The sequence below is a fragment of the Poecile atricapillus genome, chromosome 1 (assembly GCF_030490865.1).
Source record: "Poecile atricapillus isolate bPoeAtr1 chromosome 1, bPoeAtr1.hap1, whole genome shotgun sequence".
NCBI lineage: Eukaryota > Metazoa > Chordata > Aves > Passeriformes > Paridae > Poecile > Poecile atricapillus.
The window spans coordinates 63,455,410-63,527,498 of NC_081249.1; the positions used below are offsets into that span (position 1 = coordinate 63,455,410).

General features: G+C 40.0%; 1 protein-coding gene across 6 annotated transcripts; it reads left to right on the top strand.

The window, feature by feature from the left end:
- The first annotated feature begins 11,640 nt into the window (after window positions 1-11,640).
- On the top strand, window positions 11,641-53,914 carry RNASEH2B (ribonuclease H2 subunit B). Of its 6 annotated transcripts, none has more exons than XM_058855215.1 (11): window positions 11,641-11,757; window positions 22,673-22,744; window positions 25,649-25,756; window positions 28,017-28,093; window positions 30,673-30,793; window positions 37,147-37,211; window positions 38,434-38,539; window positions 41,671-41,749; window positions 42,540-42,582; window positions 47,638-47,718; window positions 49,691-50,439. In XM_058855215.1, the coding sequence occupies exons 1-11, from the start codon at window positions 11,706-11,708 to the stop codon at window positions 49,796-49,798; spliced, it is 912 nt and encodes a 303-aa protein (XP_058711198.1). In that variant the 5' UTR covers window positions 11,641-11,705; the 3' UTR covers window positions 49,799-50,439. The 6 variants fall into 6 exon arrangements, with proteins under 6 accessions (XP_058711198.1, XP_058711208.1, XP_058711244.1 ...); XM_058855225.1 differs by having other exon boundaries at window positions 30,676-30,793; XM_058855261.1 differs by lacking the exons at window positions 47,638-47,718; window positions 49,691-50,439 and adding an exon at window positions 51,921-53,914.
- The last annotated feature ends 18,175 nt before the right edge of the window (window positions 53,915-72,089 follow it).

Genomic DNA, 72,089 nt, shown 5'->3' on the forward strand with positions numbered 1-72,089 from the left:
GTCTGGGTACTTTCAGAAGACACAGGTATATTAGAAAAGCTGAATTCTACTGGTGATACATGGCTTTTCTACAGAAGTTTGTGTTCAAGAAGTTTTTGTCTTCTGTTCAATTCACTAACAATGTTGGTAACAGAATCAGTTCCTTTACCTGATATGAAACTTTGGACTGAACTCATCTACATTTTCAAATTAAATTGTTCCAGATAGACACAAGATTTGAACTTGTATTCAACTATTCAAAAGAAGCTTTAATGAAACGAAATGAAAATTTATTCTATTCTTGCAGTATTTTTCTACATTATCTGTGCAATATTAAAGCACATAAACCACTATATTAAATACATGTCTCCTAATTGCTATTACTTTTAGCATAGCTTCCCATCATTTCCACAATGGGGAAATCTGTCCTCCTCTTCTGACCTCCATGGCCAGTTTCAATCAAATTAGAAAGAACAAGGCTCAAATTGGAGTCTTACCTTAGGTTTTTAACTTGACCAAACATTTAAGAAAACTGAAGAATAAACTGTCCTAGAGCAAAGTTTCCCTCTACAGTCAGTGGAGACAGACCTTTGGATCTCTCTGAAGGCAGACCTTATCTGCAAAAATTAGATGCCTAGTCTCAGAAAGGCAGTGATGATCTATTCTTGCTTTGGTAGGGCAGAAACACTGAAATAAGGCTGGCTCTCTGGCTTTCTTGAATTTAAGCTCAAGTTAGGTCCCTCAGTTAGGCAAGCTTGAACCCCTCTCAGGCATCTATAAAACAGTGAAGTTTTTCTGGAGGACAGAGGTCCTCAGACAACTTGCCCTCACTGAGGCAGAGACACAGTGAGCTCAGCTATGGCAGGGCCTGGGTGCCAAGAGCACACCCCAGCTCTGAGTAAGATGCAGCATGTGATGAGTCTCAGCTGGCTCAAAAAATGCAGAGGACCTGAGCAGGGGAGCTGGGGTTATGATGAGGGAGGCTGAAGAACAAAGACAGAATTCCATAAGGAACAATTTGTTCCTTTTAGAATTGGTTTGCATTCATTAGTTCTGCTGCTACACAAAACAACTTATTCAAGTGTGTCAGTTGCTTTTGTTTACTCTTGTAAATGCTAAGTGCATTCCAAATTCAACTGTTGGAGTAATGGGTAAGCCTGTCCTTACTGTACCAATTTTTTTCCAGGACATCAAATGAAAGTCCTCTGTTGTACAAATCTATCTTTCAGGGGCATATTTGCTGATATTGCAGTCCAAAAGCATAACTCTTACAGGAACAACCACTGCACTGACTCTTGCTTACATTTTTAATCTTTCTTTGGCCCCTGGCCATATTCTAAATAAATGAAACATGCCTGTATTGTTCCATCCAGCAGACAGATGATAAAAGGTCTGTTTCAGACTATGGGCAAGTCGGTCTTCAGCCAGTCACTTCTAAAGATATGGAACAAGTACAGCAGACTTTAAGTTTAATACAACCCTTTCACATTTTAAATCAATTTACAATCTTTCTTTGTAATCAGTTTGGTTACTTCCCAAATCCAGTACAGGGGATGTTTTATTGCCAATTCTTCATTTCTGGTATGATGTTCTTGATAAGGGTTATGTCAAAGACAACAATTCTTGATCTGTACAGAATCTTTGAAACAGCATCTCACACAGGTCCCTTGTTTCAATAAACCTATGGATGGTACATAAACCTTAACAAGTTATTCTTCTAATTATCTGCCTTGAAGGTCACAAAATACTGTTAATGATGTTCCAAGTAACAAGGACCCTTTGCCTCCTAGAATTTCCCTTGAGAACACACTTGGCTGAAATAAAATTTTATGTATATTAACAATATAATCTTTTTGCAGTGCTCACAAAATAAGACTTGCATTAGTGAAGACACAACACTTCATAAGCCAATACATAATTCAACTGAGAATACTGATTTTCAGTCTGAATTGAAAGTAACCTGAGAGTATAGCTAGTTTCAATATGATTAACATATGCAGCAAGCTAAGAATTCACCGAATACCTAATTACAAGTAAGATTTATTTTGCACATGAATTCAGGAGACTTTCAAAAGATAAATAAAAACTGTTGTGGAGTGAAAAATTTTATAAGGTACAGGAGCTGAAACCATTACCTCAGAAACAACTGGAAATCCTAAATTCTTAGGTATATCTTCACATCTCCAAAGAAAAGACCCCTTTTTCTCCCTGAAAATTTATACTGTCAGAAAAAATATGTAGTCAAGGATTCCTGCATGCCTGGCTATCTATTTGGAGCCATGGCAATCACTTTGCCTGGGCTGGTAGTTCTGGGTAAATGGACACCATGCATGCACCAGTACCTGCACTCATCTCTGGTTGTTACACAGTCTGTTTCACACAGATGCAGATCTACAGTAAGTTTTCTACATGTGCAGTAAGTCTTACACTTCTAGAAATGTCAAGCTCACAGTGCATGAACTGGCCATGCCCATGAAATCTTCACCTGCAAGTCCTTGAAACAGGTGAGCCTTGCAAGATTTATTTGACTACCGATCTGTTGTGCCTGCCTGCAGTGATCCTATCTGGCAAAAATTCTCACTGGGCATGTTATGAGCCATAGTAAAGCATGCCTGTGTCTAAACTAGTAACAAATCAACCCAGAGTGACTTCCATGGACCCAAGGGAAGAAGCATGATGCTGACACTGTACTCTTCTCCCAAAACAGAGTGGCCCTGTGTGGTAGGTTGACCCTGGATGAATGCTAGATGTCCACTAAAGCAAATTTGTCATTCCCCTCATCAGCTCAGCAGAGGAAAGAAAATACAAGGAAAGGCTTTGGATAGAGATATGGGCAGGGAAAAATCACTCAACAATTACCAGCATGGGCAAAACAGATTCAACTTCTGTCAATTAATTTATTGCAAATCAAAACAGAGCAGGGTAACGAGAAATAAACCCAAATCTTAAAACACACTCCCCTCGCTCTCCCTTCTTCTGGGCAGGGCTCAACTTCACTCACAATTTCTCTACCTCTGCCCTGCCAGTGGCACAGGGGGATGGTGAATGGGGGCTGCGGTCTGTTCATCACACATTGTCACCACACATCCTCAGCAGGATGACTCACTCTCTCTGCTCCAGCATAGTGTCCCTCCCACAGGAAAGAGTCCTTCACCAACTTCTCCAACATGAATCATTCCTACAGGCTACAGTTCTATACAGGTTGTTCCTGTGTGAGTCCTTTTCATGGGGTGCAGTCCTTCAGGAATAGGCTGCTCCAGTGTGAGTCCCCAAGGAGGCCCAGGTCCTGCCAGGAGCCTGCTCCAGCACAAGCTTTCCATGGAGAAGCCTCCTTTAGGGCATCCACATGCTCTGGGTGGGGTCCTTCACAGGCTGCAGGTGGATCTCTGCTCCATTGTGAACATCCATGGGCTGAACAGCTGCCTCACCATGGGCTGCACCAGGGGCTGCAGAGGAATTCCAGCTCTGGTGCCAGGAGTACCCCCTGCCCTCCTCCCCACTGACCTTGGAGCCTGCAGAGCTGTTGCTCTCATGTAGTCTCACCCCTCCTTCTGTCTGCAATGTTTCCCCCTTCTTAAGTGTGCTGTCCCAGAGGTGCTACCACCGTCACTGCTAGGCTTAGCCTTGGTCAGCAGAGGGTCTGTGCTGGAGCCAGCTGGCACTGGATCTCTTGGACATAGGACACATTCTTACAAAAGTGACCCCTGTAGCCCCTCCTGCTACCAAAACCTTACCATGCAAACCCAAATCACACTGCTCGCTACTTATTGGGCGAAGTCTTGTTGTCACTGTCATTGTGCTGGTGCAGCGTCTGGGAAGTTTGCTACTTGGCACAGGACTAAGCCTGGAGTTGCTACCAATTAGACAATACAGATGGTTCCTGGTCAGTGTTTGAGGCCATGCTCTAACCCTGTTTATTTTACTTCTCCTGATATCACTCACAGTTACAGTAAAGAAGCCACAACCAGCAGTTATGTAACAAGCAGGAGATTCTGTGGGAACTGGTTACTCCAACAGTGGAAGAACTAATAACTTCTCTTAAATACGTTTCTTCATCTGTGAGGGCAGTGTTTGTATTCTGTGTTAAATGAGGCTTCTTTCACTTAAAACTCAGGTGTTTCAAACTGCTCTAGACCTGCCTGTTCTTTCTAAACCTGCATATCTGTGCCTTCTGCTTAGAGATCACCCTGCTTTCACTTGTAGGCAGAGTTCAGTTCTCACACAACCACTACGCAGCCCACACTTCTGGCCCCGTGGAGGGATTTCTGTGACTGACCATAGATGGGCATAGGCAGATAACCCCTTCTAATATATTTAGGTTTTAGAATAACAACAAAACAATGTTCCAAATTCACCAGTGAAGCTCATCTTCTAATGAATTTGTAGGTGATTGCATTTTCCTTTGAACTGTGGCATAAGCTCAAGTTCATGTTAGACATCACATAATCCATGCACATGTTAGCCATTTTACAAATGCTATTATTGAAAGCTGGGAAGCTTTCAGGAATATCTATACCTACATGTGTTGTGGTTTAACTCCAGTTGACAGCTGAGCACCCTTGCAGCTGCTCACTCACTCCCACCCTCCTTGGTCATGAGGAGAATCAGAAAATCTTCAGCCTTATGGGCTGAGGTAGGAACAGTTTAACAATTCAATCAAAACTAAATATATTAATAATACTAATAATATCAATTATAATAATAACAACATTCATCATGAAAAAGGAGAGGGAGAGAAATAAACCCCCAAAAAACAAGCAATGCTCCATACATTTTTGCTCACCACACACTGACTGATGCCCAGCTGGTGCCCAAGCAGTGATCTGCCGCCTCTGGCCAACTTCCCACAGTTTAAATACTGGCCACGATGTTCTGCAGTATGGAATACCCCTTTGGCCAGTTTGGGTCAGTTGTCCTGACCACATTTCCTCCCAGGTTCTTGTGCACCTGCTGGCTGGTGGAGCATGGGAAACTGAAAAGGTCTTAAGCTCAGAGTAAGCACTACTTAGCAACAACTAAAATGTCAGTGTGTTGTCAACATCGAGATATATTCTCATACCAACTTCAAAACATATCACTGTACCAGCTACTCAGAAGAAAATTAACTCTATTCCAGCTGAAAGCATGACAACAAGAAGGAATAATTAAGAGAGAGAAATCTTGGCTATGATGTTGATACTCCACTGCCTTACAGCATTTGAACATCAAAATATGACTAAGGCATTTAGAATTTGTGTTTCTTTATCCCATAATCCTCTTCTTCTCTAAAAGGTCACTAATGTCATCTGAGATACCTTAAGGTATCTGACACATGTACATGCAACTAGAGTTTATGACAAAAGACCTAAGGGAGACAGTGCCCTACTGGACCAGAAGTGGGTGGCCAGGTGCTCCCACTCTGCAACCAAATTGAACCTACAGTCAGCAAATGCCATGAATTTTAGAGAGCTCATGGGCTGTCCAGAGATGGGCATCTGTTTTAGGGGGAGCTGAATGTCACCTGAAATATGTTCCTTTCCTCAGCCTGGGTGTGCACTCTCATAAAATATCAACCTGCATCAAATGTGTCTGAAGTCAGTGACCACTCACTGAGTGAGGAGTCTGACATGAATACAAATAATATGCTCCCCTAAGCCTCACTTCCTTAGGAGACTGCCTATAAACACCATTCAGAGTTTCCACAGTTATTTTATCATTGCTGTTGGTTCCCTGTCCCACTCTATAGATGGCAGAGAATAGAGACCTTTTATGGCAGCCCCAATGACAGAAATTCAGTGAGTCTGCTGCAAGACTAAGTCTGGGTTTGAAGTGCACAAATGACTGTCTTTGGTGCACAAACCAACCATCATTTGTGCTTCTCAAATTGGCACACAGTATTTGCTAGGAAAGAAATTAAGTCTGCATGGAATTCTCTCTGTAGACAGCATTATAAACAGTTCTGTTCTTTGAGATTCCACCTGGTGGGTTTTCTACAAGAGCATAAGCATGTTGGTTTAGACTTGTATGTCTGAAATCAGAAGTTAACCATTTTAGTTTTCTTAATTAACCATAAGGGACTGCTTTAATGCTGTCTTAGTTGTTGCTGGATAAAAGAATTATGAATATGTTGCTTTAATAATAGAATTGCTGTTAGTATACAGCAGGAAGGGAAAAATAGCACAAATAAAACTATTAATCACACAGTGGTTGTTCAGAGAGAATTCCTCAAAGTAAAGAAATAAGAACATCACAGATCAACAGAAATTATGTATGTTTAAAGATGTTTGAGGAGAAGAATAAGTGGCATTTTCTGAACTATATGGATAGTATCCTAGGATTAATAGTACTTTAGGATACACTAGGATACTCTAGGATAAACAGTATTCTCACAAATGTCTGAAAAATTTAGACTTCTGTTCCTCAGTATCAAAGGAATAAAGCCTCAATAGAACAATGCACAAACATATGCATATACATATTTCATATGGAAGATATATATACATATTTAAATGGTTGTGTCAGTATACACATAGACATGTACAGTGTATCTATCCATGTGTATAAACTGTGGTAGAAAGGTATTGTTAACATTTTTTTACCTTGAAGATATGCCATTTCTAATCATTGATACTCTGGAAGGAAAATTGCAGCATCAAGACTGTCAAAGTACTTTTGGCTAATAATAATAGCAACAACAACGATAACAGAGCAAAAATAAAAGTAATAATGCCATCACACAGCACTTATGAGGTTCACTGTAACATTCAATCTTAAGTGTTACCTTCTTTCTTATTAACCTGAACAGTTTGTTTCATAGCTTTTACTCATGCTCTGCTTTTCAAGTGAACATTTGCTTTCTGAGAATGTCCTAATGGGGCTGAGAAATTTGTTGAAATAAACAGTAAAGGAAGGCATCATTATAATGTCTGCTATAATGCTTTTGATGCAACAACTTTTAATCTGAAAATATTAGAAAAGTCTCATATGTTTGGCATTTAGAAAAAAAAAATATTTCATGGGCTTTGGTTTTTGGGGTTTTTTTAGGTGGTTTTTTTTTGTTGTTGTTTTGTTGTTGATTGGTTGGTTTTTGGGGAGGGGTATTGTTTATGGTTTGGATTTTGTGTGTGTGTGTGTATGTGTGTGTGTTTTGGGTTTTTTTACCAGTCATATGGTATTATGGCATTATGCCTGAGTCATAATGAGGATATTTTGAAGTAACTTACTGCTGTGGATAAATGTATCAAGCATATTAAAGAAGTGTTGCTACTGTTCATTTCAAGCCAGCTCACAATCTGTATACGAATTCTACTTTTTTCTCTAAACAGTATACATCATTCTGAGCAGCTTCTATAAACAGACCAAGGTCTGCTTGCTATAGCAACACACCTCCAATAAGTGAATTTTCTGGCTGATTAAAGAGAGGAACAATAAGATTTCTTAGATCCAGCATACTTGTGTCAATAAATATCTGCTTGTGCTAACTCCACAATAAGGTCCTCATCCATCCTTAGGGTGTGATGGATGCACCAAAAACAGGAGGAAAGGGAGAATTATAACAATGATCACAACTGTATGTAAACTGGAGCCTGTCCCAGTACAGACCAAAAAAAAAAAACCAAAAAAGTAGTGGGGAAAAGTTCTTACCTTTCTTCTGAGGTATCTTCAATTTGGATATCTTCTTCTAGATAGGTGGGCTAACTCTGACATAAACTTATGAAGTAGGCCAGATGGATGCTATTCTGTTTCTCTCCATTTAGCATAAAAAGACACTATATAATCAGTATAAAATTAGGCAATCTGAATCCCATGGTTTCTGTGGGTGTGCCTACATTTCCCTATCTAATTCTGCTTTGTTCCTTTCCTCTCTCTTAATGCCATTTGACCTGACATACTGGCAAACTTTGGAACTCAACAGGTTATTTCTATTGAGGCCAAAAATTATAATTGTTACCTGTAGGTGCACAAGGTGATGCAGCCTTGTTTAGTGCAAAGGACAAAGTGATTTCTCCTCAGAGCAGGTTAGAATATTTTTTGCCATTGCTTGAGTGCCTTTAAATGAACACTGTTATTTTCCTTAAAATGGACTATTTTCAATAAGATAAATACTTGCTTAGACAAATGCTGTCATGAAGAGCTATTTAAAATAATTATTTTTCAGCTTGATGGATTGACTTGAAATTTCAGTTAGAAATTCAAATTATGTTTTATAGGCTTGCAATGCCGGTGTGTGTTCTTTCAGGTCAATGCCATCTCTGTGTCTGGCCTCCACATTTTCAATTTTTTTCAATGCCACGCATGCTTTGTTTTGAATAAAACCAAACAAATCAATAATTTGGCCTGTGATTAACTCAGAACAGTATTTTAAACCAGATAACTTAAAATGAATCATAATTAACATGGTACACCAGCTAAAGTTACATTTATCACTAAGCCATTTAGTGGGATTAAATATAACCTTTGCATCCCTAAATACAGGTGGCCCTTAAATGTGCAGAGCAATGGATTTAAAGCCATGCATGTAAATGCTTGAACCACTGAAGCATAAAGTAGATAAACTTGGCCCACATTTGTTGAAACACTGTAAAATGAAACAAAATTATGTGGAAATATTTTTTGTCTTTTAAACAACAGCCTTTACTCAAAAATGAATCACACATCTTTCTATACAGTCTTTTGTTTCTTGCTCTAAGCAAAGTTTAAAACTGCCTTCACTTAAAGCTCGTGTACGGGAGGAGGAAGGAGTAAATTCCACAGCTGAAGGTGGACAAGAGGTAGCGTTTCTTTGGCACCAAAAGTAAGTAATTTTTGTTTGGCAAAAAGGGATGCTTGCATTTGCAGAAATATTTGCATTATAAGAAGCAGGCCTAGCAGAAATGAATGAACAGACAACATACAGGTGAAGTCTGAATGCAAGTGAAATGGCTCTGAAATGTGGAAAACAATTGTCCTCAGATTGGGCTAGGGCTAGTCCCATATTGGATGCATTTAACTTTCTGGACTTAATGAGTCATATGGACCCAAATGAGAATACCCATATGCATGAAATTAAGATTGGAGTATTTAAAATGATATCACTGCAGCAGTTGAGATCAGCCTAGTGTTTTAAAAGTCAGCATTTTCTTTCAGGGAGACACTACTACAATTTAAAAGTGTTGGCAAGACTGAAGGTAAAGTATTTAATTCTTAAGCAAGTAAGATTTTAGTATCATCAGCTTTTGACTGAAATCCCTAATTAGTTTATCTTTTGCTTATAATGATATAGTATATCGTCTGTTTATAAAGGGGAACAGCATGTATCAAGTGTGCATGAGTAACAACAGAAAGTTTTAAATATTTAATATGTATAAATTACTGCATAATTTTTATTCCAAAACTGATGTCATTCTAGAGCCTTGTCCAGGCTTATTTGAGAATTTCCGTTTGAGACATTTCAAAGTATCTGAGAAAAACATTTCTATCTGAAAGTTCCTGGAAAAGGACATTATAGATCCCAGGGCAAATATACATCTAGAGATTGTGGGATTTGCTCGTAAATAAAAAGAAATGAACAGCTGAAATGTCCATTCAGCTCAGTTGATGGTAGGAGTACTCAGCACCTCTGAAAATTAGTTTGCTTACCAGGTGCCTAAGTAAGGATCGATTGGTGCTTTGAAATATGTGAGCTTAATAAGTCAGTTTTGTAAATATACGTTTGCTACATTTCCATCACACGCTACAGTCAGGGAGGAAATAGGAGCTCTGGAACAACTGCAGCTTGTGCTTCTAGACTTGATCCTGACACACGCTGCATCTGGAGGCTTGCAGACTTGGGTTCCTGGCTTTTCCAGAGCTTTGTTAAACTCAGTGGTGTACAACATGCTAAGTAAGACTTGTCATTTTCAGGACTAGAAGGCAAATCTTATGGAGAACCCTTTTTCCCACATGGAAGGCTTTCCTTCTAGGAAGGTTTCAAACAGCAATCAGCTCTATTCTGCTCTTCCAGAAGTATTGTGCAGATGACAGCACAACTGATGAGCTTCTTTCTCTCTTTGCTAACACAAGTAGTGAGCACAGTTTTACAAGATGCATCAGTGAATGGTGCAATCCAAGCATATACCACGGCAAATTGCAATCACTCTGAGAGCAAGTGATTTCTCTGGGGACTTCAAAACACATGGTCTTTGGCATTTAAATCTTGCCTTACTTCAATCAGTGGAAAAAAAAGTCAGAAAAATTAAAATAAAACAAATTTAGATTAATGTAATCTCAGTGATGAAGGTATATGCTCAAACTTCAGGAAATTATTTTTTCAGCCTTACATCAGCTCAGCTGTTTTGCATATGCTAGCCTGGGTTGGTTCTGCTCTGTTTTGGGGAATAGATGTTAGTATGTTTTTAATATTGATTTCATATCTCTGAGATTTACAATTGATACGTATACTTTAGTACTTTTGATAACATAATATTTATTCCTAAATCTCTGGGAAGGTGGCCATCAATCCAGTCTTGTGTGGGTAAAGCTAAGTTTAGGTACACATTGTGCATACATGTGCGTGAAAATATGCATTTTGTGTTATGGCTATGGCTCCTCAGTGCGATCTGGAGGTGAAGATCCTATTTACCACGATCATGTTGTACACTGAGTAGGATGACAGCTATGAGAGAACTGTGGCTCTGCCCTCGACCAGCCTCGTAGGACTGAGGTTCCATTGAGTGGCCAGGGCTGGCAGGCATCTCTGAATTTAATCTGGTTTATTCCTCAGGGCTCAGTCAGCTACAGTGGCTGCTCAGAGCAATACCCAGCCTGATTTTTAATACCTCCACTGAGAGAGATGCCACGGTCATTCAGGACAACCTGTTCCTCTAAAGACACGTTTTCTTATGTTTAAATGGAGTTTCCTTCAGTTTGCACCGTTTGTGTCAAGGCCTGTTGCACTGTTAGAAAGAACAAACTGCTACAGTACTGACATGCCATGAGATAGAACAAGATGTGGCTGGGGAAGGGGACCATGCAGAGGTAGGGCAGCACTTTTCCTGGACAAACACACTTGTTCTCGTTCCTGGAGACAAGCATAACCCAGTACAGTTTAGGCACGGGAATGATGAAGCCAGGAAGCAGGCATGGATTGTAAAGAAGTATCAAGCCCCACGACCCATTTCCAGAAAGATCTGAAAGGTCGGACTGCACTTGGTAACTAACTTACATGGAAAGTGAGAAACCTGTTTTCAGGGTGGAGAAAACCTACCCATAAAAATGTAGCCCACCCAAGCCTGGGCAGCGGCCCCTAGGACCATGAGCTGGATCAATGTTGCAATCAGGAGTGGTCATCTCTTTTCCCCTCTCCTTTCCTCTTTCTTCCTCTCTCTCTTTCTCTTTGACCCCCTTTAACTCACCTCTTACTTTCTCTCTTCCCATTCTCCCTACCCCTATATCCAAAACCCACCGCCGTGTGCTTACACAGTAGGTAAAGGACTAAACAAAACTACTTCCACGTTAAGTGTGCAATTCAGTAATACAACTTTCTGATTGCTTGCGGACCCTGTGACTTCTGTCGCTCCTTCGGAGCCCGGGCGCTCCCTTCCCCCGTCGGGGCGGCGGAGAGGAGACGCTCAGCCGCCGCTCGCTCGGTGCTTTCCGGGCAGGGGAAGAGGCGGAGCGCTGCGAGCCATGGCCGCGCCCCGCTGCCGCCCGGCCCCTTCCCGGCCCGCCCCGCCCGCCATGTTGCCGCGGCGGGAGCGGGAGCGGCGGGATCGCGGGGCGCTGGGAGCATGCGGGGCGCACGGAGCGGGCAGCCCGCGCAGTGGGTGCTCATTGCCCCAGGTAACCCGGCGGGGTCGCTCCGCGGACGGGCGGCTCTGCCGCCCCGCAGGCCGGTGGGGCAGGAGGCGGGCGCTCGTCCCCGGGGACTGGGGCAGGTGGCGGGGCTGCTGCGTGCCCCGGCCCCGGCCCGGTGTGCTGGGGCCGCTTTGGGACACGGCCTCGAACGAGGCCCCGCACGGCACCCGCCCTCCCCTCTCCGGGGATCCCGTTTCCCGCGCTGGATCAGTGCGTTTAATTTATGCGTGTCATTAGGGCTTTGCCAAGGGCTCTTGCCACCCATGTCCCTGGTGGGGTTTCGCTGTCCCCTCCCCGGAGCTGGCGGCCCTCCTGGCCTCCATCACCTCAGTCCCTTCCTGCATTTTTTGAAGGAAACTAAGCCACAGCTGTCAAACAGACTTCAGACCTAGGCCAGAGGGAGATCTCAGCTCTTTATTCTGAAGCAGCAGAGCTCCACATGGCAGCTCTGCAGTTGCGATATCCACTGTGCTGTGGAGGCTTTCTCTCTCCAATGCTGCTCTGAATCAGTGGGAGGATGCTTTTTCTCCTTTACATGTATTTCTGCCTAGTACCAGGTGTAAACAAACATCACAAAATGTTTTGCTGTTGGTGAGTGAAACAGGACGTGTTCAAATGCCAGAACATAAGAGGAAGACGTTACTGTCTTTTTCTAGTTTGGTTTTTAAGGAAATGCAACTTCCATGATTATCTGTGGGCCAACTTTGTACTGTATTTCTTAGCTCGCCCATAACTGAGAAGTGTTAATAACCAAACCTGATAAAAAGGAGGAGTTCTTTGGAGTAATTTTCTGAGCTTTGCCTGTGATGATGTGAGAAACGCTGTAAATAGTACCAGTGAAAGAAAGGTATAGCAAGAGCTTTGTTCAGCAAAAGTTGAAAATAAGGCAGGAGCTCAATCAATGAGTTATGCCCGTAAGAAAACAGGCTTCTCTAGTTACATAAGAAACAGAACCAGTTGTTATGATTTCACTGATTCCTCTCTTCCTCTAGTTTTAACTTTTTGATTCCACCCTTTGGTATATGACATGCTTGATGCCTAAGAAAGGAATTTATAAAGTGAGGAATTCCTTTTTTTAATATTGACTCTACGCAGACTAGGATTTAAAGCTGAATCTTGTATCAGATGACTGGCTATGCCAACAGATGTCCATACTGTGCAAATATTTACAAATATGCTTAGCTTATGCATGAGTAGTCAGTTCTGTGCAGTAAGTTAAATTCTTCAGTAAGTGTTTGCAGGATTGGAGCCAGAGCTTGTAACTTTCATGAAGCCAGACAGTTTGTATTACCAGCTATGCCAGCACAGCTCTGACAAAATTTATATAGTACTCCAGACCTGTAAGAAAGTTTATTAAGCCTTAGTTGAACTTCAAAGCACATAGTGATTTTTTTAAAAAGTCTGTGGCTGATAAATTCAGAACTCCACAGCTGATGAGACTTGCAAACCAAACAAAACATTTAATGATTTTAGTTTTGTTTTAGCATTATTTTCAGAAAAGCTTTATTCACGTGTTACCACTTTTCAGAATTTTGCATTTCATAACTGCTCTGTTGAATGAATCTCAGAAATTTTTCATTGGCTGCTCAGCAGAATGTCTAGTAGGAAAACCTGATTATTTTCTGGAATTAAGATGGTTGCAGTTGGATTTAGAACAAAAATGTCCTTTGACAGTAAAATTCTATTCATATGACAATCTCTATCTTCATAATACCTGTATGGCATAATGATACACACATACATAAAACCAACTGGTGCAAATAAGTACAGGATCTGTTTCTGGATGTGAGTTCAATGCCATTTGTTCCTGAGTCTACCAAAAAAAGCTTGTCTGCTTTGGTATTGAAGGTTATGCAATTACTACTAATTTCCTTCTTTAAGTACACATTTATATGCTGTTATATTGCACAGACAATAATTTGCTGCTCTGCCATTCAGAACATGTGTGATGACTGAGGAGACAAATTTTAGTTTTATTTCTGATTTCATAGTTTTTATATTGGTTTCAGTGTTCTGGAAACAGTTCAGAAACAAGGAATCTCTTCTGTCAGGTAGAACTGCGCATGTTCTTTGTTGAAGTCATGATTCTGGCTAGAGGAATGCAGTCAGAGTGGGTTTTTTACCAGTGGTGTGAACTGTTTTTAGAGGGACAGCCTGTCACTTTCTGTAGCAAGTGATTAATTCTGTCATGTTTCCAGTACTGTAGAAGTTTGGTAGTTAGTGGTCCTCTCATGCCTGCACATCACAGGACAGAGCTACAAACCATATGCTCAGCAGTTACTTTGCATGGTTTGTAGAGAAGGGTGAAGGTGGGGAGGGGAAGCAGGGCTGACTGAGGCAATCTTTGCCTTCACCAGCCCTTCTGCCACACCAAGGCACTCGGGCTGTTTGGCATGGGAGAATCGCACAAAGGGAAGTCCAAGCAGGAAAGGGAGAGCCTCAGTCATAACTGTAATATCTGAGCTGACTGCTAAGCAACTTCAGGGTGAGATATCAAATTTTATCTTTAGATAAAAAGGTATTTCTTATGTACAAATTTACCAAGCTTGCCCTTGGCCTTGTGAGAGGTCTTGTGTTTCTGTTGATGCTTTTTTTTTTTTTTTTTTTTCTTTTTTCTTTTTTGCCATAAAGACAGGACAGTTTGACGTGGAAATGCATTCATATTTTTGTTTTCCTTTTATAAGCTTATTGGTTCCTTGGTTAGGGATTGAACCACCAAGGACAGGACAAAGAGGGAAGAGGAATTAGGAAGTGCTGCTCAGGCAGGATGAGAAGCGGGTGGTAAGCATGTCAGTCACTCCAGAAAGGCTGGAAGCTGCTGATACACATTCTGCAGCCTTATTGGGGATATATAGTGAAAAGCTGAGGAATGGATGTGAGTGGCCAGGAGAAAACAGTGAACAAACAGTAGGTGGTGGGGTTGGTTGTGGAGGAAGGTGAAAGGACAGAAAACTTGGTCATGCTGGTAGCAGTAGAGCTGTGCATGCTGGGTTTGAAACAGTAACTGCACAGTGGATATACAAGCACCAGATTTAGCCTGGGGCAGGCTCAGCTCAGAGCTAGCAGTTTATTAGTTCAAGTGCTGTGCCATGTTAACACATCTCTGCTGTTTCCAGAACCAGCTTTGCAGTGCAGCTGCTTTCAGACAGTGTCTGAACTAATAAGTCCTGGTGGACCAAGCTGGCTCTGTGTAGACCCACTTGGGTGTTTCTGTGCTGTGCTCCATGTTCCAGGGGATTTTATTAGCTTGGCTGGGAATCTGGATCTGAGCTTGCTTTGTGCAGAGTAGTTGACGTCGATGGTTAAGAAGACCTCCCGAATCTGGAGTTCTGGAGGAATCATGGTACAGAGACACCAAAGTGCTAACGAGTCCTGACGGACCACACGGGCTTCGTTGGCAGATGGCTAAGTTTCCAGATAGTGCTTTCCTGCGTTTCTAGTGATCATTGGATAATCAAGGCTGTTACATTACCCATGTATCCAAAGTCTTTATCCCTGAGAATGTAGAAATTCTTGTACTGGCTTTCTCTTGTTGGTCTAGCTACTGAACAGGTACAAGAGAAAAGTAGTAGCTCCTGGGGATTAAACATTGGCTCTCTCACGGCTACAAAGTTACTAATGATGTACTGTAATGGAGCAGATTCTGCTGTATTTACAGAGTATCCATGTACTTAAAAAAAAAAAAAAATATCCTGCTACTTTTTAATGTGTGTGTAGGAAATTTCTACCTGCCTTTTGAGCCAGGCCCATGGAAATACCATTTTTTATGTGTTCTCTGAAAATCATAAGAGCTAGAAGTTATTTTCTAGACTGAGAAGTACTACTGAGACCCAGCAGTATTTTAGGGCTATCTAAGTCAAAAGATTTTTAATTTTAGGGCTATCTAAATCTGAAGGCAGCACATTGGAAATCTCTCAAATACTGTGGTAAAGTCACTGTGTCTGACATAGATGTGATCTGGGCTCTGTGTAACAAACAAACATTCTTATGTAATGGCTTCAAACAGGTCTTAACAAAAATCACGCTAGCTGCTTAACAGGATTGGTGTGAAGGACAGTCTCTTTTTCAGTATTCCTCAAGGATAGGTGTTATGTCAGAACTGGAACTATTTATATCCTTCACTGGTTTTAGCAAAGAGGTCAGGAATTGAAGGCAGTTTTCTAAGTCTGGTGTTCCATTCTACACCTAAAGTTAAGACTGATGTATTTAATATGTTCTGCCTTTCTGTATTAGGAAAATAAGTAGGGGTTAGCTGCGTGCTGAAAATTATTCTCAACCTTTATTTTTCTGTGCTAGACAAGTTTAGCTGAGCACGTTTTTTCAGTGCACTGTTTTCTTAAACAGTAAATTGATTAGCTCTTTTATTGTTTTATGGGAACTGCCATATGAATAGAACTGGAACGGTTGCAATGGGGGAGGGAAGTTTAACAATCCTATTATTTTTAGGAATTACTTATTCAAAAATAAAAGGAGCAGTTTCACATTAGACTTGGCAAATTGTTTGAACAAATCTCATATATGCCAAAAGTCAAATGGAGGCAGAAATAAATGGGCTGTGATGCCAAACCATGGGGCATCAGCACGCATTAAATTAATCCTCCATCCTTTCAATTGAGACTAAGGAACTTTTGTCTCCATGCAGTAACCGAGGAAGTATTTGAGTTGAAAATTTTGAGTCATAGTGAGAGAAGGTATCATAGCCAAAGAAGCTGTGGAATACTTAATTTGTGAAAGTAGTTTGCTTTAAAAACAGAAGTGGACAGGTTTTGCATAATTTTTTTTTCCATCCTTGCACTTCGATACATGCTTTCATTTAGTGTTTAAAAAAAATTAAATTTATCTGCTACAAAATAGATCACACTGCTGGGGTGTTAGGTGCTTGAATAAGAAATTGTAGTGAGCGTCAAAATTGAGCAGAATAATTGAACATTAATACTTTCCAGAATAATCTAGGTAAAGAACTTGGAAATAATGTTTGCAATAAACAAATGTGTATTTTTTTTTTAACAGCTGAGTCAAAACATCAGAAAGCCTGTATGAAATATGTGCACATATTTATCTACCTTTTTAATAAGGGGGATGTGAACATGCTTATTTTAGAAGTTAGCACTCTGTGGGCATATTTTACTAAACCTCCCCCTAAACTGGCATTTGCATCTCCTGAACAAAGCCTTTTGGCTGCAGGTAATTTGCACTTTTTTTTACATGTCATCTCCTAAAAGGCATACTGAGCTCTGCTGTGAATAAAGCAGATATAACTGGCAAGCTAAGGAGCCAGAAGGAAGCATAGCAAATAAAATAACTGAAAAGAGATGTTTTAATGTGTAACACCATCTCCCACTTCTGCTTTCTGCCATCTGGCTTGGAAGAGACCAACTTATGCCAACTTAGGCCTCTCTGCATATGGGAATAGGGCTGATTCAGCCAGTAATACAGCTGCACCAGTGCTGACCCTATAAATATTGAGAAGGGAAGTCTGTAGTTTTTATCCTTTCAAGTGATAACCAGTTCTTGAACTTCTCAAGAGTGACCTCCCCTTTATTCAGCTGAAACTCTGCACGTTCTGCCAAGCATCTAGACTTAAGTAATGGATGAATTAGTACTGTCCATTGCTGCTAGTGAGTCCATGAACATGTTTTTTTTTTTGGCTAAGGAGTGAATTGTGCCAGCATAAGGGGAAGCCAGAAGATGCTCTCAGGCTTACGTCTTAAAATTTAGCTGTACTGCCCAGCTGTGTCCTGGAGCAAAAGACCATTCAAACTGTCAAGTAGCATTTCTTCTTGAAATTGTGGTCAAGATAGAAAACGATGCCATTTTAGATACTGTGTTTTATTGCAGAATGTTCTAAATTACGTCACATTGAACAGTGTTTCCTTGGGGCACCAAATAATAAATGTCATGATTACCAAACTGATAATCATTCTCTTTCACAATAGTTATGGCAAAACTCCCCGTACTGAAGCGAGTACTATGTACAGTCAAAGAAGGAGTAAGGTGGTGAGGTAACATCAAGTTTATATAACTGAATAACAGCTAAGATTATTTCCAAAAATAAAGTGTGAGCAAGTACAAACCCATACCCTCTCTGTAAGCACCTGCAAAATATTGGCTATTTGCAGAGGTGAATCGAGCTGTGTTCTATTCAGTGCTCCCCTGAGTACTGTGAGCCAAGGAAGCAACAGTGTAGATCTGTGGCTCATCTCCTGATTTCCCAACTCTGTAAACTCATATATGATCTGGTTTTGTAATTCATGTGCACTGGTCAGACACCTGTGTCACATGTGGAGTAGGATATATTCTACACCATCTTGCTCCTGCCGTGGGTTCTGCCTCTTGTTCCAGTGAGCTTACTGATAGGATTGAAAGTTATTTACTTCTTCATTGTGGCCAGTTACTTCTCAGCTGGATGAGTGAACTGATCTGACTTCCTGTCATGAGATTGCCAGTTTTGGTGGAAAAAAGCAGCAGAGATGCAAAATAAGAAGGGAACCAAGTTGGGCACCCCAGAACTTTTCTGTGCGCTTTTCTATGGCCTGTGATCTTTGGTCATTTGAAGCCATTTATGAAACTGTATCCTCAGTCTGTGCATACCTGAATTCATTTATTAAGCTTGCAGTTAATTACCTTGTAACTTAGAAAAAATACCAAAAATTTGGGTGATACAAAGTACTGGATTTATCAATTATTTTTCACTGGGCTTTTTTTACGGCATGCTGCACAACAAAGGACATGGACACTGAATTAAAGCCATTTTCTTGAGGGTTGAGATTCTTAAAAGAACACAAATAAAATGTTTATTAGATCTAACCTATCTGTACCCTTAGGCTACATAGTTTAAAGTCTTCCATAAAATGTCTCTATTTAATGGGCTCCATCATAATGTCTCCATCTGACACACCTTTCATGCACACTTGGAAGTTAAGAAGGGAATGGAAAAGACTTGTGTAGGTGACGTATGGTTTAATATCTGTTTTTAAATGAAATCTTAACTTTATATTTCCAGACTTAAATAGTCCTTTTTCTTTGCAGGGTGGTAGTGGTTGGGAAATTCGTGCTCTCAGAGGGTTTTTTCCTCTTACACATTTGACAGATATTTACAGCTTTTTTGCTTGCTCGGCTGGCAGCTTTTTGCATGGGAATTCCATATAACTTGATATTAGTCTGTTATATATAGTATTCTATAAGCATTTTTTAAAAAAAGAAGGTGAATAGACTTTGCATCATCCATAACAGTTTCATAGCTCTTAGTGGGAGTTTTACGTTGTTTTTCAATTTATTTATATTGCTGTACCAGGTAAGGCTCTTTTGTTTTAATGACCAGATTCATTAGTGCCTCATATCTATCCATTGTGGAAGAAATTATTGCCAGAAATCCTTTGAAAGCTGGTTCATTTTCACTTCATCGTGTGTATGTATTTTATAGAATTTGCCTGGTTGTATGTCTGACCTCCATGAAATACAATAATCTTTTCTTCAGCTGCCTCCTGGAAGTGTCTGCCTTCTGTCTTCCCAGGCAGTTTAAAGAGTGACATGCTGGCTGAGATGCCTCCTTGAGACAGGATTAATTGGGCCCCTCTGTACCCTTCTATCAGTTTTTTATATCACTGTAGTGTGTGTTGTCCTGGAAGAAAATCACTGTAATGACACGTGTTGGTAAGCTGACCTGACTGTGAGTCACTGTTGGTAGAGAGTGTACTGGGCAGAAAGGTCTTGCCTCTGTCCCCAAGGTATTCTTGTAGAAGAACAAGTTTCTCAGGGCTGAGTTACGGGAACTGTTATAATAAGCGTGGTGGCGATCATCTGATGTTTTCCTTTAGAATTTAACAAAACAGCTCTTCCTGTAATGTTATTTTTTTTCTGTTTCTTTCCCGGGAGGTGATTTCTTATCTGGAGGTGAACCTTAAAATTGAAAAAAAAAAAATGAAAATCCCGACCTACCTTAGCTCTCAGTTTTGCTAGAAAATGGCTATAGTACTGCTTTCTAAGAAGTCTGTGTTTACTTAGCTGTAAGAGATCCTTGCTGAAATACAAGGACTGATAAATGTAATGGCATTAAAGAAATCCAATTACCTTTCCTGGCTAAGTCCAGAACACAAATAAGTTAGGTTTGGACACCTAACATCAAAAATACCTTGCTCAGCATTTTCCTAGTCATGAAGTATTTAAATTCAGATAAATAGGGCCTTCTTTGCCCTTAAGGCCATATTAATACTGCATCCAGTTTTCCAAGCAGGCATTCTCCCAATTGCCTCTTTTTTTTGTCTGCCAACTTGACATATAGTAAAGCCAATCTATAACAAAAATATACTTCAGATGCCCTTGGAAATGGAGTGGAATATTGCCTACATTTTAAGGAAATTGAACGTTAAAGAAGCTCAAAGAAACCGCTTTTGCCTTTTCCCAGTCCTTCCCTTCTCCCTTTGTGTCTGCATGTCCCTTCAGGCAAACTATTTTGCGTGGCAGCTGTGTGGAGAGTGTGACATACTGAGTCTGATCCCATCACCATGAGATACTGGGACAGCAGCCTGCAACTCAGACAGTGTGTTAGTGTTGGTCCCTGCTGCCCTCTGTGCAGTGGCGAACCCCTTGGAGCCTGAGCAGCACCAAAGAACTCCTTGGGCAGAGCTGTGCTGCTCTTTGCATGGGGAGAAGCTCCTGGCAGGGGCAGAAGGGCAGAGTAGAGGGTGCTGAGCCTGAGATAGCATGGGGCAGGCCCGGATGAAGGAGGGTGGTTATCTGGGTTGGGAAGGTAGAGGATTGATGAGGAAGAGATGGGACACTGTGTCCCTTGGGTTTGTTATGCTCCATCTCCCAGGCTTAGTGGAGACGGATAAATTCAGTGTGTTACTAGCAGGTTAGGAAGAGAACATCTCAACCCAGTAAAGATGCAAATGTCATTAAAAACAGCAAAAAATTAGGAAGGATTGTCGACTTAATCGCTGACAAGATGCAACTTCAGGCTCAGCTGGACTCATTCCCAGTGTTCATCAATCTATGCATGAAGAAAGCAGAGCAAGTGAGCGCTGAAAGTTCCTTTGGGGGTTTTTTTGTTTTGCTTTTTGTTTTAAATTTTGAAACTCACATTTACTGTGTATATTTTAACATGTTCATGTGAAACACATCAAAGTAAACACATGCAGTGTGTTTCTTTCACTATCATTAATCACTTCAGTGTTTTAAAAAGTAACAAAAAATACACTAATGTTAAACTGTGGTCAAGAATAGAAATATACACAGCTCTAGAAATTGGAAAGTCGCCTTTGCCAGGGCAAATGTAGCTTGACAACCATGTGTTTATGTATCAGCATATAGAGGAAGTCTGGCTAGCAAATACGGACTTTTTCCTTTAAAAGCCCTCAACTTATATTGAAACTTTGTGAAGCCCTTTTTCAAGCCACCTGAAGACTCAGTTAAGTATTGGAGAGAAGAAAATTACTTTAAATTCTCCAGACAACTCTGAGGCTTATTACCCTCTAACACATTTATCACTAAACACAGTTGTTTTTTGTTACCTGCGTGTGTCTTTATCTGGGTGACTTTTGTTGATGACGCAACTGAATAACAAGGAATAGACATGGAGATTGAGAGCTATTTGGGCCTATTTTTTTTTTTTTGCCCATGAGGTGTTTGTGAACAGCCAAGTGTGAGAAGTCCACTCGTCCTTTTCAGATATGTTGGGGTTTTCAGTCAGGGAGGAGGACAGGTACTTTTGGTTGTTTCTACTTCCCTGTTTGCCTAACAACTGTGCCAGCTCCGTCTTCCCAAACCTGCCGGATGTTACTGAAAGGGGAAGGACAATGTGGCACTTCTGTTCCTGTGAATTATCATGCAGTCTGCCTCTACTGCTCCCCTCTGCTTTCCTCAGCAGCACCATAACACAAACATCAGCCTGATCTCTGTCAGCGCACTCTCTGGGGTCTGGATACTCATTATATGTGAAATGTTTTAGTAATTTTCCTTGCTCTGATGAATGCCTGTATGAAAAGAATTGGGGCAGAACTGGCAGTGTGCAGGCTAAGAAAGATGATGCTGTCATGGTGCTCTTTACTGAGATGTGGGAAGTTGTTTTCATAAATATAAGTTAGACTTTCTCTACAAAGAGAACTTGGCTAGAGTATAATTAACTGGGGATACTTATACATGTGTTTCTTTGTACTTGAGTCAGCATCCTTGTGGTAGCTGTTTCCTTCTTTTTTCAGTTTCACAGAAAAAATTATACTTCTGTGGCTCTGCTTTTTATTTTCTATTTGTTCGAAGATGCAGGAAAAAGAATAACTGTAAGGGTCTTGAGCCAGAGGTGCTGCATTCTCTCAGCTTCTTTGTCTTGTGGAAGGAATGAAATGCAGTCTTTATTTTTCAAGTTTATGTATAACAGATAAATAAGTGTGCTTGTTTTCCACAGAAGTAACAACTAGAATAGGCTGATTCCTGCATAATCTGATTTCGTGAAAGCTTTAAAGGATAGTTTCTTCCCATATGTATTTTACCTTTTGCACTTCTTTAGTGTCCACGTTGTGCTTGGCCTAACTAACCAAAGCATTCTTATTGTCTTTGTGACTAATCAGGGCAGCATATCAGTTCATCTTACTTAACTGGGATGTCAAATTTAGGAGCTCTCTTGCCTGAAGGCTCTCTAGGGGGAAGTGGTTTTCAAAATCTAAATCATCCCCAGGTGCATATCTTTCCTGTGACAGATAGAGAGTGCCAGGAAGTCTGGAATCATAATTTCAGTGTCTTGATCAGGTAGGATGAATTTGGGCTGAGGCGTATAATTTTTAGGCAGATGTGTGTGTGTGTTTTCAAAAAAGTGTCAATCCAATTAATTCTGAATGTCTTGGAGAAGCAGATGTGAAATACTTCACAATTTACATGTTGATAACTTTTTTCTCTCCCCCTACAGAGGCTGCTATTGACCCCCCTAAGACACCTGACAGTGAACCCTTGTTTACAAAACTGCGCAACCCAAGCACAGGCAAGTTCTGGAACTGTGACATCAGCCTGATAAAATTCTGGTTGATATTCTTCACCACCAAAAGATTTATATTTCGCAAAGCTGAAATAATGATGATAGGTAAAAGTCTTAAGTGCCAAAGATACTGCTGGTTATGCCAGATGTTTAATGCTGTGCAAACATTTAGGATTTCTTTTATAATTTTAATTGGTTGAACTGTTTATTCATCAGGAATATTGGCAGCACAAAAAAGGGGTGTAATTTAAGTTCTATTTTTAAGTGCATTAGTTTTGGGGAGCTTACAGTGTTGGGTGTTGAGTCCAAGCTTTTTTTTTTAAATCCAAATTTAGGCTTCTTAGCATTCATCTTATGATATAAAATAAATAGAGTTAGAAGAAATTATTCAGTTGTACATACCAAGCTTTTTGGGTCTTTTAATTTTTAAATCTAATCTTCTTTTCCTGGCCCAGGTCATGGTGTCTCTTTTCTCCTTAACAGAGCATGAGGCACTTTGAATTCAAAATACATTGGAAAGACCAGAAAATGCAGGCAATACAATGACACCACCATCCCACGATTACTTTCTTGTTGTCAGATTGTTCTTTTTGTCAAGGGTTTGTAATTATGCTATGATTAATTAATAATTGGAATATGTGATACTGCAGCAGAAACTTGCAGTAAGCCTTTATTAGGGTTAATACTCCATTTGAAAAACATTTTCATGCTGGTTTGTTTTTTTCTTTGCCTAAGCTTGTTTCTTTTCTGTAGATTAAAGTTTTATGGTTTTGGACTGAAATTGACTGCTTGTATTTATATGTATTAACATATATGTGTGTAACTGAGTCTTCAGATGCATTTTAGTGTCACAGTATAGGAACCATACTTGTTCTTGAAAGAGGAAAATTGTCAAAAATAATAATACAGAATGTAAAGTCATTTACTCATCATGTTACCTGTTTTTTGATTTCTCAGATTTACAGTGAGAATATAAAAACACATCTATTTTCCACCTGTGTTATTATTTCCTGCTGTAGCATATTGGCTTTGTAGTTTGTTATATTTTTTAAAGCATAGATGTTAATTTGGTTTTCTTTGTGTAAAAAGAGATCTGTTTACCTTGTAGAATCAGGGATTTTGGGAAAGTTTTCTTGGGAAATCCTGATGTGTACTGATTGCCTGGGTGTGTTCCTTTAGAATTTACAGGACCTTATTTATAGGCCTGCATTGACTTTCAGTTATGTAGCCTGGTATAAATACAAAGTCTGAAAATGGAAGAATTGAGAACACACTATTAATGTATTTTTCTTACCTCTGGGTCTAACAGGTGAATTGTTGATGCCTGATACTGTATAACTAGGCACTGAAGGACTCAGCACATTATAGAATTCATGCTAACCACTTTATTAAATAAAAGCATGCTTTGTCCTTTATATAGACAGGTAAAAAGAAAATTTCTATCCCTTACAAAGACTATGAAGTAGGATCAGATTGCAATTCGGAAGTACTACAAGAAACGTCAGTGAAGTTGTGAGCAAAGTTGCCCAGGTTCTCTCTCCATCCTCTGGAGTTCCTGTCTAACAATACTGTAGGGAACCTGTGGTGACTGTCCTTTTAGCATAATGACATAAATTAAGGAGCTGTACTTAGGTAATAAGAAGGGTCCTTTTCCCAAGATTTCATAGCTCACCACTGGATTTGGCTAGCACACTCACTGGTAGGAGTCTTAAGTTGTTCAGTCAGCACTTCTACGAGTAGTTTGATGTGGTGTAGACCCTTGTTGAGGGTGCACATGGTAATGATTGAAACCTCTGCTCCCCCTTATGACTACTTGTTGCTCTTCTCCTCCCCTACCCAAAAGAAAAATTATTGGAGTACTGAAATTATATCCTGAAGTGAGGTTAAACATCTGGTCAGCCTTTTGGATAAAGGGGGAAAAAAATGCATTATCAGTAATTTTTTGGAATTCACATGTCTTCCCATTTTTGCTGACCTCCCTCCGCACCTGGGGGTGTCTGCAGACTGAGAAGAGCAGTGCTGATGTCAGCTTTCAGGGCTTACACTGAGGCTTCTCTGAGCCAGCCCATGACCTGCAAGTCACTGCAGCTTTGCAATTTATGTGCTCTGAGCAGGACAGTCTTGCTGTAGTTGCTCTTGTTTCTTGAAGATGGATTGATAACCAAGATAGAAGCAGTCCAGCCAACAGATTCAGCTGACTACATTTCAGTGGCCCCTTCTGTAGCTGTGGCAACTTTCCATTTCAGATATGGAAAATGCCAGTCCTGTTTGCAATGTGTTTGTCCTCCTTTCATTGTAACCCAAAACTGATGTGAAATGGCAGAGCTGTGTTATGGGATGACCTAAAATAAAGCTTTCCTTTTCCTTTCCCAACTATTAAGGTTCTGATGGGCACTTCAAACCAACTTCTTCTGGCTTCCTTGTTTACTTTATATGTCTACCCATACAAAGTCATCACAATCCATTTTGGTGCACAAAAAAAGAATATTTCAAATTGTCCTTTAAAGGTTTGAAGCTTTTGTTCCCCTAATGTAGAGTATGATATCCTCAAGACAAACATGATAGAAGGAGGGGGAATTCTCTTGTTTTCCATCTTTCCCCTTCGCTGCAGAAAAAAGCTGATTTCTTGAGTGATTTTGATTTGGGCTTGGATCAAAGGCTTTGTGTTGTAAGATGAACTATTCACACATCTTATTTATTGATTCAAATTCAGTTTCGTTTATAGAGCTGGTAAATGAACATCTGTATATAATAGTGGGTTTTGTCTGAGCTTTCTTTGTAGTGAGTTTATGTAGACTGTGTGTATGTTTGTGTGTCTGTATGTATATAAGGCACATTCTTCAAACATATTGGGTATTCTTTTGATTTTTCTGAAAGCTTACAAACACAAACCAGATTTCTTTTCAACAGGGGAAGCAACCCTTTACTTATTCAATAGTGGTGCACAGCAGCTGTTTGAAGTAAAAGCTTTTCACGAGGAACGTCGTTCCTGGTTTATAGGTCAGACTGTTCAACAAGGTGAGCTGGATAATGTGTCTTTCCCCCATCTTTAACTGATGTTTGTACACAGACCTTCCCTCTCTCTTCTAGTAAATTTATAGGTGTTTTTCCTAGTTGTTTGAGAAATGCTGCATCCTATCCCCACCTTCTGATAGAATCATTTGCCATATGGATTTAACCAGGGCTGGGGGCTTTGTCATTTCTCTTTAAAAGGTTGCCTTTGGCAGCCTCAATTAGACAGATGTTCATTTGTCATTTTTTGAAGGGGGAAGGAGGGGTAAGTAATTCAATTGTGTTCAAACTGAAGTGCCATAAAATAGTTAGCTTTCCTTGTCAATCACACCAGCAAGTCCTCTGTGTAAGTTAATATGTATTATCCTATGGGAAGGAAAATAAAGGGCTGGAAGGCCTTAGCTAGCCGAGCAAAGTGGTGTGTTAGAGCTCCCAGCACTGGAGTGTATGGTCTTTAAATTACCTCTGCAGTCCCCAGCCTAAGTGCTGGGTTCTCAGGAGAGGCCTGCTGTCCAAAGCTGCCATTTCAGTGTTCTCTCTGAAGGGAGCTGGTCTGTACTATCCTGGACATTCTCTGATCCTGCTTACATTTCTGAAAATGAGGAGGAAACTTGTGTAACTTGCTTGTGACAGCTTTCACAATCCCTTTTCAGTAAGGATGTTAATGTAGCAGTGTTTCTCTGCCAGCATGTCCACAGACCAACATGTCCATAAGTATTAATTCAGGAGATTAAGGTATATTTATTTTATTCCTTTTCATTAGAGAAAAGTCCATTTATAGTAATAAATAAAAGCAACCCTTCCAGACATATGCCTTCTTTAACGGTAATATCCCAAAGTGTGTGCTAACTTTTAAACATCCTCTGTAGGCACATAAAGCAATGCAAGCAGTATGTCTCTGAGCTTTTCCTTGCTCTGTCTTGGGGGTGAGCCAACAGACTGGGTCTGCTCCCTGCTCCCAATTATGTCCATGTTGTATTCTCTCTCCCTTTCTAACCTTTATTTTGGCCCTTGGGAAACTCTTACCTTAAGAAATAATGCCTTCAGTTTTCTTTAAAAAAGACAGTGGAAAAATTCTTCCTGAATGTTAGGGCTGCTGTATCTCTGAAACGGTGAGGAGAAGAGCAACACGAAAAAATCTGTGTGTTTGCAGTTAAAACAAATTGTCTGGTTATCTGCAGAGAAGGGCAGAGGTCTTCATATACCTCTAGTGAGTCTGAATCTTTAGAACCACCAAAAATAACCCTAGAGGTTCAATGAAAAGCATTTAAATGGAAGCTTTGAGAAAGTGGCTAGGGGGTTTTTTTCCTTCCAATTTCAATTTCAAAGCTTTTGTGTTTGTAAGTAGTCCTGATGCTTGCTTTGCCTCACACAGAGCATCATGTCCTTAATACACATGGTAGGTCAGATATCAGCTTTGCCCAAACCACATTCTTCCCACATGATCTTTTGTTAGTTTTAGGGACATCATAATAGGATTTCCTTTTCTTTAATTATCTTAATCATGTGATTTAAAACAAAAAAATTACATTTATTTGCTTTTGGTTTGCTAATTGCTGTCAAATTGTCATCAATTATTTGGTCTCATTAGTGAATTTCCTTGATGTTACATTGTTTCCAATTATCTGCAGTTATACAAAAAGCCTGACTAAGCCATTGTCCTGCAATGAACTCCAGATGGGCAGAGGTGTCTGTTTCAATGGGAGACCATGTTCTTCCTTTGTGTGTAACCTTGAATGCAACACACTGAGCCATGTTTTCTGATCTAAGTTTATTTTGTTCCATTAGGAGACTGCATCAGATTCTCTCTTTACATATGAAGACAGCTCTCACTTAATTAGCCCTAGAAATTCTTTCTTGTCCTGCCTATGTCTTCTGCCAGCACAGTGTTGCTTTGCCTAGTGTTAGAGGTGGAGTACTGCTGAATATCTCTGGTATCCCAAACCAATTTCTGTTGCCCCCAAATCTGCCAATAGAGGGCAGCTTCAATTTTGCTGGCTTTAATACAGTCCAGAAAAATGCAAAACTCAGAGTACGTGAAGCAGAAGTCCTGAAGTGGAGCTTGTGCTTTGGTTTGACAGGGTAGAGAAATTAGTTATCTCTGTATTTTTAATATAAAATAACAAATAGAATTTTTCTGTTTGTTTTATTAAAATATTGGTATACTTATTTAAAAAAAAAAATTGTTCATACTCCTAAAAAATATTCTAAAGACCCAAAAAGTCAATATATTGTGTAAGCTTACTTTTGAATGTCTGTCACCTAGATGGGCGCCTCCTGTTTGTTACACCAATGGACCCCTTATTTCTGATACTTTACTACCTCATAAAGGCAGACAAAGAGGTAAGCCTGCTTTATTATTTTCTCTGGGATTCTCAGGAGAAAACATTATTTCTGACTTCAGTTCTGCAGAAGTTATGTTAATTTTACAAAGAGTATCTTCCATAATAATGGAAATCTAATTTGCATTTAAAGCAAATACAATGCTTTATTTATATTAAATAAATTAAATAACTTTAATACATTGAAGTATTTTTGTTTGGATCAAGTTTTTTGGTCGGTAAATTATGTTACAAGTGTCAGCTTTCAATCTCAACAAGCACTAATCACCTTCTTTTTCAAGAGAAGATAATCTCTTTTGTCTGTGTCTGAGAGTCTGTCCCAGAACTATTGAATTTAAAATGCTGACATGTCATCAGATCAAAACAAACTAGTGCCCTTTCTGAGGCATCAGTAAAATGGTTATTTTGGGAAAGGGAAAAAGAAAGAAAAATTTTGATATTATGGAGGAGGAAGGAGGAACATTTCTGTGCCAGTTTGAACTTGAAAGGAAACAACATTTGTAGAGATGCCATGCCATGAGCAGCAATGGGATGACTGACTATCCAAGAGTTGAGTAATTAAAAAATGGCTTCATTGATTTATCTTGGGTGTTGCAAAACCTCACTTAAATTTCTGAAGTCTATCAAAAGTCATAGGCAAATTTACTGATTTTTTTTATAAGCAGCCTGAGAAAGAAGGGGTACAAAATAAAATGGAAATGTTGACTTTTTTGTTGTTGTTTTTTGCTTGTTTGTTTTGTTTTGTGGAGACATTGGTTTCACTTTATGCATCCTAAGAGTTTTTGCTCTAAAAGAATTTCTACAAGGTTGCTTGCTATTTTCTGCTTTAGACTGCATGTGGAGAATGCAGGAGAGCAGGTGTTTTTTATGGTGAAGATATAAAGTCTTCCTATACCTTTGTAATAGTAGCTTACTGTTCTGTTATGATTGTTTAATTATTTGAGGTATAGGGTGTACAGATGTATTCTGTATTTCTGTGGTCAGGGTGGTCCATCGGAAGAGGTCATTCCACAAGCAGTTCAGCTTGTTCCCTGGGCACTGCACTCTGAATTCATCATCCCTCTGAAAGCTTTATACCAAACTTAAATTAGGGAAGTAGTAAATCTCCTCTCTTTATGTGGAGGGGTGTTGAGGAAGCCTGAGTAAAGGACAGATGCTGCTGCTCTTTTAGTGCATGGGAAGAGTCATGTGCTGCCCTTCACTTTTTTGGTACATTGTTTTCTGGTTTTCTAGACCAGGCATGATGCCAGATAAGTGCACAGAGCTGTTTTGGGTCCTAAAAAAGGGCAAATGCATTCCTGCAGCACCTTGCCTAAGTCAGTGTATTCTAGTCTTGTGGCAAGGTTAGCTTGAATGCAGCACAGTCACTTCCAGCTTGAACTAATGGATATCACTGGATATCATAGAATCATCCTTTGCACTATCCTTTGATTTTGATAGTGTGATGCAGGATTGCTTGGTGTGTCTGAGCAGAGCCATCTCCTGTACAGCGCCTTTCTTGGCTTGGGCTCTGTGCCCATGCATGATGTAAATGCAGGTGTCTTGCTTTGGGACACAAGCAGGTAAGTTATCTATAAGGAGAGCTTACTGCAGTTTTATTTTTGTGTCTCCTAACTTCTTTTTGCCACTTCTTTTTGCTATTGTGTCTTTTCCCTTTTAAGGAGAAAGCACCCTCTAAATACTTTCTTTGTTCTGCTTTTTGTGTGTTTGTTTGGGATTTTTTTCTTGTTCTTATTGTGATTTAACAATAGATGGTTACTTTTATTAAGCCTCTGAGTGTCTAGCAAGAGAATTAATTAATAGTGAAAGCAGTGTACCCCAAGTGGGTTTTTTCATGCTGACCCGTATAATGAGTTCAGCCTTGGCTTCAGAGACTGCACACTCTCTAAGCATGAGAAGCTCACACAGTCTTTGTACTGATGCACTAAAGGATCATTCCAAAGGGAAAGTTGCCAGTTGTGCCAAACCATGCTGAATGATTATGCATTGTTTGGCAATGGCAAAATTTGTTTGATGGTTCTGTCATGTGTGGGGCTATTTAAGTTGTGCCAAAATCACTTTATTTCCCTACTCTGGCCAAACTGGAATTGACTTTGCCGAGGTGAAAGGTTAATACTGTGTTCCAGAAGCTGCCCTTCTCCTTTGAGATTTATCTTTGTGGAAGGAAAAGCAAAATTTGAATGGAAGTTATGACACTGGATTTAATCCAACAGGTTTTGGTCTAAAACACTATTGGCACACACTGACTGCTGTGTCTTATGTCATCTTCCAAAAAATCCCGCTGTACTTCACATTAGTTTCTCCCTGTGTTGTTTTAAATTTGGCCTTTTAAGTGCAGTATTTGAAGAGTTCAGCATTTTGCAGGTATTTACTGGTCTGAAATAAATATTTATAGCTTGCTTTGTAATCAGTTTCTGAATGTGTCATGTGTTACCATTCAAAATACGATCTTCTTTAAATCCTTTATTTTAAAACTATGGTCATTGCATGCATATATATTTATATACATATGTGTAGTGTGTATTATATGTGTCTTAACATTTTAGTAATGCTTTTGTAATCCCTTTGATGTATTTTCAGCAGCAAGGAAAGTTCCAGCCACTTGATCAAGTCGTGCTAGATCCAGAATACCCTAGCTGCCCATTGCTGCTGAAGTGTGCAGATGTTAAACAGTACATACAGCACGTAACAGAGGAAAAAGGTGAAAAAAAGTGATGGGGGGAGGGAGGACAAAAAAAAAAAAGCCTCAATTTGTTAGTGTCACCTCATTATAAGATAGATTTAAATACTGTTTTTTGCTTTACCAAGCAACCAAAGTGCTGGACACAGCTGTACTTTAAAAACAGAAGCTTAGGCTTAGAGCTTGTCATTGTAGTCTTGTGAACAGAAATGTGTGGATCTCAGACTATCTGCTGCAACTCTGAAAAACTCATGCACTCTTGTTGCTAGCTGTCATAAAAATGATAAACCAATCAGAGCTGGCTTCTTGACATTATTGTATATGTTGTGAACTCTCTTTGACTTGGATCAGAATTTTACATCTCTCTAAATTCTTTATTTGGTGTAGGATAGTCTGGCATGGAAGTGGTCCATTTTACTTTTTTTCATCCTTTGTCACAAAGCATTGAAACAAAAAGTAAAAAAAAGCTGGAGGAGAATGAGTATGCTGCTGAGAAAGGAGAATACAAGTTTTCTGGCTTTGCATAATTTAGTGGTGTGGGTTTAAGCTTAAAGACTTAATTGTTTTAAAATACAGGAATTGATTTGGATGCAGAAGTATATGAGAAAACTCAAATGGAAAGTTAGCAGGCTATCAATTCCATACATAGTTTCCTCAACCTTTGCTCAGAATTCCCTTTGGTTTGGGGGCTTTCATTTTATTTGAAGACAATATATGCTTTCTAGGGAAGGGACAGGAACATGGTAATATTTTTGCAGGTTTGCAGATATGCAAAACGTGCAAGACCTCAGTTTTTATTTTCAGTCCTTTAAACAGCATTCTACTTAGGCTTGCTAACTCCATGATAGGGAATGGAGATTTTCCTACATGCACATGGAGATCTGCAGGAAAACATACAGGAATCTTTTGTACCACCAAGTGAAAAACTAGTTAGCTGTCTGATTCTTATGCACTAGAACTTCTCCAAGGAGTTTGGGTTAAAGAGAAAAGAACAAATGAGAAAAAATACTGTGATGATCTACAGATAATTGGAAAGTGGCTTAAGGAAAGGTGATGAAAAAATAAAGTCTGCTAATTAAGAGACCACACCTCCTCTTAGCTGCATAGAACATTAAGGTGTCTGTGTGGGGCAGAAGTTGGAGGTTAAGTTAGGCACACAAGTTCAAGTATTTTGGGCTTGATGTGGTGCATGTGCAGTAAGGTAGGCAAGTTGCATTTGAACTTCAGGGCAGGACATGTTTCTGTTGAAAGTGCTCACTTGCACGAGGGAGCACAAAATCTAGGCAGCAAGGCTGTTGTCACATTTTGTTTGGGACTGGGGTAGTTGGAATTGTGTGCTTCCATAAACACATAATTGTGGAGTAATACTGCTATTCCTCCTGCATTTCCAAAAGAACCTACAGAAACATTTAGTTACATTTTGTATCATTTGGACCAAACAAACTTTTTCTTTGGGTGAGTTCTGACTTCTGAGAAGGCTTCTTTAGGACAGATGCATCTGAAGTGCAAAACCCTTTTTGACTTCTCATGGAGTGACAGGTATTTCCATTACAAAGTATTTTTAAGCTTTCAGGCAATTGCTGTGCCCTACAACTTGTCTAACATGTGATAAGTAGCCAGGCTGAGAGAAGACCTATTGAACTTCTGTGTACAGAATGACACAATAATCAAGGTTGGAAGAAACCTTCAAAATGGTCTAGTCCAAGTGTCAACCTAGCACTACCATAATCACTCCTAAACCATATTTCCAAGTGCCACATCCAGACTCCTCTTGAACACTTCCAGAGACTGTGATTCCACCACTGACCTGGGCACTTTATTCCAAGGCCTGACCACTCTTTCAGTGAACCCATTTTTCTAATACATAATGTGAAGGTCTCCTGGTGGAACTTAAGGCCATTTCCTTTTGTCCTTTCACTTGAGACATGGCAAAAGAGACTGACTCCCACTTTAATGCAACTCCTTTCTGTTTCTGTTAGGTGTAGAGAGCAATAATGTCCCCCCTGAGCCTCACTGAGAGTAAACACCCCCAGCACCTTCAGCTGCTCCTCATCAGACTTGTGTTCCAGACCCTTCCCCAGTTCTGTTGCCCTTCTGTGGACACACTTCTGCCCCTCAATGTCCTTGTAGTGAGGGGCTCAGAACTGAACACAGGATTTGAGGTGTGGCCTCACCAGTGCTGACAGGGACAATCCCTGCCCTGCTCCTGCTGGCCACACCATTGCTGATAAGAGGCCATGGGTGCATTGGCCTCTTTGGCCACCTGGGCACACTGCTGGCTCACATCCAGCCACTGTTTCAGATTCCTTTCCTTTCCCAGATTCCTTTCTGCTGAGCAGCTTCTCAGCCCCTGCCTCCAGCCTGTAGTGTTGCAGAGGTTTATTGTTTGTTGACCCAAGTGCAAGACCTGACATTTATCCATGTTGAACCTCATGCCGTTCAGTCTTGGCTCATCAATCAAATCTTTCCAGATCCCTCTGCAGAGCCTTCCTACCCTGCAGAAGATCCACACCCCTGCCCAGTTTGCTGTCATCTGTGAACTGACTGAAGGTGCACTCATTCCCCCTATCCAGATCTTTGATAAAGATACTAGATAAAGAATTGGCCTTGGGATCACCATTAGTGGCTGGCTGCCAACTGGATGTAACATGATTCTCTGTGCCTGGCCATCCAGACTGGCTTTCACCCACTGAAGAGTGCCCCTGTCCAAGACATGAACTGCCAGCTTCTGTAGGACAGTGCTGTGAGAGACAGTGTCAAATGCTTTCCAGAAGTCTGAATAGACAACATCCACAGCCATTCCCTCATCCACTAAGTGGATCACATTGTCATGATGCAGGTCAGGTTGGTCACGCATCTGAGAAGGTGAAAAATGGTGCCACATCCTTTTGGCTGTCAAACCTAAATCTTCATAGGAATTTATGGTAAGGTCTGGATTATTTTTTTGAAGGGGCAACTTCCTCCAAACAACAATATAGCCTTTGGGCAGTATTTATGTTCCCAAAACAAAAAAGTATTTGCTATAGACAAGATCTTGTGTCTTGATCTAACTTCTATACCCATTCTGATACTGTATTAGCAGTTGTTATCCATCAGAGCATCCTCCCATAAACTGTATTCTGTTAGACAGTAGTGAAGATGCTTCACTGCCTGGTTTTTTTTCCATTTTAAGTAATATATTATGTATACCTATAAGTTTGTGTCATTTTTCCAACAAATTATATTAGCTTTTAAAGGTGTGTTCACTTCCTGGGTTTTGTTTTGAATTGTGAGGTGAACAATGCTTTTGTCATGAAAGCTGTACACACATGCACACATCAGCTTTATGTGATGTTCTTGGATTTTCCCAGGCATGTACCTGCATGTACGTGCTACTTCTTTTCTTGCTCAGGTTTGGATTGGGTTACAGTTGTTCTTAGGATTTCTTTCTTTTTTAGAACACCAAGAGTACTGTTATGCAACAAACCCATTGGCACCTGCTTGCCTGTCATGCACACATCACCTTTCTGTTTAATCCACTTCTATGTGTTTCATATTCTCATGTCTTTTATTGCTTGTAAAAAATACCAGCATTATGACTTCAGGTACTCACTCTTTTCTGGCTCTTAAGACCTGTTGTCCATTTTGTAGCCTTTCTCATTTAAGGAGTAAAGCATTAGGGAAAGAAATATCAGTTGTGTTAGGGCTTCTGCAGCTCTGTTCTGCTTGACAGAACTTCACAACATCATTATTTCACTCTTCATTTAGTCTTAAGACATTTAACATCTGTCTAACAAATTCTTACCCCAGAATACTCACAGTTTACGCTTACTGAATTAGCAGAAAATCCACCTTCCCTGGCCTCATTCTTGAAGGGCACTGAAAATTCATTTAGCTGAATTAAATTCTGAATTACCTGCTTTAGTAGTTGTGGAAAGGGTGTGTTACAGCTCACTAAGGCTATGGGTGAGGCAGGTTGTTTGCTAATAAATTCTGACATTGGATTGAATGTACAGTAGAGAAGGGTTATGAATTCCAGTTCCAGAGTGTTACTCTTTGTTTCATTTTGCAAGGCAAAAGCTGCACTGTGATCTTGTCTGATGTGATTAACATGAAGAGCCAAGAAAACTTACCTGATTAGAATAACTAAATAATATTGCCAAGCTTGTATTCCCAGAAGGTAGGAAAAAAGGGGCCATATAAGTTTCAGAGTTATGGAAAACACTGAGAAAATGGATTTTAAAATGTGCTTTAGGCAGTTTGCTCAACAATACATCAGGGAAACTTCCAAGTCTACATAGCGATTACCCGATCACTGAACATATTATTTAATTGTAGAACCACTTATATTCCATCTGTATTTCTCAAACCCAATCTTTCCAGATGTCTCAGACCAGTTTTATAGGCACCAGACACATTAGGGAACAAAAGGCTTTCCAATATATACTCATATTATCAAACCTAGTCACTAACTCTCACCAATATCAAATGTGCATCACATGTTAAATCCACGTTCCAGTATTGAATCCTTTTGTCAGCAGTTTCTGACTTTCATAACTCACTTTAATTCTTCAGAGGTCTCAAATATTGTCAGTTTCTAGAGTTTAATAGTCAAAACTGTCAAGCACACAAAATATTTTCAAACAAAGTGATCTCTGAAGGGTTCAGTGTAATTATTTTTCACATGTTTTAATGAAAATGGCTTCACAGTTCCACATTTCCTTTCCCTGAGTCACTCTGAATCATGCTGTTGTGGGGGAGTCTGCCTGGGAATCCAGACTAGAATTACTTTTCAGCATGGGTTGGGGATGGTGCCCAGAGGATGTCCCTTCCTCGAACTTTCTTAGATAAGAGAGGAATCCATGAATTGTACTCACTGTACTTGAACCCAAACCATGTTAGCCCTTTGAGAAGCAGGTTCAAGTATCCAGTGTTTCTCCATTTTCTGTTTCTTTTCTTCCAGAGCCATTTAGAAGCTTCTAACTCCTAAAACCTGCAGCCAACAGTGTCACGGCTAATTGTTTTACCTGCAGCTCATCATAAAGCAAAGTGTATATTAGTGTATTTTTTTTTTTTCATTTTTGCTCTGAAAAATTTTTGTATTTTGCTGTTGTGCAACTGTTGAGACAGATTTAAACTTTTATCTTACAAACAGCTTTCCTCGACCTCTCCATACCCCCTGCCATGCATACAGAAAGAGCACATAATAGTTCATTATTTGTGTGCAATTTGGAAGAGCCAAGATAAACCCCAAAGAAGGAAATGCTGAATGAATCATAAATAATATGTTGTTGTTTGCCAGGGGAGAAGGAAAATCCATGAAATGAGTGTTGGAATATGACACTGTATCAGTAAATGACATGAAACAGATGTAGGTATTTATGGGAACAGTATTCAGGAGACTAAAACTTATTGAAATACCTGTTAAAGGAACACTGAAGCAGCAGGCTCCAAAATCTCCTGTGAAATCTTATTAGGCATCTGATTCCATTTCCCAAATGTGGCTTTCTATGAGTGAATACTGAATTTTTATACTGAAATTTCCCTGAGCCTTCATAATTTTCTCTTTTGCCTGGGTGTTTTGAGCTCATGTGTCTCCAGATAACTGATCACATGTGAATAACAAGTGTTCATGATGCCCTCATTATCACAGGGGAAGCACTCTCTGAAATTCTTATATCATCAAGTTAATTTGTGTTGCTCCATAAATCATGAGTGAGTCATGTACTTCCTCCCACAAGGAGTGAGTTTTGCTATTTTGGATTCTGTATTTTTTTTTTAACATTATATTGAATTATGTAAAAGGGGAATAGAAGTAAAAATTCTGCTTTAGTCACTCTGACATGAGAGAGGAGAACTGACAGGGAAAGGATTTGTTGAAAAAGTGGATGGTTTAGCTTCAGTAACCAACTCTGTCCTGGCCCCTTACTAGGTGCTGGAATTCAGTACATAAAAGTTTAAGATAATCTGTTTCAAAAAAATAAAAAATTAATTGTGGAATCAACATTTTGTGTTGTGAACTATGAAGTTAAAATTACCAGTGTGGTGACACTGGGCAGTGAAGTGAAACTACAAGAGGTTGAGAAGAGTCTTAGTGAATTAAGGGAACCCAAAATTACACATAAATAAATAAAATCTGTGCTTTTCTGGATTAGATACTAACTAAAGAACTGTCAAATTGTTCAGGCTTGTTCATATCAGCTCAGTCTGTTTTACCAGTTGGTTTGTGGTTTTTTTTGCTTCCAATATTTTTGAAACTTATTGCCCTGATATCAAACATATGCAAAATGCAAATTAACTTTTATATTGTATCTACAAGTTAAAAGATTTTAAAGGTATTGAAAGTGCAATCCAAACCAGACATGACTTTTTTCCCCTTGCTTGTTTTTTCTCAGAGATTGGCAGTCAGAAATTCCACAAATACAGCCAAGAGAAGACACTGAAGTGGTTAAAGAAAAAGGTATTGTGTTTATCTTTTGCTTTAAAAATTGCTATATGTTTAAAATGGAAATGCTTATTAGCTTGTCCATATTTGCATTGTAGCCATGCACTGTGCCTCAGTTCAAGGAATGTGTCCTGTCCAAGAAGGACAGACATCACAGTAAAGTTGTTCCACTTGGCAATGTGATCAGGTGTTAGAGATATTAACAAGCTTGTTGCATTTCTCTTTTTGATGGGACTGGCCTTGAAAGAGGCTTATGGGGTGGGGGTAGGAAGAAGCTGTCAGCTTATTTCTGTAGGCATTGCATAAGGTGAGGGGCTTGCTTTTGCTTTGTCCCTTTCATAGATGGGCAAGAGGAGAGTTTTGATTGCTACAGCTTCTAAATTCTGCTGTGCTTTGAAGCTGGTTAGAGCTGTCTTGGTTTTGTGCTACAAATGTATTTCCTGAAGTTTTGGCAGAGTTCACTCAGAATGGTCCTGGTTTGGTTGCTATTATCCTGATCCAGTCATGCTGCTGTTCAAGAGGTCTGTACACTATGCCAGAAATAAACTGGTGTTACAGCTGAGCTTGATGGGGGTCTTTGTTCTGGTATAAAGAAGGTGAATTTCATTTTACTCATGCACATGTGCCCTCAATACAATGCCACTCTAGAAAAAGATGGTATGCATCATATGATGAAGAGGTCTTGTCATTTAGATTAATCAATGCAAGCACAAAATCTGGTCCATTTTCTGCAGTGATTAGGCATGGGAGTGAATACCTATTTTGCAATGATTACCTGAATATTTACATGGGAACAATTACCTGTTTGCGTTGTTGAAAATATCTTCATCTGGCAGTTCTCTCTCTGTTGGATCTAGCACAGCAGTGCCCTGTAAAGTCTTTAATCCTTGATTTCCACCAGGACTGTCTTTGCCATCCTAATGAGCTCAGGAGTGCTGTCTGTGCAGGTGCATTTCTCACCTGTATAATCATGGCTGTTGGGTCTGAGCAGCTCAGCTCATCTTAGGGTGCTGCAAAAGTGGTGCTGTGTTGCCACGGCAACATGTTCAAAGACATGCTAGTTTCTTTGGGTTTTTTGGGCTCATCTGCTAGTCATTACAAATGTATATTAAATTTCACCACAGTCCATAACTTGAGTGTTTTATATGCTTGAAACAAAATTACAAGAGCTTTGTCACTGCATTAACATGTGCATAACAATACTGATACAGGCATTTCATTCTTTGGTTTTCTGTAGGTTAATCAAACAGTGAAAGCACTTAAAAGCAACAATATATCAGTAGGTGAAAGGGTGCTTGCAAGTACATTTATCAACAGTAAACAGATCACAGATGCTCAGGAAGGTAAGAAAACTAAACATAGTAATGAATTCTATTTTTGTGAAGTCACATAAGCAGAGATAAAATACATGATTAGAAAGTAAAGTACATTGAAATTGACCTTTGCAGTAAATTTATTCCCTGTACAGAAAATTCCATATAAGTTGTGACTGTGTGGCTTGGCTTTTCCATGTTCTTTGGTATCTTCATCAGATGACATTGTAATTAACAGTAGGTCTCAGCTGGGGTTCTCTGAACTTCTCCACAGTTCAAGGAGGAAACATTTTTCTCAGTGAAATATGTGCTGAATTGCTTTGCTGAACTGAGACTGTGTTAAAGAATAAATAATATAATAAATTATATTTATAATATATATGAGTTCCCACTCAGTAGTGTGTCTGTGTTAGAACCTGATTGTTTTCATTATTATTTTTATTATATTTATTAGGATGCATGGGGTATTAGCATGTTGCAGTCATAGAATTCTTCAAAATGGTGAAGGGGTCTTATGAAGTCATGGTCACAGAGAAAAGGCTCCTGTTCCAAACATTACATTATGCAATAAATGTATGAGTTGGATGATTTTTGTGGATGCACTGGTGTTTTACAAGCCTCAACCCACTACGAATACACAAATGTGTCATTATTAAGGTCAAAATTTTAATAATAGGTGTATTAAATTGTAACAATCCTGTTACCAAAAAGTCTGATGGGAGCCTGTTTGCTTCTATTCACAATTTTGCTGGGAAGGACAATGTCCTGAATGTTACTGATGTGAAATTCTATAGAGAAACCTGAAAATGGAGTCGGAATAAAATCTTCAAATGTTAATGAAAATTAAGAACAGTTTAGAGCAAGATGAACCAAAGAAAATTGTTTCTTATTACAAAGACATTCAGAAATCTTCATGCTGTTGAAAATTAAGAAGAAACAGAGCAGCTTGCTGACAAAGTGGAAAATGAGCTACCAAGTAATGATATTAAAGGAAGCAACATAAATGAGATTTAAGAGGCAAATAGACATTTTTATAGAACAGAGATTGTAATGTATTGTTTCTAAAAAGAGACAAAATTGCAAAACTTGTGACTTTAACTTCACAGTAGCTTTTCATCTTTTTCCCAGCCCCTACTTTTTTAAAGAAAGGGGAAAGTTTAAGGTTTAAATCTGTCTGATAACCTGGCAACAACTTGACTATGCTTAAATACTTTTTCTCTGAAATTTATAATTAAATTTTAATCTGCAGTGGTTTTTTTTCCACCTTGCTCTTTATTTATAGTGACATGGTTATAATAGTCTTTTTAAAAACCTTGAGTTTTCATGTTTGACAGAGCATTATTGAAATTTGGAATACTGGGGTTTAAAGTAGGTGAGTTTTGGAGGTACTCCCACTGTGGCAAGGTGAATGACAGGAAGTCAAATGGACATTAATCAACATGTATTTCTAATAAGACTCATTTTCTCATCTGATCCTTTCATTGCTGTGACAGTGCAATTTATTTCTGTAAAGAATTGCTTTCATAGGGGTATTATGAAATTTCAGTACCTTAAAAGTAGGTGGGCATATGTAGTTAGCATCTACAAATGTAGGGCAAAAATAGGGGAGGATATAATGAGAGCAGAAAGGTAGTGGGGGAAGTTTATCATATGAGACTTGAATATTACATTCAGAAGACGAAGGGAGATGTGCAAGTATTCCTGATGTTTGACAAAAGGTTAATAACAAAGCTACACTAGGGTGAGAACATAGACTCCCTAGGAGGCAAATAGTGGTATTTTTAAATTGGTAAAGGAAGTCAGTGAAGATTGCTTTGAGTCAGAAATGGAAAGGGAATGGATTTTTTATTTAGTATGAAATAATAGGAGTTGACTGGGACTCACCATTCAGTGTCATAATGTAAAGAGTGAAATGATGGGAATATTTTTCTTAAGCAATAAATTGGACGTATTAAGTGCTGAGGTGAAATTGTCTTGGATTGGAATTATTTCTTGTTCTCTCCTGACCCTAGATTGGGCTTAGAGAGTGAAAAATCTTTGATTAAGCAGTGAAGGAAGGAGAAGTGCAGATGGGTGATAGTAAGAATTTATTATCAGTATAGTTGAAATGTGTTTGCTGCTGTCAGTTTGTTAATGCTTTCTCCTTCAATGCCAGTTTACATTGGGCTTTCCAGGTTAAAAAAAAGAAAATGGAAAAAAAAAAAAGAAATTTATCTCTGGCACTAAAGAAATAGTTCTTTGCTGCCTTAAGGTTGGTATACCTTGTGCTTCTGAACTCTCTAAGTGCATAGGCATATGAGCAGATAAACTGGCCTGTTGGAGTTGGAATTCAGAGGTGGGATTTTACCTTAATATCTGTCTGGGAAATGCTTCCTGAGCATGGGTACAGTTACTCCCTAGCAGCCTCAACAACAGCAAGTTTAAAAAGTCCAGCCCACGATCAGTAAGTGCTTGTGTAGAACGTGACCGGAAAAGATGTGGTTTAGGACTTTATGTTATAAAAGGGCCACTTTTTTTTACCCCAGTGTCTCAGAAAAACATTTATAGCAGGAGTGCCCTGTACTGAAAACAGCTTCTAGTAGTTCATATTTCCACAGATAATTATCCTGTCTTGCCAGTGATGTTTAGATAGGCCTTGGCATTTTCTATAAAGTACTGAAAATTAAGTACAAGACTTTGAAATAGACTCATTGTCTCATCTAATTGTTTTCAGTTGAAGCCAGAAAATGTTCTTTAGTACTGAAGCCCTTGCCAAATAATTGTAAGATCCAGATGCTTTAAAATTAATGATTGCATGTTCTGTTGAGTCAGCTTTTTACTTTTGCAGGTTTTTAAAATTTAATTTCTCCGGAAAAATACATGATATCTAGTACTCTCAGAAAGTGAAGAGCTTTTGTAAAGTACATGCAGCAGATATTAATAACATGTGCTGACAAAGTGAGTGCAGTAAGTCTTTGCTTTTTAAATAAACCTACAAGTGTCATATAACATAAACTACTCAACACAGAGAAGCATCACAGTGTATCCATTAGGAGTCTGTTACTATTGATTCAACCTTGTGCCTCATGGTAGTACATACAACATGGCTAAAGCAACAGTGATTGTGTGTGACATGAATATTCTTTCTCTCCTCCTCCCCACTCCCTGACCTCTTCCTGAAGATTATGTACGGTATGCCCATGGGTTAATATCAGAGTATATTCCTGAAGATCTGAGTAAGGAGTTATTGAAATACTTGGGGTAAGTATTGTTCCAGCTAGCTTATAGTTTTCATGGCATGGATTAATGTCCATTTAATCACTTCTGTTGAATATTGAGATTTATTCATCAAAATTGCAGTGAATGGCACAATGAGATTATATTTGCCACACTTTAAATGTGATTTTTCAAATGTAGATTATGGGGGCTTTTTGGCTTTCCTATGGTGTTAGGGACTGTGAGCTGGGGGAGATGTAATATTAAAGTCAGATATGTCTGTTACCACCATTGAGTGATGAAACCTTGAGTAATGTATCCTATTTTAAAGCAAGTGGGAATAAAGTCCAAAAAAGCAGTTTGTCCAGAATTGTCAAGCACAAACAGCAGAGCCAAGAATTGAGTCTTTATCCCCAGTCCTTTTTCCTTTTCCCTCTCACTTAGTGCTGCTTGGGTTTGACATACTTATCTCACCTGTGTTAGTTTGTATTTAAATCTGGAAGGTGAGCCAACATCCTCATCCTGATGTTCTCTGCCAGCAGCAGGCTTGGCTTGGATCATCACTGAGACTCTGTACGTACTCATCAGTTCAGTTCTGTTCAAAAGCTTCTGTTATGGTGGCCTTTGGGAAAAGTGTGCAATTTGCAGCTTGAAGCCTCATAGCTGAACAGTTTCATAAGTCAGATATACAGTCCATGAGCTGCTTTTTTTTGCAAGTGCTTGCCATATGTGAGTAGCTGATAACTACACCAACTGTGAAGAAGAAGGATTTCCAAACTTTAGGTTGTGCAATTCATCTGTCTTAATTTTTAATTTAAAATCTTTTGTTCTTCAGGCTCCCAGAACTTAGAAGCCCAGCACCAGAGCCACCACTGAAGGTAGGAAAACATTAAGATATGGATAGATGTCTTGTAAGTTAATTTTTCTGAGCTATTATTGAAATTGGACCAGACCAAGCACTGGGTACAATACATTAAGTAAGGTGAAAGGCCTTGTGAAAAGCCAGTCTAAAATAACACAAGAAGTTTACCAGGTCACTCATATTTTTAATAAGGAGTATTTTGGTTGATTTTCCTGTTTAAAAAAAAAAAGGGGAAAGAAAAAGAGAAGCATATTTTATGATTTTGGTCAACAGTCTTTTTCATATGTGTTTTGCTTATTTAGTTTTATTGAGGTTGATGGGACAATATGACCTCATAGGTTTTCTTTCATATATAATTTTGGAGGACCCTGAAAGGGACCTCCTGGGTCATGGATTCCCAGACAACCGTGTTGGATAATCTCTCATACACTGACCATTCTTCACTGTGAGTCTCATTTAGGATTTTTTATTTCCATTACTTCTCTTGGAAGAGTGTTCTATAACCTCATTCCTCTGATGTTCAGAAACCTTTCTGTAAATTCCACCTTGAGTTTCTTCTTGGCCAATTTATTCCCCTGCCCTTTTGTGCTAACTTTATCATTGTTTTTTGGAATTGAAATGGCTCCTTTCCCTCCTTAACATTAGTTATCTCAGTGTGTAAAGGGAAAACATATATGCTTTGTGTTTTCATTTTGAGAAGCCAACTTGGTTGTGTAAGATGGGTTTTTCATTCCCTCATTTTGGAAATTTCTTTACAGCTATTCCAAGATTAATTCAATTGTTTCAAAGCAGGTGACCAGAAAAATGTGTAATTTTTTCTTATAAAACCTTTACTCATACAATATGATAGCATTCTTCCCTTCTTGTCTTAAGTAGAAATACTTTGTCCCATTACAGACTAGAATCCCATTTGCCTCTATTGATGTGTGATCAGATAGCTCTCTGTTGTGCTGTGAATAGTTAAGACCCACAGTTGGGTTTTTTTTTTCTACTGCAGTTTTTACTTGATCAGTTCTCAGATTTATAAGAAATGCATGCAGTGAGTTTCTGTGTACATGACCTTTTACTTCTTCTGTACACTTAATCTGGTTTTAATGTTTCCAGTCTTCAAGATTCCCTGACTTTTTTTTCACAGTGTTAAAAGGTCTTTAGGTGTTCATAATGCTACTCAGTGGTGTACATTCAGCAAAAGTTAGTGTTCTATTATTATCTTTAATTAGTAATTAACTAGTAATCTCCATCTGATCCAATGACATCCCTTTCTGCATTATTTGCCTTTGTTTCCCTTTCTCCCAGTTTCTCACCTACCTTAAACTTCTTATGCTGTATTTGTTTTCTGTAATTTCAGCTGCTTAAGTGGCACCATGTCAAGTCCTCTGGCAATCCTTCACATTCTGTCACCATAAAATGTGTTATATTTGAGAAAATAAAGACAAGTTAGTAGGCATTACCTTGTTTATAGGCTGAGACAGGCTGAGAGAGTTGGGGTTGTTCAGCCTGGAGAAGAGAAGGCACCAGGGAGACCTTATAGCACCTTCCAGTACCTTCAGGGGGTTACAGGAGAGCTGGTGAGAAACTTTTTGCAAGGGTATGTAGTGACAGGACAAGGGGCAATGGCCTTAAGCTGAGAGAGAGGGTAGGTTTAAATTAGATGTGAAAGTAGTGAGGCACTGACACAGGTTGCCCAGAGATGTTGTGAACTCCCATCCCTGGCAGTGTTCAAGGCCAGGCTGGATGGGGCTCTGGGCCACCTGGTCTAGTGGAAGGTACTCCTGCCCAGAGTGGGAGGGTTGGAACTAGGTGATCTTTAAGGTTCCTTCACTATGATTCTGTGTTTCATTTACTCTTTAATTATTCTTCCTTCTTTCACTTTTTCCCCCCTCTCTCTTCTCCGGAGTCCTACACTATCACTTTTTCTTCCTTCTTACATTAGAGATGGGTTCTTGGCTATTCTGCACTAATATGGTCCCTGCCTGATAGAACATATGCCAGGTTCTGCCTCTCATCTTGTAATTTCTGATGCAGTTTTCCAGCTGGATCAGCATATTGAGTTTGACTTCTATCTTGAATAGAATGGTTTCTGTTCTCTCTTCTGTCCCTGTACTTAACCTCTTCATCTTTATTGAGAATGATTTACTGAGGCAAAGGAGTTCTTCCATTTTGGGTCCACACATAGGTTAACTTTAATATATATGAAATCCCTACAGTATAACAGCTTCACTTGCTCTTTTTTAATTCTCTTTTTGCCTCTGTGGCTAAACAACCTTGTGCTGTTTGTTTTAATTTCCTTTCCAAGGTCTAACTTGGCTTGACTTTTTGGCAGTTCTTAGTCCCAGTATTATCTGACCCTTAAACCAATCTTTTTTTTTTTTTAATATTTCTTTTTCCCCCAGTCTTTTTTTTTCCCCATCCATTGCAGAATTCTGCTTACACCTAGTGTCAGTTGGATTTTTTGGAGGATGGATGGGGGTGGTGGAATATTTGTGCATCTGTGTGAGCAAGGAGCCGCATTTATAGTGTTTAGTCTGAGAAGCTCTTTCATCCAAGATTTTCACCTTGTTTGAAGTAAAAGATCCAAAATCACTTTTTCAGTCTTTTTCTTTTACCTTCCAAGTGTCTTCCTCGCACATCAAGTCCCTTTGCTTTGCCTTAGACAAGTAAGGCATACGGTTTGCAAAGTTTGCCCCCCTGGAACCAATAACCCCACTTTTGATTATCCTTTCCATTTAATTTAAACTGGGCAGCCTATGTCTGCTGAAATGAAATTACATACCACGCTGGCCTTTCCTGCAATGTCCCTGCTACTTACCGAAACAAAATCTAAAATAACCTCATTTCTGGCTGGTTCAGTGACTGTTCTGTTTAGCAGCATGTCAGCTAGCACATAGAGGAATAATTGAGCCCTACTGTTATTAATAGCGTTTGTTCTCCAATGGATATCCACAGATATGTTATTTCCATGTGGCTGGACAGTTGTTCTGGCTGCACAGTTACTTGGCCCTTTGATTCAGTTAAGAATTATCTTTATGCGTTGTAAGAAATATTAAGCACACATCAGGAGCCAACTGATAGTCATTAGCTATATAAGCATGTTAAAACAACTGTATTAAACTGCATGTGATGTACATTCCATATTGTGTACGAATAGCTTTTATACCATTGGGATAGTTCTGAGAATCTATTTTTAAAAACAGTTTTATTTCAGCAGTTTGGTTGCAGAGGAAATGAGGCTTAGAACTGTTCAGTTGTTGGGCAGTGAGATTTTGCTGAGGATCTGATTAACTTCCAGAGCACTGACTAGGGTGTGTATGATGTTTCTGTGTTTAAGTCTTTGCAACTTCAGAGATTAAAACACTCCTTTACTTCACAATCTCAGAGGAGCAGGGTAGGCTTATACATGGAAACTTCTAGTCTCCTTCAGACCATTTTTAATCACTTGTGTTGACACGTCTCTTCATGAGGGCAAGGTGTATTAACAGACATAATATATGATTATTGCAAAATAAGAGGGTTCAAACAAGCATTTCCTGTTGTGGAAAAATAATCGCATGTTGGGGCATTACGTTAGGCTCTGAAGGGAGGAGAAACGTAAAAAATTCAGTGTTCAGCCGAAAAGCAGCAACACATTCTCTTTCTTGAGCAAGAACAAACTGGGTACAGCCTTCACTTTGTGATTTAATTATTAAATCAAAATTGCATGTTCTTTGTATTAATGTTAAGCCATTGATCTTGTGTTGTAATCATCGCACTGCCCACAGTGCGATGTCCGCAGCACAGGGAGCCTGGCCGTTGGCAGATGATGAGAGACATTTACAAAGAATATGTAGGCTTTGCTACAACTAAACAGCAAATGTTTTGCTGAAATGCAAACGTTTTTGTTGCAAGTTTTAAAAACTTGTTTATCAGATTCCAGAAAGAGGAGAAAAGTAATTCTTCATTAGATTGTCATTTGAAAATGTAATCACAGCACAGTAAACAGCCTCCTAAAGAGGCTGATCCAGATTCCATTGAAATCAAAAGAAAAGGCTGCAGTTGGATCTGGTTCTAAGAGCTGAGAAATCTAGGCTGCAGACCTGGCTTCTGTGCCAAAGAGAGGGAGGGAGGGGGAGGGAGAGAGAGAGATATCACAAGCACCATAAACACAATGAATAAAACAGGATCTTAAAATGTATGGTACCATCCAAGTTGCTTGCAAAATCACTCTCTTTGGCACAAAAGCTGGGAAGGCTGTGGTCTAGATTTCACAGGATATTAAGGACAGGGTAGTAATATCAGATATATAATAATAATAAAAATACAGTGTTGTAAAATACGACATACTTTTTTTCCCTTTTGGAAACATACCAGAAAGTTTTCACCTTTAAACTAAACACATGCTCACAGTTTATGGAAAGAAATATTCATTTTTACGGCCTGATCATGTGAAGTGCCGAGAAGCATTCACGTGCATTATTTCTGAAGTTAGAAGGCACACACAGCACGTGCAGAGTCAAACTTCTTAATGTACTGTTGGATTCAAGTGATGAAGCAGTCAGTGGAGCTGTGGCAGTGTTTCACTGTTGCCAGCCTGTAGAAACAAATTAATTCTAAAGGCTGTGAACAAACAGACAACAGACTAGATGATGATCTAGTGATCATCTAGTGATGATCCAGCTTGTGTTGGCAGATAGCTACAACACTGGAGTTACTGCACAGGCCCATGAGATCATGAGCACCACACTTCCTTGACTATCAGGCACTAACTTCCAACAGCTGCTCCAGAAAGTTCTCTAAATTGACACCGAAGTCACAATCATGGCTGATTTCTAGCAGTCATTCTTCAGAAGGCTAGGAAGAAAATGCTTCCCCTGACACTGAATGCTGTCTTCTGAATGCTGTAAAGATGGTTTAAATTCACATGTAGAGAAGACAATTGCAGACAGAAATCTTCCACTCTTGCTGCAGATTCTTCAGTTGATTGCCAGTCCTATTTTGGTGATATGGTTACATTTTAAAGCCAAAGCTTTGAACTTCCATGTGTGTACATCATAAAAGTGGTTGACAGAGCAACTTCCTCACTCTAACATTTCAGAAAAGGAAATTGTCAGATGTCCCTGTGGAACCAGGAGAAGACTATACTAAATTTAACAGCGACAATCTGAAAACCAAAAAGGTAAGCAGGCCTTGCATTCATACATGTTTTGCTGAAGTGTAGATTAATAGCAAATACTAGCACAGAGTGCTTAACTTTCTCCTTCAAAACACATCACAAATAAAAAACAAATACAAACTTGTCTGACATCTGTAATTATATCTCTTTGAACTTTTCTTTCAGGCTTAATGTGACTTTGACAGTTTTAGTTTCCTATTCTGAACTGTTTTATACTATTACTGCTGGGCTGTATTTCACCAGTGAACATTTCAGTGAGCCTCGCAGATTCAGACACACATGTTAAGGTGCTCAGCAAATGTTTGCAAAGCTCTTTGAGATCTTTAGATGAGAAATCCTATGGCTTAATGATAGCAACTGGTAAATTTCAGTTACTCAAAAAAGAAACGAAGATGGCAGCATTTACTTAAATTCCAAGGGATGCTAGGACAGGCTTTATTTTTACCTAGAAATATTGCTTGTGCACTTACTTATGTCAACTTAATGAAGTTAAATCAACACAGAACTTACTGATTGCCAGCTCCAACGCATGTTTGGAGGCCAATCCAAATCTGAATCCAGCGGTGCCTGCCACTGTACTATTCCTAGGAGAGCAACAGAGATGTGAAAAGAAATAGATCCTCTCTGTGTCTGCCAAAGCTGTGAGGCTTGTACTGGCTTATTTCTCTGAACATTAAAAGAAAATGAATCTTCCTCCAATCTGTGGGGAACTGAAAAGGCCCGCTGTGCTGGTCTTGTGACCTTCAGTCTGTTGCTGACTACTCGTTATCCCTTTGCAAAGAGAAGCAGCTGGTGACAGATGCATTCCTTCCTCCCCCCCAAAATCCCAGTTTTTTGGTTTATTTTTATTTATTGCACATTTTAGTTTGGAAGTAAGAGGATTGCCCCCTAAGTGAAGGTGATAAATCATCCAAAATATGCATATTTCCCCCCTCCCCACAATATATACTATAGCTTTTGAACTTAGCATAAAGATAGAAATAAACTGAGGAGAGGCAATTCATTTTAACATTAAATATGATTCACTTCTGAAATAATGAAGCACATTGATGAGAGAATCTGGGAAAGAAAAGATAGCCCTTGGACTCTGTACAGTATACTACTCCTTTTAAAATACTTTGGCAGTGGTTTTGTTTGTAGAGTAACAGAGACAATCATACAGTTGTTGCCTATCTCCATCGTATCCATAACCATCTAACCGATCCCAAGTACTGTTATTGGGAAGTCCTGCAGACTGAGGAGTATCATAAAGAAAGGTGAATGCAAAGTTTTCTTAATAGGGAAAGCAGCTAGAGATTTAAAACATAACACTTTAAAATACAAGAAAGAAAAGAGGTCAGCTCTATAAAATGTGGTTCATAAAATGTGTTTTAGGTGTAGAAGTCTGGGAAGTTGTCCCAGTGGCCTCAAAAGTGCTTTGCAAACGTTAGTTACCTTCTTCATTACTAGTTCTTACATCTCTTTTCCCTTTATTTCACTGTGCATTGAGTCTTTGATACTAAATCAGTGTGAATTATTCATCATCCGTAATGCAGGTCTGTAATTCAGCCTGCTGACAGCATAATCATGAGATTGAGTTGGAGGGTGCAGAATGCATCTGTTCTATTGCATGCATTATTCGTCTTAATCTACACTCGAGGATTATCCCAAAGAAAACATTTGATTTGGGATACGTCATTCTGCAGAAAGGAGAGATGTTTCACCTCCTTGTCCTTGTAGTTGGTTTTCTGTCTTTGTTTGAGGTTAAGTAAATCATGACAAGTATACTTCAGTTTGAATAATCTCAAATTTGTTTTTTAATGTTTTTCTCCCACAATTCAAAGCCTGCATAACATTATCTTTATGGCTGTACTACTAAAAAAATTCTAAAAAAGCAATTCAACTCGCTTGACTTCTGTGTTTAGGAGTTTGTAGCATCTGTTTCCCTCCTATGGAGATGCTGTTTAACTGTTTCTGTTTATCATTTCACTCACAGACAAACACCAAGATGTCTGCAGCACAGAAGGCTCTGGCCAAAGTTGACAAGAGTGGAATGAAATCCATTTCTTCTTTCTTCAGCTCCAAACCTAAAACATCAAAATAAAGACTTGTTCTTCAAATAATTTTATACAGTGGTTATTTTTATGTTAAGTTAAAGATGTCTCCTAGAGTTTTTTGTTAGTATAGTGTATGCAGGGCGTGTCTGGGTATGTGGGGAATGTGATGGAGAGGTCTGTGAGCTGGCAGGGCACAGAGCTGTTGGGTCTTAGTGGGACAAGGCAGTACCATGATATCAGATATTTCAGCCTGGACTGGGAAGATGGCTCACCTGCATTAACACTGTGCTGTGAGCTGAGAAGCAAGGCTTAGCAGGGTACCGTTCTGCGCTGCTGCTTCTAGAGCAAGCCCAGTCAAGCCCACCACAGAGTTTTCTCCGTTACACTTCATTCTAGGCTGAAAACTTGCTCCACTTCAGTGATTTTTTTTTTTAATTCATATGGAGCATTATTTTTTTAAAACTTTCTGAAGTTTTTTACCCACTATTACACCAGAGTAGGATGGCACCATTGCATTTTTATTTTGACCCAAATATTAGAACTGATGCAAGCCTTGTCATTGCTGGCATTTTATCGGAGCAAAGACACTCTGTATGGGATTTGGGTTGTTTCCAATCTACTGGAAACAAATGGCAATGAATGTCAATGTACATGTAATGCAATAAAGTGCTTTGTGTAACAAACTTGTGTTCGCTGTATGCTTCAAGAGTTAGGTTGGGTTTCAGCACATTTTTTAAGTTATTTTGGTATTTTCCTGTGTATAAATTTTAATCCTTAAAGACTTCTGGCATCTCTTTGGCTTTACATGATAAATCTCTTAGCACATAGCAATATAGGGGTATTTTTATGTTTAGTTCCAAGGTCAAGAGGTCCTTATGAAAATAATCAGGGAAAAATTGATTTAAAGGCAAGAATGGGTGGGGTTTTTTTAAAAATCCTGTTTGGCGCTGGGTTCAAAATCTTAAGTATGAGTGTCTTAGATAAGGTTTAGTTTTACAAAGTTTGCACAAGGTAGGACTGTCACTCAAAATGCACTACCCACTCTTTTCCGTGTTCTTTCGTCATTACACAATATTCCTGTGTATTTAGAGGGATAGCTGATGTTGCAGCTTCCCTCAGTCACAGAGCTGGAAAAATCTGATAGAGATGAGAGGCCTTTGTGCTGATTTCTGATCTGAGGTACCAGGTTTTATTTTTTTTTGCTCTATACATGCCTTTCACATCTTCTACTGTGCTCAAGGACTAAGTCTAGGGTTCTTCCCCTGTGCAGGGATTCATTTTGCTTTTGTGCCACATCTCGACTTCAGCTGTCAGCTATGCTGTAACTTACCAGAATAATAATTTTATTAGTGACTATGCTTTTGGTTGAGCAGGAATTTGTGCATGACAAAAAAAATAAGCCATTTCCAAAAACCATTAGAGCTTTCACATGAAAACAAAAACTCTTTTCCTTTTAGGAAAGCATGAAATGCAGTTAGTAACTTTGAAACTTCCTCAGCTTGTAGCTGTAAGAAGTTATGAAGAGCATATCGTGCCAAGCGCATAAAACAATATTTCCTACCACAATAAGGATTTAAATATAGTTACCCTGCCTGGCCAGCAGTAGCAGCAGGTCATTATGAAGTGCTGCTTTGCTATTTCTTCCTTGGTTAGCATAGTATGGAGCAATATGCCAGCACTATTATAGAAATGTGGTCTTACTTTATTTCTTTTTCTGGGTTAACATGACATCTCTGCATGTTCATGTAAATATCTGATGAGCTGTGATGCTTTTATAGTTGTTTATTTGGGATTAAGCAACTCTTACATTTTCACTCTTTTAGACTGCATAGCAAATGGGTTGACATTAGTGGGCGTGGAAAACATGGAAATACAAGCAATCACTAAGGGACCCTTAGTAAGGGTCAAACTGGCACATCATTTCCAGTCTTAAGTAATAAACTTAGTTCTATTTGTAGAAGTGGTTGGTGATTTGAATATTTGCAGTGGAAGAGGTGGCATAGTTGGCAGAATTTGCATTCAAGATCTAAAATCTGGAAGGATTCAGTTTGCTTGTTTTCAGGTGTTCAATTGCATCTGGCATGATGTTTATTGAAGCAAAATTAAATGCATGGATGGCTATTTGAATAAAATAATGGTTTTGACTAGGGTTTTCTCTTTCTTTTGTAGATGCCTGAGAAAAGACGTGCAAAGAAGAAATGAAAGGGGCATAAGGAGACTCGCTTATATTATTGTAACTTGCCATGATCACAAAGCTTCTTTTGAAGGCTTTTTTTACACACTTTCTGAAAAATAAATACTTGACATCGGGCATCCCCCGTTCCAAGAAAAAGCAAATCTCAGCAGATTAGCATTGTTAAATATGCTGTGTGTTAAACATACACTGCTTCAAATTTTATAGCTTAAACACGATTGGTCTATCGGGCCCTTCCAGGAAAGCACTTACGAGAGCATGCCTAATGTTAAGCACATGAGCAGCGATCCTGAAGTCAGCCGTGTTGTTCGTGTGGGTAAGTGCTTTGCTGGATCAATGCCTGAAGCTCTGTTAGGTGCTGAGCATCCTGATCCATATCCAGCAAAGCACTTACATCCATGCTTATCTTGAAGTGGAAGAGCCAGTCTCATATTTGTACATTAGTGTTCACCATAAAATCTCTCTTGGCACAATGACTCATATGCTTAAAATTAAGCACCTGCCCAAGTATTTTGCAAGGTCAGACCAACTGCATCCTTGAGCAAGTCTGAAAATACTTGATTTTCTATGAAATTTTTTTGGTACTAATTTTTTTTTAATAGAATGTATGCTTTTAGTGACCATAACTAGAAGTTTTAGAAGCTGTATAGCAAGATATGTTTGTATAGCATGTTCTATGCAGTTTTCTATTTTCTTTTTCAAAATCTATTCAAATTCAAAGAAGTGGCCTTTTTGGATGAGAAGTCCAATGTTCAGTCATAAAATCAACCAAAATAGAAAAAAATCCAATGTTGACTCTTTTTAGGACATTTACATTTTTAAAAATAATTTCACTGAGTGTGATTTACCTTGTTTTATCCAATGCTGACCTGTATTATAGAAGGTGTCACCTAGCCCAGGTGTGTCAGGTGTGGAGAGTCAGACTCTTAAGTGCTAAAGCTTTGGGTAGGTTCTGTGTTCAGAAGGGCAGATGAAGAGCTGTCTTTTTTATTTTAATTCTTTTATTCTAAGGGATTGAAGCCTTGCAAACATGTATAAAATAACATGTACATAACATTTTATGTGAAGAACTAAACCAAAACCTATGTAATTCATCAAGTTAAAAAAAAAAAGACCTAATTATCCTTTTTTTAATTAATGTGACACTTTTTGTGGAGTGAGCTTCAACCAAAATGTCAGCCTGAGTCTACATAAAACATGCAGAAAGTGGATGCTAATGAGATCCTGAAGTGATTTGTGTCATATGCAGTCTGATGTTCTTAACTTAAATACCTGTATATCAAACTACTATTAATATATGACCCTTTCCTGGAGAACTTTTTTTAAGTTAATAATTGACAGGATTTTGAACAGAATTAATGCTTACTTCTGTAAATTCCATCTGTGACCCCAGTTCACAGATGTCTAGAGCAAATGACCAAAATTCTTGGTAAAGCTTGAATGTATTTGAAGTGTTCTAGGTAAAATGTAAAGGAATATTTTACATCAACTCTGGCAAATTTTGCCTAACTTTGAGTAAAGAAGAGCTCCAGAAAGAGTTTATTATGACCTTGCTGAAAACTAAATTCCAAGACAGAGGCAATAGCTTATTCAGCTTTCTTTTCAACTGATTCTGTTCTGATCTCTGTTTCAGAATATGAAAAACCTGAACTGTTAACTGTTTGGAAATCATATATGAAAGAAAATGTAATCTGAATGGCTATTTTAGAAATTTGCACTGAATTATTTTTGTTAGTCTGGTGAAGAAATGTGCATTTCACCTTTTTAAGGAAAAAATACTTGATATCATTTATAGGAATATTGCAAGAATATTATATGCATCCAAAATGAAATTTCTATTTTTCTAGCTTACATTAAAAAGACTCCTGAAGTATGAATTAAGATTTTATATATATATATATATGTCAGTATATGGTTCAGTATATTGTTCCATATTTTTGTAAGATTTTATTTTTAATTCATGTACAAGAAAGAAATAAATGCCTTTGGAATAATTTGTTGATTATTTCTTCACTAGTATCACAGAGAAATTCAAAGAAAAACACATTTCAGTCAGGCTACTGATGCTGTTACCCTCCACAGGGTAGTCTTGGTCTGAGTTGGAGGAAATAATGAATCTGGATATAAATATGAATCTGAAGGTTCCTTAAAGATTCAGTGATGCAATTATGCTAATCCCTGAGGACCTTACTCTACAGGTGTTCTAAAGAGAACCCATCTCTGTATATACAGTTGCTGGCATACATACTCTAGATATTTTCATTTTCATGAGATTCATGGTGATGAATCTCTGAACGATGGTGGGATGATGAGAGTGGAGGTGAAGAGAATGGTGTGATTATTTGTGTAACTTAGTACATATTTTGCATTCTTCATCATCACATATGTCATTTATAGGTGCTCCATCACAGAACAACACAGAAAACAATTATCTTCCATGTTTTTTTAATAGCAGACAGTTAATAAAACACAGATGAAAAGCTGTTCCTCTGCCAAAACATTATCCCTGTATCACCCTGATATTATAAGTGCTGACATGAGGCTTCAAGGCTGTTAGGATAGTTACAACCATTTCATTTATAAAATCCAGACAACAAGGGGCAAAGCAAAGGTGATGGGTATTTTATCTGGCTGTCAAGTTGGTTTATTGGTATTAATAAAACCAAACAAGAAAAGAAGTAAGGTTTGTACCATTTCATATACCCATCGCTCACCAGCACTTACCTGAAGATAGAGAAGTACCAATGGTAACAACAAAGCAATAGGGCAGCATCTATTTAAATATGAAGTAGCATTTACACTTCTTAGTTCAATGAAGTCATCTCATAAGGCTTTGCAAAGACTAAGGAAAACAGCACATTGTTTTACATTCTTAAAGAGCTTCTATAGCTTCTATAGAGATTATGGTCAGTGTTTTGTTCACCATTTCTCTTTTTGATCTGAGAACCTGATTCTTTTTCAGAACATGCTAATTTGTTAGAGCCCCATCTCCCCTTGACCTCAGGCCTACTGAGCAAACGGAATCATCACCACTTCCACTTGAATTCCTTGTGCAAGATGGCATTTCTACAAGTTCTTTCAACACAGTTCAGACTTGATTCAGTAAGGGTGAAAGTGAAAAAAAAAACTCAACCTGATGAACTTTCTTTTCTTTTAGTCAATCCTATGCTAGAGAAGCTGAGCAGAAAGATTAGAGAGACAACAATGAGGATGGAAATGAAGAGGAAGGGAGCAATGCTAGCTCAGATAAACAGGTGGTGTTGAAACGGAAGGAAAAGTGAGGGCAGAAACAGTGGAAAAGGAACTGATGAAGTGCATGTGGAAAAAGACCACAATGAGGCTGGACATGAAAGCGACAGCAATCCTGGTGCAAATGGAAGCAGCTATCTTTCATTTCTGCTGAATTTCTCTACTTTTATTGCATCAGTTATGCTTTGGCCTTGCCAGGGACCTGGTACCACCTGAGTGGGCACGCTGGATACAGAGATTGGGCTGCTGTTATCAGCAGTGGAATTTGCTGCTGCACCTTTCCTTCAGATGCAGATGCAGCAGCACTGCGCTCAACCCTGATGTTTCTTCCCTATGTGGTAGACATCTAGGTTTCATGCCCTTTCCACAGCTCACATCATTTCCAGACAGCAGCAGATGGCACTCAGCAGCTTGTCTGATGTGCACAAGTCCTTACTTGTATTTCACCCTTCTCCTGACTTCAATTCCCTCCCTCAATGTCATGTCCCATCGCAGCATCTCTTGATGCCACATCCTTTCTTGTATTTCAAAATATCTTGGTGCCACCAGGGTCTGTAGGCTCCTAATGAGCAAGTACCACTTGCATCAAGTTACTGGTGCTGTGAAGACACCTTCCCAAAATAGAATTTTGGCTGTCTTCCTTCATAATTGCATGGAAGAAGAAGTGGCTACAATTATAAGTTGCCCTGGGGGGGGCTTTTGTCTTGACCAGGAGAGAAATTGTTAACATTAGGAACAATCATTCACTGGAACAACCTTTCATCTGTTGTGGTAGAATCCCCATTACTGGAGGTTTTCAGGAAGCAGTTGGACAGGTTACTAGATATTCTCATCTAGACTCTTTTTCCATGAATGCTTGGACCAGACAAGGTTTTGAAGTCCCTTCCAAAATGGGCTATTCTATAATTCTGTGGAATCTGTAATGGATGTGCCACCACAGAATTGCAACAAAAGTGAGTGCTGTGTACCTTTTTTCTCAGCCCATTGAGTGAAACTTTGGCAGAGGAGACCTTCAGGGATGATTATTTGCCGTGGATTTTATTTCCAAAGCAAGTTGTCCCTGTATGCATATGCCTGACTTGAGTATTTCCCTTCCACGACTATTGGTTAGTTATAAACAGCATGGGTCAAATGATCTACAGAGGTCAGAGAGTTTTGTTGTTGGTTTGTTTGGGGTTTTTTTTGCAGGAAAATATGGGGTGGGAAAAGGGCCCAAAGGCTGCCCAGGAAGGTTGTGAAGTCTCTCGCTCTGGAGATACTCAAAACCCACCTGCATGCACGTCCATGTAACCTGCTCCAAGTGACACTGCCTGAGCAGAGAACTTGGTCTAAATGATCTCCAGAGGGCACTTCCAACCTCAACAATTCTGTCACTCTGATAAGACTGGAAATAAGGAGCAGAACTAGGAAGGGCAGAGAGAAGAGAGAGCTTGAATAGCACAGGGAAGCAAAGAGTTCCATGGTTCAGCACTTTCCCATGCTCTCATTTCGTCTGGAAGTCATGCTTTAAATGTTCTTCTTTACTTGTGCCAGTGGTATGTGTAAACCACTAGGTAGCAGGCAACTACTAGAAAGCAGTAACTCATTAGAATGGACATGCTTCTCCATGACAAGAAGAAAATTTTACTGGATCCTTTTAAGAGAAAACCACCATAGAAATGAGTTTGCCAGTAGCACTTGCAAGGATCAGAAATATTCCTGGTGCAGTTTGCCAGGGCCTTTTTCAGCAGTTCTTCATAGAAAACTGTTTATTTTTGCAGTGTATAAGAGTCCTACTTGGCTTTGAAGCCACTGAGAGATGAGGTATCTGTCCCAGTGGGCTTACAGAATAACTATAAACAGTGACATTCTCAGATGTCCTCATACTTGTGTCCATGTGTTCTGCTCCATGTGTGTGTGAGTATTTTCAACTGTGCCAAAGTGTAACCACACAAATCCTATTGGGCAGAAAGGGACTTGTGTATCTGAATTCTGCCCCAGGGTTTGGAAGCACTGAGCTTAAATTAACAGTGTGTATAGTGTGTTTTTTGGTTGACATAACCTAGGCCATTATGCTTACCTGGTCTCCGTGAGTGAAGGGAAAGGCTTGGGAAGGAACAGAGGTTTAATGGGTAAACACCTGGCTGCACATCTGGCACCAACAGGAATCAGGCACTGACAACTAGGGAACCCACTCTGAAGACTGAGACCTGCTAGGAACAGATGGGACCCATCTGACAAAGTGGAGAGTTTGCCCAAGTGGAGAGTTGAGACAGATTGATACAAGCTCAGGAACAAAGCAGGAAAGATGCAGATTATTGTCTATATAAAGGAACCTTTTGGATGTATGGAGCTCCTCTGTGGAAGAGATGGGCTTGCTTTCTTCCTCCTTTGTGAGGTGGAGAACATAACCACTGTCTGTACCCCAAGTTGTAACTTTTCGGGGGGAAAGTTGAATAGATTGGAGTCTTTCATTCAAAATCTGGATCCTACTGAGGATTTTGCAGTTTAATATCCAAGAATCATATTCTCCCTGCTGGCCATAGTATTGTGGATGGTGAGGGTAGTCCATCATTCATACATTGAGCCCACATCATACCTTTTGCTTGCATCCATTGCTTCCTGGGATGGCCTGTGCTCTTTACACCTCGTTTTGGCAGTGCTTCATGGATTGCTTGCGGCCCACTGTCCTGACACTGTCACTAACTTGTTTACCTCCTTCAGCACCCTATCAGCTGCAAGTATTCCTAAGAAACATTTCGGACATTTTACAAGTTGTTGTAAAAGATGTATTTGCAGAGGGCCAAAAAAGAGATAATGTGTCCCTCCACCCCAGCCTTGCTTGACAGAAGCCCAGCTGATGCTGGTTTGATTCCCCTTCTGCACCTGCAGGGAGCTCTATAATTTGTGTCTGTTGGTTCATTTTTCCCTCCTGATCTGTGGGACACTGCTTTTTCCCTCCTTTTGACAAAGCTATGTGGTATTAATCTACTGGTATAAGAGCAGCACTTGTTTGTCAGTGATCTTCAATCTCTTCAAGGAGCGCTTCCAGATCTCATATGGTTTATTTTCTGCAGGAGATAAAGAAAGAAATGAGACAGGAAGATGAATGAGGAGTAGTGTCTTAATAAACAAGAGATGCCTTACCTGGGGAGCCAGGCAAGGAATTAAAACTAGAGCCTGCGACCAGGGTTGGTGAGTGGGCAAGAAGAGGTGGAAAGCAGGAAAAGAAGGGTTCATGTCCTAAAGCAAATGAAACACTGCTTCCCAGCCTGAGCTATGGCAGCAGGCACAGTTGCCCACTGAGTCTTCTTGGGCTGCAGAGATGGGGTAGGGTCTCATGTTCAGCAAAAGTGCCCAGGTGTCAACAAGTGTTTCTGCTCTGCATCTCTAGGAGCAGCAGACATCGGATATCTGCAGCCAGCTGGACCCAAACAAACATCTGTGGGCTTTATTTCCCTCTCACATAGGTAAAGGTGACCTGAATGGCCAGAGGAGGAGCTTAAAAGCCCCAACAGGCACCCAACAGTCTGGTTACACTTCTTCCTTTGCTCCAAAACTCCACTGACACCTGGGATGATAAACATACCTTTTTTTGCCTCGTGGAGAGGAGAAAGGATAGAAATTTATAATCTTCCCCTATCTCAGTGGTTTTGTGGTGCCTTGTATTTTACTGTGAGCTCCTTGAGGCAACAGCCATTTATTTTCTCAGCCATCTTCATGTAGCTCTTGGCTTACAGAAGCCTTGATTGTTAGTTATTCCTCTCAATCTCAATTGTAATAATTTTGTTTTATTCAGGGCTACAGGATTTGCCCATCTAAAATATCTAAGAAACAAATAAATTCTCCTTGAAGAGTCCTAAGTGCTTTTCAAACTTTTCTAGGAATCCGTGTAAGTGAAGGCTTGGTTTATGATGTACACTGCTGTGCTTCTTAACAGACCTTTTTGTAAAATGTGAGGATTTGATCGAAATATTTTTTAAATACTTTGTTTTTTTAAGATATTTTCTTCCTTGGGCCCCAGATTTCTATTGCTTTCAACTAAGCACAAGTACAGCCCTTTCCCTGAGCTCACTGGCTTCTGGCTTTGGACTGCTGTTGGTCTGTTACACCCGAGGGAGTAGTATGAAGCTAATGACCAAGGGCAGAGGAGAGTTACACAAAAGGCTGCTGAATAAAGCCTGCAACAAACCAAAAATAGCTGGGGGGAGGTGAGAGGAGGAGGAGGGAAGGCGGGTTGTGCTGCAAGAGGCTCAAGATGGGCCCTGCGTGCTGCATTACAACAACAGAGCCATGGGGGATGAGCAGAAGGTTCCCATCCCTAGAGGATGTATGGCACCAACCTGAGCACATATTCCTCACCAGGTGAGGGATTCCCCAGCTCCCTGTCCCAGGGACACCACCTGGCCAACTTGCTAGAGGGCTGATGTTCAATAAACTGGGAACCAGCATGGCTCTTTGCTCCTACAGCACTTGTCTTAGTAGCTAATTAGACCAATTCCTAAGTAACTGCTACAAATAGTAAACATGCAGTAGCATCCTGGTTTAACCAGGAGTTGAAGATAGTGTTGAAAGCATTTATTTGTGTTCTAAAAGGCTACTGGAAACCTCCTTTTCAAGGATGAGTTAAGTAGCCTCATTGTCATGTCACTTCTGCATTTTGAAGTTAAACAGCTCCATGATCTATGAACTCAAATCACACAGTTAATTACCTCACATTCCCCCTTCTTGCTCCCCTCCCTCTCCCACTTTGCTCTTGAAATACATTATATTTCTTTGGCAGTCCACTGAGAACAATGTCTGCTTTTGTGACAGCAACATTGCCAGTGGTGTAAAAATCTATGCGTCTGTCAGGTTTCCCCATGTGAAACATAATTGCTTAATTTCCATTTGAAAGTACATCCCTGACATTAGAACAACGTAGACACACCAAGGATAACAATGATTTCCTGACACCTACAATGGGGCATAATGTGGTAATAAATATGTGTGCAAAATGAATGCTCCGAACACAGAGGGAGCAGGTCTGAATTTACAGCTGCAGATGAAGTGTTCCTCAGAAAAAAAAAAAAAAAAATAATAAAAAGAAAGAAACCAACAGATTAGCATCAGTGTGAGTCTATGTCAACCAGATGGCTTGCTATGGAAAAAGAGCTTCCTTGCTTTATTCCAGTAACCCTGGCTAGCAGGCTGAATGTCTGAGATGAGAATTAAAAAATGATCTCATTCAGTTGTTTTTTTTTTCATCCTTGCATACATACAGTTTGAGCTGGAGCAGAGTAAAAGCTCTGAAAAGAACACCGAAGTTGTCCCCTAATGGTGGCGTGTGATGGACCAGGAAAGCTCCTGGACACGGGTTCAAGCATACCAAAAGCACAGCAGAGAGCACTGCCAGGTGGGAGGAGGGGAGCCTCAGGGGACAGCCACTGGGTCTAGCCAGGCATCTACTCTGCACCTTGAAATGATGATATGCTTCTCCCTCTGACTTCTCCCTGCTTCAGATGGTCCCTAAAATGGTTGGATCAGAGGTCATCTCCCCAAAGTCCCAGTTCCTAGCATCATTAGATGTTAGTGTGGTGCCAGGCATGGCCTGGCATGTTGGTCCTAGCCTGCCAAGACTGGGCTTGGACTGGACCACACTGGCAGTTCATGTGGAGGCAGCTACACCCAGCTGCTGTCTGGTCCAAGCTACCTCATCTCATTTTAGGCATTTAACTGAACACTTAGCTAGGAGCAGTTTCCTTCAGGGTCACAGGGGACAAAAACACATCTTCATTTAAGTGTTGACAAGGGGTCTGGTGGTGCCTCACTCTACAGACTGTGGGAAAAAGTCCTAGTGTAATAAGACTCTCAGCTTGGCCTGAAGTGAAATGGGATGAGTCCAGGCTCAGCTGTCTCCCTTCGGGGTGATGAGTGCTGTCCTTTGCCAGAGCAGGTCAGGACATCCTCACTGTCAGACTATTTAAATCACACATGGCTTCTCCCCAGAGACACTGGAGTTTGACAGCTAAGGAAGGGACCTGTGGCTGACAGTTTGAAGAAGTCCGAGTGCACTTATCTTTACAGGCATTTGAGACCCAATATGAGATTTACAGTGTTGGTTTGATGCTAATGTATCATCTCACAAAAGCTCTGGTACAATGGTTCCTAGGACAGACATCATCTTTGGACAACGTGCTTCATGCAGCAGGCACTTTTGCTTGGAGTTTCTGGATCTGAGTTAGAACTAAGTGCATTTCAATGACACTGTGATGAGAGTTGTCCTACAGAGAGGTTGTAAAAATAATCAGGGTGATTTGACCTCTCTTATCTGGAGCAAATGATGAGTTGTGACTGTGCAGCAAGAAACAGGAGATGAGAATCTTCATTTTCTTTGGAGAAGATGTGACACCATTTGTTAAGATCTTCAAGGCTAGGGCACCATTCGCAGGGCAAGAATTGAATAGTTATTTTTTAGTTTTCTTTGTTTAAATTCTGTTCCCAATGGAAATTTCTCACAGTAAGAAATGAGGAGGATGTTTAACTTTGATTTGGTCTATGGTAGAATTAATGTGCGTGGAATAACCAATCCTCAGTTCTTTACTTGTCTTTGGCACTGAATGAATGTCTGTCATTGTGAATATCTACGAAATTACTGTTTTAATGACCTGTTTGCTTCAATTAAGGCCTGGCTATTATCTTTCCAAAAAGCAGAGGGTCGGGGAGGGGGAGACAGAACAGGAGAAAAAAGCTGATCACTAAGACGTGTGAGTAGAACATTTAAGGGGCCAGCTGAAACTGAGAGTGGATTTGGAAAGGCTGTGTGATGAATCTGTGACATTGCAATATTTCAATCATCACATTTCAGATTCTGGTTCATGCATCATTTGCTATGAAAGTTTTGAGATTTTAATCAGTTTTTCAAGAGTAAATTGATACAGCCTAATCATTTAGAATCTCTGGCACAAGACCAAAGTGTATTATGTTAAGTGTATGTTATGTATTATAAAAGCTGCTTGCTGAAAATTAATTGAGTATTCCCGTGCTAGATAATGTTTCTCCATTCCCCAGAGCCCATCCCTTTGCGTGCGAGTGTTTTCCCAAGTGCAATGCAGATGCCAGAGAAAAGGTGAATATATAACATATGTAAAAGACTGGCTCAGTTTGACATAGCACAGTATCAGGCCTGCTAACCTCCCTGACTGGATTGTGGGGTTGTTTATTTGTCTGCATGATGTGTAGGAGGAAAACTTTTGGGTACAAAATGACAGAAAAATGCATTTTCCATAGAAGCAAAATATAAGAAAGTCTGTAGAAAAAATGAAAATATGTTTGCATTTCTTCTGATGACCTATGTGGACTTGGCAAAACAAGCAAGTAAATGACACAGTTAGCAGTCAGTGTGTCTAGGTAACAAATGTGCCATCACACTGTGTATTGAAAGGCTCACGGAATTCCCATGTTGTGCTTGCCCTGCATCCTGCTTGACCTGTGGCAATGCTGATAAAAGGAATGAGTTCTGAGATGGGGAGCTGGGCACACCTTTGATTTGCCAAAAGCCAGCAGTGGGTGGCCAACAGCATTATTTATGTGATGACATTTCTGCTACAAAACATTTCCATCAGCTGAAGTTGGTTTCTGAAGGGGATTTGGGTTCCTTTTGCAAAGAGTGATTGTTTTTGGAACCTTCCCTGTCTACCTACTACAGAGGAAATAGGTACAAATACCCCTTCTGCCTCATGCACAGTTCTGTGCAGGGATTCCCAAGATGAATCTTCCCACCATCAGTATGTTCTCCCCACCATCCTGGTCAAAGCTGTCCTAACTAATTTATGGTTTTTGGTCATTCTCAATCTCAGGCAAAAGAAGATGGGTATTTTCCATCTGCAGTTAGATCTCATTTCCTTCAGCTCCACTCTCAAATCCTCCTGATAACACATTTACTTCCTTTACCACCTTTTAGAAAGTGGAAAAACATCAACACCCGCAGCATGTCCATCCTCTCATCCTCTCCTAAGATATCAGTGCAGGTTCATTAGCCTCAACTGGGCAAACCAAAAGTTTGTGCTCATTTGTACATATCCCAGGCAAGAGGCCCCCCCTCAGCCCCCTGCGTTACTGTTGAAGTCCTTCAGCTACAAAGGGAGGAGAAAGGCAGCATTTGTCTTGATAACTTTGGCTAGGACACCTGTCCTCCCCCCTGGATGTCTGTCTTTCCTTCTTTGACTTTTTTAAAGCCCCAAGGCAATGGAAGGAAAGCATTTGTTTAGGGTCACTTCAAATTCTCTAGTCAGACAGAACAAATTGTTTCATTCTGGAGAATATTGGGAATTTCTTTTTTTTGTGTTTCAGTTTAACGGATAGTCTCCACCCCAAGTGGCAAATCAATAATTCTCGGTGGCCTTCATTTAGGTACACCCATTACCAGTGTTTCTAAGATATAGTTCATAAGATGGAGGAGAGAGATAGCTGGAAGGAGGTAATTCAGCTTTCCTGAGGAGAGAACATCTCAGAGGACTCAAACAACTCCTTTCTGCTCAGAAGGTTTGTAGTCCTTTGCCTCCACCCATGGCCTGGTTTGTATCATAGAAATGCCAAAAGTACATGCACTGGGTGCACACACAGCATCTCTCATGGACTGAGCAGGGAAGTTCCACATCTGGCTTCCCCCTCAGGGCCCTGTTGCCCTCCAGGCATACATCTGTAGTTCCACTCTGCTGTACTCTCTGGCCCCTCTTTCAAAGGACTACCAGCTGGCCTCCTCCATTGGCAGCTTGCTCATCACCTGGGGCTCACTAAACAGCAGAGGTGTGCCTTGTCAGCAGCCTCTCCGCTCCCAAAGGAGTCATCCTGCAGTTTAGGGCTGCAGCCTTTTCCCTGCTGCCTCTGACATGCTGTCTTTGATAACTGGAGAAGGTACTTGAGCATCCTATGGAAGAGGCCTCATGCTCATGATCACAGGTGATTTAACACTACAGGGAAATGCATTTCAGCCACCAACTCTTATAATTAGCATAAAAAATTTATTTGTCTATTCTCCGTTTGTAGAGGCATCCTTTGGTAAAACAGTGAACAGGAAATAGAAATGGAGTATCCAAGAAGGCAAAGTACTCCTTAGATTCATAACTGATATGCCTCTTCAACTCTTGGAGTGGAAAGATCTTCCCTTTAGGAATAACTGAATGATTTAGTGACTATGACATCCTTGTCTTCTCCCCTTGTGTCATTGAGATACGGACAACATTCCTCCCTGAATAGGAAGCCAAGCTCTTTTTTCATATCTAGTGGAAGAGCTTGCAGAACTTCTTTGGAATATCCTTCGGTGATATTGGAGTCTTAACACCAGATGCCAGAAGACACAAATGCTTCTGCTTCATTTAACACATATATGAAATGGCACAATCAGGCACAAAAGCTAACAAAGACCTAGAAGCTTGGCCTGCTAGCAGTGAACATCTCCTTCCTGAGAGTCCGTTTCTTCCTTCCTGTTGCTGGCTGCTTATTCACCATATGGCTGTGGCCATCCAGCCACTCCTGGTCCCTTCCTTGCCTGTCCCATTGAGCTGGTCCTATGGGAATTTCTCCGATCCACTATAATACAATTGACAGGTCTCTTGTTTCTCCAGCCCCATCAGAGCCCAAAGGCCTCACCATAATTATTCCATTCCTCTCTAAATTCATCTCTGCATTCTTCAGAAGTGTGAAGAGATGAGATGGCGTCAGGACTTTCCTTCTGTCATGTAACTGGAGCTCCTACAATGGAGGATCTAAATTGCTTCAAGGAGAAACCAAGCTACCATGAGCTGTTTATAGAGTCTGACGTTGGGAATGCCTGCAGCAAGAAAGGAAGAAGTCATTGGCAAAGTATTTACCTGGGTCAGTGCTGACATCAAGGAGTGACAGAACCCATCACCATGAGATGCAGGTTTTAGGGCTACTAATCATAGCTGTATGCAATTCTGTAGATTCATGACTTCCAACTTTTTCTTCCCTTTTTGCAGATCCCTCAAAGTTTTTCTAAGGGAAAGACACATTGCTTTTTAGTGAATTTGAGTTCACTAACAAGAGGCATTCCTGATCTCAAAGAATTCAGGTAGAAAATCTCTGCTATAAGTATTAACTCCTAGGTACTCCTTGTTCCAGACTTCAAAGGACAACACAACCTCAGTTTCTTAGACAAGGTATTACGTGGGTCACCTACTACTGGACCTCAGGCTCATCATACTTATCTTTGTACTCTGCTTCACCTGTGAATGAAGTCAAGGATAGTGAGCTAAAGTCCATGGTCAGTGTTACTCTGAACTTCCTGTATCACACAAAGGACTTAAATTATGGCTCCAGATCCAGCTTGAAGACACCTGCCCTCATGCTGTATATTTTTTATTAAAATAGTCTCTCATGAATGTCATACTAGCAAATTTGCATATTTGAAATTTGGGTGCTCTTTCCTCTTTTAAATGGCAGTCACTCCATCATGACATTATAGCTCATCTTGAACTTTATATTAGCAGCCAAAGAGAAAGGCTGTAGACTGTATTTGATTTTAAAAATATAGGTAATAAAACTTCATCTTTTTTTCATTTTGGCACTCAAGAGCAAAAGCACTGAACACTTCTGTTTACCTTTATTACACAGTATTGGCATTCCTAAGGTCTGGACTGAAAACTCATCATCTTTTTTCATTAAAGTGCCTAATATCAGGCTTTCTGCAATTTACTGTTCCTTATTTTCCATGTATTATGACAAAACACTAATCTTAGAATGTCTATTGCCATTGCTAATTGGAAAGCCACTCTTCATTGTTCCTTTTTTTTTCATTCTCCATTAAGGCCAACTGGCTTTAGTTGCTGGCAGATAAAAAGTGAGAACAAAAAAGAGGTGTTAAAAAAGTGCCAGGAAAATCTCCAAGCAGTCCTCAGTGTGAACAGATCCAGCTTGTCAGCCACCTCAGGAGAAAACTCTGGTAAGGCTGAGGAGACACTTTCTTGAGTGCTGCATCCCCCAGCTCTGGGACCACCAACATAAGAAGGACATGGACCTGCTGGAGCAAGTCCAGAGAAGGGCCACAAAGATGATCAGAGGGCTGAAACACCTCTCCTATGAAGACAGGCAGAAAGAGCTCGGACTGTTCAGCCTGGAGAAGAGAGGACCTTCTGGCATCCTTCTAGTACCTGAAGAGGGCTTACAAGGAAGCTGGAGGATGACTTCTTACAAGGATATATAGTGATATGAAAAGAGGAAATGGCTTTAAACTGAAAGAAGTTGGGTTTAGATTAAATATTAGGAAGAATTTCTTTACTGTGAGAATGGTGAAGTGCTGTCACACATTTCCCAGAGAATCTGAGGATGCCTCATCCCTGGCAGTGTTCAAGGCCAGGTTGGATGGGGCCCTGGGCAACCTGATCTAGTGGGAGGTGTCCCTGCCTGTGGCAGGGCAGTTGGAAACAAAGTGGTCTTTAAGATTCCTTCCAATTCATACAATTCATTGACTCTGTGATGACTCTATGCATGTGCTGTCCTGTGGGATTCACTTATTCTCCATGGCAGGGCTGGTACATTGCATTCAGCTGTGTCTGACAGAGCTGCTACTTTGCTTTTGATTTCTTTTGTCATCTGCCATATCACCAATACTACAGGTCACATAGCAAAAGCAGCAAACTCAAAAACCTCAGAGCAAAACTGTACTAGAAACTTGCTTGTGGAAGGTGAAGCAAGACAGGTGGAGTGGACCATAATCAATCACAAGAAATGCATGTGAGGTGCCTTGAAGAGCCATATGAGATCAAAGAAGTGGAGTGCAAAACCCTGGGAATTATTCCCTTCGATTTTGTGACAATCACCCAGCAGACCAGAGCTGAGGGAGCTATACTGTAGAAGCACAAGGTCTTAGAGTCACTTTTTTTCCTTTGAACTGTCTGACTCTTCTACCTTCAATTCCCCATGTAGCCAATAGCAATTTTATGATGTCTCCAGGACATCCCAAGGTCTTCAAAAACACTCTTGAAAACTTGGCAATGAAGGTGACTTTGATGTGAGGCTGCTGGGAGGGAAATGGCTAATAGAGGGATGGGTGATGCCTTGTTCTGCACAATGCAAATGACCCTCATGGTCACCTATCATCAACCCATTAAGGTGTGAACTCTGTAGTGACCAGACCAGATTAGTACTGTATTTAATGGAGTATGGTTTTATTCACAGTGTTCTGTGTGAATAAGGACAAATCAGATTATAAAACTGCTTCAACTTGTGGGTCCCACATGGTACAAAATTGGAAATCTGGTGTTTAGCATGGCTTGCTGTGGTGGGGATTTAGTAGTGGTGCCATTTAACTATGGTTGGGTTTAGCACTAACATAAATACATCTGCCAAATACCACTGCTGCTGTGCAAGCTTACCAGCCTTGAGCAAAGATTTTCACTGGCATCAGCAATCAGGAACGTCTGCCCTGGAAACAGACAGGGCTCAGGTACAAACCCAGGTCAGCAAACAAAGCCACAGCTTACACCTCCAGTCTCCCAAGATGAGGTAACTCATTAAGGATGTGGGGACTCCAGTAGCAAAGCCAAAGGGAAGGATTTTAAAGGGGCTTAGTTCCCTCTCTCTCAGGTTAATAAGGAGGAGTGGAGCACATAAATAAAGTAGAAAAAAAATTTGGCCCTCAGGGATCTATTTGCTATAGCATTCAGATGACGTATGACCTGGCTTTACTAGGCTCATCTGGATCCTCCTCAGCCCACCTCCCCTTGTGTGAAATAAAGTATCAGGACCATTTTAAAGCAAGCCTCTGATGAGCTCCCTGCCAGCAGTGCCGCTTTTGGTAAGCAGCTGCTCATCATCAGAGTGCTCCATAACAGTTACCACTTCTCTGACCAGGCTTCCTACAACATCTGCCTCCTGAAGGGCTTAGAGGAGGAGGAAAGCAGGGGTGACAATACATAGTGCCCTGAGGAGCCAGGAAAACACGGACTCAAAAGCAGGAGGGAAGAAAGACTTTTAAGAGCCAAGTTCTTTTACATTTTCTTTTCCTTTAATGAGTACAGGCTTGCTTGGATCCTCACATCCACACAAAGGCATGTGGGTAGTTGCCAAGTTGGGTTTGTGTGTGCAGCTATCACAGAGCTTATGGAGTAATGGATCCAAAAAGGGATTAGAAGATTCAGAGAGAGTAAGTCCATGGTGGCTGTTAAACTTGGTGGTCTGGACTCATCCCCAGGCCTAGAAAGCCTTTAAGTTGCTGACTGCTGGAAGCCAGGACAGGATGCCAACCAGAGCCTGGGTCTCTGCATTTCCCATTCTTAAAGATCTTCCCTAAGGATTTTCTACTGCCTCCTGCTAGAATGCTGACCTAGACAAACCTTTGATCTGACCATGTTCTGCCAACTTCACATTGTTATTCCCATACATAACATGGGCATGAAGAGTGGGGAATGAGCTTAGCTGTCCTCCTCAGTCCCAGCATGCTTAGTGCTTCTACAGGATATGCGTTCCTCAAATGTGCTGGCTAGAGGCTGGTGACTGCATGCATTGGAGAGGAATTCATAAATTTGTTGCTGTTTTTACAGTCCTGAGGTTCAAAACACAGTCTTTGCCAGAAACAATAGCCTTTTCATCTCTCTAGATGTGAAGTGGGATCCTGCTGACTTTCTTTCTGCCATGAGTGCTCCTGCTCTGTCAGAATTTCACTCTAAGGTGAGGTCCCATCCCTGCATGCAGTGATATATGAGCCAACAAACAGGCAAAGTGTTTGCATCTGGACCAAGGTTCTTGGGACACTTCACAGTACATTGCTGACGTTTGTTTGATTTACTGCAGGGTAGGAGTCAATGCCTCACCCACGGGTATTTCAAAGACAGGTCACTAAGCACGTGATGCAGTGAAATCCTCTCCTCTTGGGGGCAGAAATGTGTTAGTCAAAGAGAGATTTTGTCTGCCTTCCACTGGCAGAAGGTAGGGTGTACACGGCCCAGTCAGACACTTCCGTCTGTGCAAGCATAGGCTGCTGCATGTGAAGGTGAGGGGCAGTCCATATTCCAGATCCTGGGGCTGGAAAAAGGCTCAAAACCAGCCATTTGAGTCATGTTTCTAAATCTAAATTATCACTTAAACTTCCCTTTCCTACACCCCATAGAAAATTTATATTTGTGCTCCTGACCCACGGCCAAGCTCTTTGCCTGCTCCTTTGTCCTTCTGCATGTCTTTCTACTGGTTTACCCAGATTGTTTCAAGACATGTTCCCCTATTCCTGCCTCTAGAGTGCTTGCTGGCTCTCCCCTCCCCTTCCACCAACACTCTCAAAAAAATACTGAGGTAATTGCAACAAAGAAACTTCAGCACTTACGTAATTCGGTATGCTATTCACACAGGTTTTGTGTTGTGTCCTCCAATTCCAGGTGTTTGGTCACTATCTGTTCTGGGCCAGGGCAGTATTTACCACTTTTTACACATATGGTTTCCACAGCATGGTGAGGTATAGATCCCATTTTATGTCTGCTGCATCCATTTTCCTCCATATCTGCTCTCAAAAGACATCCTGCTATCTCATTTTCATATCATCCAGTGTGTTCACTGACAGCCAACAGGAAAGGGGAAAAGAAGGTATAGTTGGGCACTGGGATATGAAATTAATCTCTCGAGGGATTTTCTTTAGGCCTGAAATGGAGAATAGCTGAATTAGTTGACACTTCAAAATAAATTGAGCTTGCTACCTTTTCCCAGAATTCAGAGCAATATTATTTTAGCTGCTTTATATAGGGCCAGCAGGCCTCCTGTATGAACCTTTCTGTTCAGCCTGGCTGCAGGGAGGCTTTGATTTCATCCTCAGTTGCATGCAGATACTTCCCTGAAAAGCCCTTTTCCCTTTCACTTCCTCTTTAGTTTCTCTTCTTCCATCTATTTTAAAGTTTATCATTTAGCAGATTTCTGCACAAGAGAAAATGTAGAAGTTGGGATAAGGAAGCCTATGCCAACACAGGAACCAAGAATTATTGAAAGGAAATTAAAAAACTGAAATGACAGGGCACCCTCATTACTGCTGCATACATTTTGATGTATGCCAGGGCAGCGGTACCCAAGACAATAATTTATTGTTCTATGTCAGTTTATGCTGCAATTGGTCCTGGGAGAAAACAGCTTCCTGTGTACTATGCTCTTTTATATAGCATGGCACAAAAGCACCTGATAATGTCAGCCCAAACACTCCAAGGACCCAATATACCACTGTTTGCTACTTCTGATAAGGATCTACCTGCAGTGGAAGAGATATCAAAAACCTCATTTACTCTGACAAAGGATACCAAAAAGCTGAATGGAAGATAAGATTTCAAGATATTAAGGTGCTGTACAAAAGAATTCAAGCAGAGTTCAATAAGTAGAATTCAATAACCCCTCAATAAGTATCTCCTAATGCACAGCACATGGGTAGACAGCTAAACCACATGGAGTTCTTCTGACTCCCTCCCTGTACACGTAGCACTCTGCCCAGGCATGTCATGCTGCAGGATTGGGGCTCAGCAAAACCTTCTGTGATTCATATTTCATTTAAATACCCAAATTTCGTGCATAAACCAGGAAAAAATGTGCTGGTAAAAAAGAGAGTGTGAGGGTCCATATTTGTGGATTCTGGTCTGACTTGTTCCGTTTCTACCAGGAAATTCCCTTCATGAGTGCCAGTTCTGCAACCATTCGGCCTTTGCTCTTTTCTGGCTCATACATCATCACTAGGAAAAAAAAAAATACTGCAACTGGAACTTAACAATTCCACTGTGAAGCATGAATCAGAAAGGAATCCAGAGTTCTCTCCTACAGCTCCATTAGCTCTGCAGTGCTAGTAAAAATTATTTGTTGCTAGCAATTTTTTTGAGCAGAAGAGAGCTTTGCAAGACTTCTCAGAAAGGAATCTGCTCTAGACATTTAAGGCTTCATTTGCACACTTATTTTCCTGTTTGTTATTGCACTTTTCAGTAGTTATTGATGGTGTGAAATATGTGAAGGTATTATATGTCAAGCACAGCAAGCAGCATTTCGTGACTTTATTTAATGAGTATTTCTGTCCTTGTGAGAGCATTTGTCAGTAATGCCCAAAGCAAGTCAGAAGGATTCCATGGTGCTCAATTCTTAAAGTGCATAACAAGAGCACTTTTTCCTCTTTTCTATAACAACAAGTAAATTACTTTATCTCACAAACTGGGCACGGTTTCCTCTGCAGATAAACCCAGAAGTGTTCTGTGTTGCATGATATGAAGTGATGCCCAGTGTGACTAGGTTGTAAGAGCCAGATGAAAACCTCAGGTTTACACAGGAAGCAGAGTGGACCATCTTCAATCCACTGGGTCACTACTATGACAACTGCAAACCAGAGTTTAGGCTCCTGAGGGAAAAAGTCCCACTAACATCAGCAGAAATTTTGCCCGGTTGTGGAATGCAGAATTGGACTCTTTATTTGTTCACTAGGGAGGTAAGCAATGCCACAGTAAGAAAACTGTTCTTGTAAGTTATTTATTGCTGAGTTTAGGGTTGGTTAGGATTTGTGCCAGGTACTAAATCAATGCAGGTCATGGAAATTTATTTTTAAGCATTGCTCTTTTGGATGCCCCAAAAATTGCTTTATCTGTGAATTATTCTGAAAGACCACAACCAATAAAGAATGTGTGAATCATAAATCAGAAACAACACGTTCCTGCTGGAATATTCCTGAGTATATAAATTAGGAAACCAGAATCAGGACCACTAGGAAATGGGTTACTTTTTCTTCTGCAGGTATGGGTAAACATAAATCTGAAGTCCTTGTTTTAAAGGGAGTTGCCTCAATTATTCCACAAAATCTTTAGGTACCTGCAAAGAACTCATGTTTATGTGCCCAAGCAACTTCTCTGCATCCTGTATATATTTTGCCTTCTTTACCACTCTATTCTGTGCTTTCCCTTCATTGGATATTCACA

Excerpts from the sequence above, each read along its gene's own strand:
- RNASEH2B (XM_058855215.1), top strand. The coding sequence starts at position 11,706 with ATGCGGGGCGCACGGAGCGGGCAGCCCGCGCAGTGGGTGCTCATTGCC. Across the intron at positions 28,094-30,672 it reads TCATAAAGGCAGACAAAGAG|CAGCAAGGAAAGTTCCAGCC; the intron begins GTAAGCCTGCTT and ends ATGTATTTTCAG. Across the intron at positions 42,583-47,637 it reads CACCAGAGCCACCACTGAAG|AAAAGGAAATTGTCAGATGT; the intron begins GTAGGAAAACAT and ends CTAACATTTCAG.